The following is a 64,558-nucleotide window of genomic DNA, read 5'->3' as shown; positions in this document are numbered from 1 at the left end:
ACCCACAGACCACATACCTGCCCCATAGACCCCATACCTGCCCCATGAGTACCCCATAGACTCCCACACCTGCCCCATAAGTACCCCACACCTGCCCCATAGACCCCATATCTGCCCCATAAGTACCCCATAGACCCCCACGCCTGCCCCATAAGTACCCCATACCTGCCCCATAGACCCATACCTGCCCCATGCCTGCCCCATAGACCCCACACCTGCCCCATAAGCGCCCCATAAGTACCCCATAAGTACCCCATAGACCCCATACCTGCCCCATAGACCCCCACACCTGCCCCATAAGTCCCCCATAGCCCCCCCCAGCGGCCCCCTGACTGCCCCCCCAGGGCTCTCGCTGGTGGTGGGCCTGGTCCTCTACATCTCGAGCATCAACGACGAGGTCATGAACCGCCCCGGCGGCTCCGAGCTCTTCTTCCGCTACCGCTACGGTTGGTCCTTCGCCTTCGCCGCCTCCTCCTTCCTGCTCAAGGAGGTCAGCGCCCGCCGGCACCGCGGCCGTCACGTGTCCATCACGTGGTCGTCGCGTGTCAATCGCATGTGCATCGGGTGTCAATCACATGAGCATCAGGTGTCAGTCACGTGGTCATCGTGTATTCGTCACGTGGTCATCGCGTGTCGATCGCGTGGTCGTCGCGTGTCCGTCACGTGATCATCTCATTTCAATCGCATGGGCATCGGGTGTCAGTCACGTGGTCATCGCGTATTCATCACGTGGTCATCACGTGTCAATCGCATGAGCATCGGGTGTCAGTCACGTGGTCATTGCGTATTCATCACGTGGTCATCACGTGTCAATCGCATGAGCATCGGGTGTCAGTCACGTGGTCATTGCGTATTCATCACGTGGTCATCGCGTGTCAATCGCGTGTCCATCACATTTCAGTCACATGGTCAGCGCATCTCAGTCACGTGTTTATTGTGAACACACAGGGCTGGGGTCCCAGCGTGCTCCCGCACTCACGGTGCTCGTCCCCCCATTCAGGGTGCAGGGGTGATGTCCCTGTACCCACGGCGCTCCCATCCCGTACCCACGGCGCTCCCATCCCGTACCCACGGGCTCCCATCCCGTACCCACGGCGCTCCCACCCCGTACCCACGGCGCTCCCATCCCGTACCCACGGCGCTCCCATCCCGTACCCACGGGGCTCCCATCCCGTACCCACGGCGCTCCCCTGCTGCTCTCCCTCCAGGGTGCCGGGGTGATGTCCCTTTACCTCTTCACCAAGCGCTACGCGGAGGAGGAGCCGTTCCGCGCCCCCCCCGCGCTGCTCCGGCCGCGCCTCAGCGCCTGCTCGGGGCTCTCGGGGCAGTTCCTGCAGCCCCGCGCCTGGCCCCGGCCCCGCAGCCCCTCCGAGGCCTCCTCGGACGTCTCCATCCGGATGACCCAGAGCTACCCCCCGCCATCAAGTACCCGCAGCGCGGCCGGCCTCAGCACCTCCCCCTGCTGACGGGCGGCGGGACTGCGGCGACGGGAGAACGGGAGGGCGGGAGAACGGGAGAACGGGATATGGGATAACGGGATATGGGATAACGGGATAACGGGATACGGGATAACGGGATAACGGGATAACGGGATAACGGGATAACGGGATATGGGATAACGGGATAACGGGATAACGGGATAACGGGATAACGGGATATGGGATAACGGGATATGGGATAACGGGATAACGGGATATGGGATAATGGGATAACGGGATAACGGGATAACGGGATATGGGATAACGGGATATGGGATAACAGGATATGGGATAATGGGAGAACGGGATAACGGGATATGGGATATGGGATATGGTAAAGATGGGATAATGGGATAACAGGATAATGGGATAATGGGATAACGGGATAACGGGATGATGGGATATGGGATAACAGGATAACAGGGTAATGGGATATGGGAAAGATGGGATAATGGGATAATGGGATGATGGGATATGGGATAACGGGATAACACGGTAATGGGATATGGGAAAGATGAGATAATGGGATAACAGGATAACTGGGTAATGGGATATGGGAAGGATGGGATAATGGGATAACAGGGTAATGGGATATGGGTTAATGGGGACGATGGGATAATGGGAATGGGATAATGGGATAATTGATGGGAATGATGGGGTAGGGAAATAGGGATAATGAGATATGGACTCATTATTGGGATGTGGGATAATGGGAACGATGGGATAATGGGATAACAGGAATGATGGGAATGGGGTATGGGATAATGGGATAATGGGATAGTGGGATAATGGGATATGGGAATGATGGGATGTGGGATACAGCATAATGGGATAACAGGATGTGGGAATGATGGGATAGGGCAATAGGGATAATGGGATATAGGATATGGGACATGGGATAATGGGATAGGGGAATAGGGATAATAGGAATGATGGGATAATGGGATATGGGATAATGGGAATGATGGAAAATGGGATACTTGAATGATGGGATATGGGATAAGAGATAATGGAATAATGGGATAATGGGATACAGCAATAGGGCTAGTGGGATATGGGATATGGAAATGACGGAATATAGGATATGAGCTATAGGATACGGAGCACGGGATACGGGAATGGGATATGGGATGTGGGTTATGGGGATGATGGGAGATGGGGACAAGGGGGACATGGATGCTATGGGGATGGGTGATGGGGTCAATGGGGGCAATGGGGGCAATGAGGGCAATGGGGGCACCAGCGGGGGCCAAGGGGCACATGGAGCCCCATGGCCACCAGCGGCTGCCTTGTCCCATCACCGCTGGCCAATGGTGGCCCTCCGGTGTGCCTGCCGTGGCCAATGAGGTGCGGCGGCCATCCTCTCCAGCCAATGAGGGCCAAGCAAGGGCTTGGCGGCCATCTTTACTGTGTCCTCGTTGACCCCAATGGGGGTGATGGGGGGGTCCAATGCAATGGGGGGGTCCCAATGCAATGGGGGGGTCCAAAGCAATGGGGGGGTCCCAATGCAATGGGGGGGTCCAAAGCAATGGGGGGGTCCCAATGCAATGGTGGGATCCCAAAGCAATGGGGGGGTCCAATGCAATGGGGGGGTCCAATGCAATGGGGGGGTTCCAATGCAATGGGGGGGTCCCAATGCAATGGGGGGGTCCAATGCAATGGGGGGGTCCCAATGCAATGGGGGGGTCCAAAGCAATGGGGGGGTCCAATGCAATGGGGGGGTCCCAATGCAATGGGGGGGTCCCAATGCAATGGGGGGGTCCAATGCAATGGGGGGGTCCCAATGCAATGGGGGGGTCCAAAGCAATGGGGGGGTCCAATGCAATGGGGGGGTCCCAATGCAATGGGGGGGTCCAAAGCAATGGGGGGGTCCAATGCAATGGGGGGGTCCCAATGCAATGGGGGGGTCCAAAGCAATGGGGGCCCCCCCTTACCTGTGGCAATAAACAGCTTCCATATGTAGCTTCCCCCCCCCAACCGCAATGGGGGGGGGAATGGGGGGGGGAATGGGCTGAATACCCCCAAAATGGGGGTCAATTTGGGGGGGGGATGGGGGGGGCATTGACCCCCATTATGGGGGGGTTTGCCCCCCCCCACTGTGTGATATGTAAATAGGGATCGATACGACCTCAATAAAGGATTTCAAACTATGCCCCCCTCCTTGTGTGTGTGTGAGTCCCCCCCGGACCCACAAGTACCCCCAGAGCCTATGGGGGGGCAATGGGGGGGTGATTGGAGGGGCAATAAGGGGCTAGAGGGAGGTATTTAGGGGCTGGGGGGGCAATAAGGGGCTATAGGGGGGTATTTAGGGGCTATTGGGGGGCAATAAGGGGCTATAGGGGGGTATTTAGGGGCCATGGGGGGGCAATAAGGGGCTATAGGGGGGTATTTAGGGGCTATGGGGGGGCAATAAGGGGCTATAGGGGGGTATTTAGGGGCTATGGGGGGCAATAAGGGGCTATAGGGGGGTATTTAGGGGCTATGGGGGGGCAATAAGGGGCTATAGGGGGGTATTTAGGGGCTATGGGGGGAAATAAGGGGCTATAGGGGGGTATTTAGGGGCTATGGGGGGAAATAAGGGGCTAGAGGAGGGTATTTAGGGGCTATGGGGGGCAATAAGGAGCTATAGGGGGGTATTTAGGGGCTATAGGGGGGCAATAAGGGACTATAGGGGGGTATTTAGGGGCTATGGGGGGGCAATAAGGGGCTATAGGGGGATATTTAGGGGCTATGGGGGGGCAATAAGGGACTATAGGGGGGTATTTAGGGGCTATAGGGGGGCAATAAGGGACTATAGGGGGATATTTAGGGGCTATGGGGGGGCAATAAGGGACTATAGGGGGGTATTTAGGGGCTATAGGGGGGCAATAAGGGACTATAGGGGGGTATTTAGGGGCTATAGGGGGGCAATAAGGGACTATAGGGGGATATTTAGGGGCTATGGGGGGGCAATAAGGGGCTACAGGTGGGTATTTAGGGGCTATAGGGGGCAATAAGTGGCGGCGGGGAGGGGGCGGCAGGGGCCGGTCCAGCGCAGGGGGCGTGGCCTCGCCGTTGCTCGGCTACGGCCGCATCCTCGTTCCCATGGCAACGGCGCCGCCCCGCCCCCTCCGCTGACGTCAGCCCCCGAAGCTTCCAGGCTCCGCCCCTCGCCGTTGGCCCCGCCCCCCTCCTCCTCCTCCCTCCCGCCCCCCCCCCCCCTTAGGCTCCCCCCCCCCCCATCATCTCCCCCCCCCCCCCGCACCCGCCGCAGCCGCGCACGGACCCGCATCGGCACCAGCACCCCCGGGACCCCCCCCCGGACCCATCCGGACCCATCGGGACCCATCCGGACCCCCCCAACCGGCACAAGGGGACCCCAACACCGGGCTCAGCCCCCCCCATAGCAGGTAAATGGGGACCCCGGGGCTTGGGGGGGGGCTCTGGGGCGGGGGGGGGGCAACGGGTCCGGGGGGGTCTTGGGGGCCCCGCAGGGGTTTGGGGGGGTCCCTTTGGGGGTCGGAGGGGGTTTGGGGTGCGGGGGGGGAGGGGTCATTGGGGGGGGTTTGCACACGCGTGTGCACGCTCCTGATGGCATGAACGTGCTCCAACATCCATGTACCCCCTGTTACATCCATGTACCCCCCGTTACATCCATGTACACCCCATTACATCCATGTACCCCCCGTTACAGCCATGTACCCCCTGTTACATCCATGTACCCCCTGTTACAGCCATGTACACCCCATTACAGCCATGTACCCCCTGTTACAGCCATGTACCCCCTGTTACAGCCATGTACCCCCTGTTACAGCCATGTACCCCCTGTTACAGCCATGTACACCCCATTACATCCATGTACCCCCTGTTACAGCCATGTACACCCCATTACATCCATGTACCCCCTGTTACATCCATGTACACCCCATTACATCCATGTACCCCCCGTTACATCCATGTACCCCCCGTTACATCCATGTACACCCCATTACATCCATGTACCCCCTGTTACAGCCATGTACTCCCCGTTACAGCCATGTACCCCCTGTTACATCCATGTACCCCCTGTTACATCCATGTACCCCCTGTTACAGCCATGTACCCCCTGTTACATCCATGTACCCCCCGTTACAGCCATGTACCCCCCGTTACATCCATGTACACCCCGTTACATCCATGTACCCCCTGTTACATCCATGTACCCCCTGTTACATCCATGTACCCCCTGTTACATCCATGTACACCCCATTACATCCATGTACCCCCTGTTACATCCATGTACCCCCTGTTACATCCATGTACACCCCATTACATCCATGTACCCCCTGTTACAGCCATGTACCCCCCATTACATCCATGTACCCCCTGTTACATCCATGTACCCCCTGTTACAGCCATGTACACCCCGTTACATCCATGTACCCCCTGTTACAGCCATGTACCCCCTGTTACAGCCATGTACCCCCCATTACATCCATGTACCCCCTGTTACAGCCATGTACACCCCGTTACATCCATGTACCCCCTGTTACAGCCATGTACCCCCTGTTACAGCCATGTACCCCCCATTACATCCATGTACCCCCTGTTACAGCCATGTACCCCCCGTTACAGCCATGTACCCCCTGTTACAGCCATGTACACCCCGTTACATCCATGTACACCCCGTTACATCCATGTACCCCCTGTTACATCCATGTACCCCCTGTTACAGCCATGTACACCCCATTACATCCATGTACCCCCCGTTACAGCCATGTACCCCCCGTTACATCCATGTACCCCCTGTTACAGCCATGTACCCCCCGTTACATCCATGTACCCCCCGTTACATCCATGTACCCCCCGTTACAGCCATGTACCCCCCGTTACATCCATGTACCCCCCGTTACAGCCATGTACCCCCTGTTACAGCCATGTACCCCCTGTTACAGCCATGTACCCCCTGTTACAGCCATGTACACCCCGTTACAGCTATGTACCCCCTGTTACAGCCATGTACACCCCGTTACAGCCATGTACCCCCCGTTACATCCATGTATCCCCCGTTACATCCATGTACCCCCTGTTACAGCCATGTACCCCCTGTTACAGCCATGTACCCCCGTTACATCCATGTACCCCCTGTTACAGCCATGTACCCCCTGTTACAGCCATGTACCCCCTGTTACAGCCATGTACCCCCCGTTACATCCATGTACCCCCCGTTACATCCATGTACCCCCTGTTACAGCCATGTACACCCTGTTACAGCCATGTACACCCTGTTACAGCCATGTACCCTCTGTTACAGCCATGTACACCCTGTTACAGCCATGTACCCCCTGTTACATCCATGTACCCCCGTTACATCCATGTACCCCCTGTTACAGCCATGTACCCCCTGTTACAGCCATGTACCCCCGTTACATCCATGTACCCCCTGTTACAGCCATGTACACCCTGTTACAGCCATGTACCCCCTGTTACATCCATGTACCCCCGTTACATCCATGTACCCCCTGTTACAGCCATGTACCCCCTGTTACAGCCATGTACCCCCTGTTACATCCATGTACCCCCCGTTACAGCCATGTACACCCGGTTACATCCATGTACCCCCTGTTACATCCATGTACCCCCCGTTACAGCCATGTACACCCGGTTACATCCATGTACCCCCTGTTACAGCCATGTACCCCCTGTTACATCCATGTACCCCCCGTTACATCCATGTACCCCCCGTTACATCCATGTACCCCCTGTTACAGCCATGTACACCCTGTTACAGCCATGTACCCCCTGTTACAGCCATGTACCCCCTGTCACAGCCATGTACCCCCGTTACATCCATGTACCCCCTGTTACAGCCATGTACCCCCTGTTACATCCATGTACCCCCCGTTACAGCCATGTACCCCCCGTTACAGCCATGTACCCCCTGTTACAGCCATGTACCCCCTGTTACATGCATGTACACCCCGTTACATCCATGTACCCCCTGTTACATCCATGTACCCCCTGTTACAGCCATGTACACCCCATTACATCCATGTACCCCCCGTTACATCCATGTACCCCCTGTTACATCCATGTACACCCCGTTACATCCATGTACCCCCTGTTACATCCATGTACCCCCTGTTACAGCCATGTACACCCTGTCACAGCCATGTACCCCCTGTTACATCCATGTACACCCTGTTACAGCCATGTACACCCTGTTACAGCCATGTACACCCTGTTACAGCCATGTACCCCCTGTCACAGCCATGTACCCCCTGTTACATCCATGTACCCCCGTTACAGCCATGTACACCCCGTTACAGCCATGTACACCCTGTTACAGCCATGTACCCCCTGTCACAGCCATGTACCCCCTGTTACATCCATGTACCCCCGTTACAGCCATGTACACCCTGTTACAGCCATGTACACCCTGTTACAGCCATGTACACCCGTTACAGCCATGTACCCCCTGTTACAGCCATGTACCCCCGTTACATCCATGTACCCCCTGTCACAGCCATGTACCCCCTGTTACATCCATGTACACGTTATTGTATCCATGTGCACGTTATCGCATCCATGCGCACTCTGTTGCACCCATGTACACGCTATCACATCCATACATGCTATTATATCCATGTACACACTGTTACATACGTGTACACACTATCACCTCCATGTACCCGCTGTTACACCCATGCACACGCTGTTACATCCATGCACACGCTATCACCTCCATGTACCCGCTGTTACATCCATGCACACGCTATCACCTCCATGTACCCGCTGTTACATCCATGCACACGCTACGCACACGCGTGTGCAGGGGGGGCCGTGTCCAGGTGGCTGCGGGTGCAGGCACCCACGTGTGGCGCGGCCGTGACTCAGCACACGTGAAGGGGGGGGGGGGGGCAGCACATGGGGGGGGGGCAGGGCCCCCGTGCAAGGCCCTGTTCTGTCCCCGCAGGCGTCACGGAGGAGCCGCCGTCACGTGTGAAGCCCAAGCGTGTCCTAAGCGTGTCCTAAGCGTGTTCCCCCCCATGGCCTCATCTCCCCACCCCCCCCCCCCAGGCCCCTGAGGGTGCTTTGGGGGTGCAGGGGGCGGAGCCAAAGGCCCCCCCCCCATAGGGTAAGGGGCATCATCACCCCCATCACCCCCCCCCAACGCTTGGGGGTCCCCCTGCACCCCACAGCCCTCACCTGGGCTCCCCCTTTAACCCCCCCCCCCTCCATTACCTGGGACCCCCACGCACTCATTACGAGGGGCCCCCCATCCTTTAGGGCCCCATCCTTGGGGTCCCCCATAGCCCCCTCCCCACTCATCCTTTAGGGTCCTATCTCTTCACACCCCCCCCCATCCCCATCCTTTAGGACCCCCCATCCCCATCCTTTGATCCCCCCATCCCCATCCTTTGCCCCCCCCATCCCCATCCTTTGATCCCCCCCATCCCCATCCTTTGATCCCCCCATCCTTTAGGCCCTCATCCCCATCCTTTAGGCCCTCATCCCCATCCTTTGCCCCCCCCATCCCCATCCTTTGCCCCCCCCATCCCCATCCTTTGCCCCCCTCATCCCCATCCTTTGCCCCCCCATCCCCATCCTTTGCCCCCCCATCCCCGTCCTTGATTCCCCCCCATCCCCATCCTTTGCCCCCCCATCCCCATCCTTTGCCCCCCCCATCCCCGTCCTTGATTCCCCCCCATCCCCATCCTTTGCCCCCCCATCCCCACCCTTTGCCCCCCCATCCCCATCCTTTGCCCCCCCATCCCCATCCTTTGCCCCCCCATCCCCATCCTTTGCTCCCCCCATCCCCGTCCTTGATTCCCCCCCATCCCCATCCTTTGCCCCCCCCATCCCCGTCCTTGATTCCCCCCATCCCCATCCTTTGCCCCCCCCATCCCCATCCTTTGCCCCCCCATCCCCATCCTTTGCCCCCCCCATCCCCATCCTTTGCCCCCCCCATCCCCATCCTTTGCCCCCCCCATCCCCGTCCTTGATTCCCCCCCATCCCCATCCTTTGCCCCCCCCATCCCCATCCTTTGCCCCCCCCTTCCCCATCCTTCCCCCCCCCCCCTCCCTCAATCCCCCCCCCCCGCTGGCGGGGCTCTGGGGCTCGGGCTCCGCGGGCGGCGCGGGGCCGGGCGGGCTCCGCTCCAGGCTGGACGCGCTCAAGCGCTGGGATGGGGGGGGCCCGCTCTGGTGCGAGAGGGGCTTCCAGGCGCTGCTCACGGCCGTGGGCGCCTTCGCGGCCTTCGGCCTCATGACCATCGCCATCGGCACCGATTACTGGCTCTACGCCCGCGCCTTCGTCTGCAACACCAGCAACGCCTCCGGCGACGACGCGGGGCAGCGCGACCGGCGCGACCCGGGGGGGATGACCCATTCCGGGCTATGGAGGGTCTGCTGCCTCGAGGGTGCGCGGCACCGCGGGCATCCGGGGGGCGGCGCTGGGGGCGTTGGGGGCATCAATGGGGGCACCATTGGGGGCATCAATGGGGGCATCATTGGGACATTGGGGGCATCATTGGGACATTGGGGGCATCAATGGGGGCAGCATTGGGACATTGGGGGCATCATTGGACATTGGGGGCATCAATGGGGGCAGCATTGGGGGCATCAATGGGGGCAGCATTGGACATTGGGGGCATCAATGGGACATTGGGGGCATCAATGGGGGCAGCATTGGGACATTGGGGGCAGCACTGGGACATTGGGGGCATCAATGGGGGCAGCATTGGGACATTGGGGGCATCATTGGGACATTGGGGGCATCAATGGGACATTGGGGGCATCAATGGGGGCAGCATTGGGACATTGGGGGCATCAATGGGACATTGGGGGCATCAATGGGACATTGGGGGCATCAATGGGGGCAGCATTGGGGGCATCAATGGGGGCAGCATTGGACATTGGGGGCATCAATGGGACATTGGTGGCATCAATGGGGGCAGCATTGGGACATTGGGGGCAGCACTGGGACATTGGGGGCAGCATTGGGACATTGGGGGCATCAATGGGGGCAGCATTGGGACATTGGGGGCATCATTGGGACATTGGGGGCATCATTGGGACATTGGGGGCATCAATGGGGGCACCATTGGGACATTGGGGGCATCATTGGGACATTGGGGGCATCAATGGGACATTGGGGGCATCAATGGGGGCAGCATTGGGACATTGGGGGCATCAATGGGACATTGGGGGTATCAATGGGGGCAGCATTGGGGGCATTAATGGGGGCAGCATTGGGACATTGGGGGTATCAGTGGGACATTGGGGGTATCAATGGGGGCAGCATTGGGGGCATCAATGGGGGCAGCATTGGGACATTGGGGGTATCAATGGGACATTGGGGGTATCAATGGGGGCAGCATTGGGGGCATCAATGGGGGCAGCATTGGGACATTGGGGGCATCAATGGGGGCAGCATTGGGACATTAGGGGCAGCATTGGGACATTGGGGGCAGCATTGGGACATTGGGGGCATCAATGGGGGCAGCATTGGGACATTGGGGGCATCATTGGGACATTGAGGGCATCAATGGGACATTGGGGGCATCAATGGGGGCAGCATTGGGACATTGGGGGCATCATTGGGACATTGGGGGCATCATTGGGACACTGGGGGCAGCATTGGGACATTGGGGGCAGCATTGGGACATTGGGGGCATCAATGGGGGCAGCATTGGGACATTGGGGGCATCATTGGGACATTGGGGGCATCAATGGGACATTGGGGGCATCAATGGGGGCATCATTGGGACATTGGGGGCATCAATGGGACATTGGGGGCATCAATGGAACATTGGGAGTATCAATGGGGGCAGCATTGGGGGCATCAATGGGGGCAGCACTGGGACATTGGGGGCATCAATGGGGGCAGCATTGGGACATTGGGGGCATCAATGGGGGCAGCATTGGGACATTGGGGGCAGCATTGGGGGAAGCATTGGGACATTGGGGGCATCACTGGGACATTGGGGGTATCAATGGGGGCAGCATTGGGGGCATCAATGGGGGCATCACTGGGGTATTGAGGGCATCATTGGGTCATCGGGGGTATCAATGGGGGCATCACTGGGGTATTGGGGGCATCATTGGGACATTGGGGGCATCAACGGGGGCATCATTGGAGCATCATTCGGGCATCGGAGGCAGCATTGGGGCATTGGGAACATCATTGGGGCATTGAGGGCAGCATTGGGGCACTGGGGGCAGCATTAGGGGCATGATTGGGGCATTGGGGCAGCATTGGGGGCATCCCTGGGGACGCTGCGCCACTGTCAGGGCTTGCTGGGTCTTGCACAGCCGGAGGTGGCCCCTGGTGTCCTCATCCCCATCCTTGTGATGTCCCCAGCTCCATGGCATCCCCCTGGTGTCCCCATATCCCAACATCCCCGTATCCCGATGTCCCCCCGTCCCTATAGGCCTCAAGCGGGGGCTCTGCCTGAAGATCAACCACTTCCCTGAGGACATGGAGTACGACCACGACAGCGCCGAGTACCTGCTCCGTGAGTCGCCGTCACCATGGCAACCGCGCCAGCATCACCCCGCTGTCACCACGGCAACCGCGCCAAGCATCACCCCACTGTCACCATGGCAACCGCGCCAGCATCACCCCGCTGTCACCATGGCAACCGCGCCAAGCATCACCCCCCCACCGCCATGGCAATGACCCCCCCCGTTACTCCAGCATCACCCCAGCAACGGCCCCCCCATCACCCCGCTGTCACCATGGCAACCGCGCCAGCATCACCCCGCTGTCACCATGGCAACCGCGCCAAGCATCACCCCCCCCACCGCCATGGCAATGACCCCCCCATCACCCAAGCATCACCTGAGCAACCGCCTCCCTGTCACCATGGCAACCAACCCCCCCCCCCCCATCACCCCGGCAACCGCTTTGGCATCACCCCAGCAACGCCCCGGCGTTATCCCGCCATCGCCATGGCAACCGCTGCGCTGTCGCCATGGCAACGGCGCCGTCAGCATCCCGGCGCTGCCCCGCTGTCGCCATGGCAACCGCCGCAGCCACGCGGCTCCCATGGCAACAGCGGCTCCGTGGCAACGCCCCTCCCCTAGCAACAGTGCCCGGGTTCTGCCTCCTGATTGGCTGCCGGCAGCGGAGGGGGGCGCCGCGCTCTGATTGGCTGCGCTGCTCAGGCAACCTGCGCTGCTGATTGGCTGAGGGTCTCAGTGAGCACGTGCCCGGTTCTGATTGGGCTCGCCCCGTGCCCCTATTGGCTGGCAGCACCAGTGAGCCTGGAGACCCTGTGCTCTGATTGGCGGCTGCTACCCCCTTCAGAAATCCTTCCTTCCCATTGGTTGCCGGTCCCAGGCGCACAGGATCCCCCACGCTCTGATTGGCTCCTGGCCACAGGCCTCCTTTCTTCTCCTCACTGGGTCCCACCCTCAAAGACACTGGCCTCTGATTGGCTGGGGGCTGATGGATCCCTGCGGGGCTCCCAGGCTCTGATTGGCCACCAGGCCCTGGGCCTCCCATTGGGTCCCACCCTCAAAGACACTGTCCTCTGATTGGCTGGGGGCTGGTGGATACCTATGGGGCTCCCAGGCTCTGATTGGCCACCAGCCCTGGGCCTCCCATTGGCCCAGGCTACCTGATACCCTCCCCTTAGCATGCTCTGATTGGCCACCTCCTTGAGCACCGCCCAACCTCTGTGGCTACCTGAGCCCCACGCCATTCCTGCCCTCCGATTGGCCGCCATCCCCGCGGGCTCCCATTGGCTGCCGCTCCCCGCCCTATCCCCACGCTCCGACTGGCCGCCCATGGCGCATCTCCCATTGGCTGGGGCTCCGCGACCCGCTGCGCTCCGATTGGCCGGCGCCGGCAGGGCGGGCTCCCATTGGCTGTCTCCCGCAGGGGTGGTGCGAGCCTCCAGCATCTTCCCGATCCTGAGCGCGGCGCTGCTGCTGCTGGGGGGGGTCTGCGTGGCCGCCAGCCGCATGCGGGGGGCCCGGACCAGCCTCGTGCTGGGGGCTGGCATCCTCTTTGTGGCTGCAGGTGGGTGATGGGGCAATGGGGGCGATGGGGGCGATGGGGGGGCAATGGGGGGCAATGGGGGTGATGGTGAGAATGGGGGCAATGGGGGGCAATGGGGGCAATGGGGGGCAATGGGGGGCAATGGAGGGAATGGGGGCAATGGGGGTGATGGGGGTAATGGGGGGCAATGGAGGTAATGGGGAGAATGGGGGTAATGGGGGGAATGGGGGTGATGGGGGGCAATGGAGGTAATGGAGGTAATGGGGGGCAATGGGGGCGATGACTGCATTTGGGAGGGTCCTGCGGTGTCTATGGGGATGTGCGTGTGGAGGGGTTTGTAGAGGGGATCCCATCCCATCCCCATCCTCTATCCCCACATCCCATACCCCATACCCCATATCCCCCATCCTCCATCCCCTATACCCCATACCCCCTATACCCCATACCCCATACCCCCCATACCCCATACCCCATATCCCATACGCCCTATACCCCATACCCCCTATACCCCATACCCCATACCCCCTATACCCCATACCCCATATCCCATACCCCCTATACCCCATACCCCCCATACCCCATACCCCATATCCCATACGCCCTATACCCCATACCCCATACCCCATACCCCATACCCCATATCCCATACCCCCTATACCCCATACCCCATACCCCCCATACCCCATACCCCATATCCCATACGCCCTATACCCCATATCCCATACCCCATACCCCATACCCCCCATACCCCATACCCCATATCCCATACCCCCTATACCCCATATCCCATACCCCATACCCCATACCCCCTATACCCCATACCCCATATCCCATACCCCATACCCCCTATACCCCATACCCCATACCCAATACCCCCCATACCCCATATCCCCCATTCCCCTCCCCTCCCTCCCTCCCCCCCCCCCCAAAAAAAAGGCCTCAGCAACATCATCGGCGTCATCGTCTACATCTCCTCCAACGCCGGGGGGGAGCCGGGCCCTCGCCGGGAGGAGCCGCGCCGCCGCCATTACTCCTACGGGTGGTCCTTCTACTTCGGGGGCCTCTCGTTCATCCTGGCCGAGGCCATCGGCGTCCTCGCCGTCAACCTCTACATCGAGCGGCACCGCAAGTCACGTGGCGCCGGCCCGGGGCCCGCCCCGGGACCCCCCCCGCCCCCCCCGCCCCGAGCCCCGCCCCCCGGCGCCAGGCCCCGCCCCCGCCGCCGCTCCCGCTCCAGCTCCCGCTCCAGCGACCCCGGCGCCGCCCCGCCCCCACCCCCGCCCCCACCCCCCCCGCCCCCCACGGCCAAAGGAGGAGGGGGGGGAGGGGGGGGGGGAGGGGAAAGAGGAGGGGGGGGAGGGGCCGCCGCCGCCCCCCCCGCCCCCCCCGGGGACATCTCCATGTACACGCTGAGCAGGGAAGGGGGGGGGGCGGTGACGTCATCGGCGCCCCCCCCCCCGCCCGGCACCCCCGGCCCCCCCTTCCTGCAGCTCCACAACGCGTTCGGGAAGGAACCACCCGGGCCGGGGGGGGGAACGGGGGGGGGAGGCCCCGAGAGCGTGTCCGGGACCAGCACCCTCAACCGGAAAACGACCCCCGTGTAAGGGGCCCCCCCCCCCCCCCCAAGAGGGCAATGGAAGAGCCCAGAGCCCGTAGGGACCTGTTGGGAACCCCCAGCGCCCATTGGGAACCATTGGGGCACCTCCAGTATCCGTTGGGACCCCCAGCATCCATAGGGACCCCCAGCATCCATAGGGACCCCCAGCATCCATAGGGACCCATTGGGACCCCCAGCATCCATAGGGACCCCCAGCATCCATAGGGACCCATTGGGAACCCCCTGCAGCCATTGGGAACCCCAGCATCCAATGGGACCCATTGGGACCCCCAGCATCCATAGGGACTCATTGGGAACCCCAGCATCCATAGGGACCCATTGGGACCCCCAGCATCCATAGGGATCCCCAGCATCCAATGGGACCCATTGGGAACCCCAGCATCCATAGGGACCCATTGGGACCCCCAGCATCCAATGGGACCCATTGGGACCCCCAGCATCCATAGGGACCCATTGGGACCCCCAGCATCCAATGGGACCCATTGGGACCCCCAACATCCATAGGGACCCCCAGCATCCATAGGGACCCTCAGCATCCATAGGGACCCCCAGCATCCATAGGGACCCTCAGCATCCATAGGGACCCCCAGCATCCATAGGGACCCATTGGGACCCCCCTGCAGCCATTGGGACACCCCAGCATCCATTGGGACCCCCAGCATCCATAGGGACCCATTGGGACCCCCCTGCAGCCACTGGGACCCCCAGCATCCATTGGGACCCCCAGCATCCATAGGGACCCATTGGGACCCCCAGCATCCATTGGAAGCCATAGGGACCCCCAGCATCCATTGGGACCCCCAGCATCCATTGGAAGCCATTGGGACCCCCCCGCACCCATTGGGACCCATTGCTACCCCCCCTTGGATACATTGGGTCACCCCAACATCCATAGGGACCCATTGGGACCCCGTGACATCCGTAGGGAGCTATTGGGACCCCCCTGCACCCATTGGGAACCCCCAAGCATCCATAGGGACCCATTGGGACCCACCCGCACCCATTGGGCCCCCCCAGCATCCATAGGGACCCATTCACTCCCAGTGCCCCCCTCTTGCTGCCAGCCCCCCCCCAGCCGTCCCCATTAATTAATGTGTGTTAATTGCCTCAGTGTCTATGGGGGGGGGGGGCCGGGATCATTGGGAGCCCCCCCCCTTCCCGCGCGTGCCCCGAGGCCACGCCCCCTCCTCTGTACAGCCCCGCCCGTTTCCCCGCGGTAGCCACGCCCCCTCGTTACGTCATCCGCGCTGGCCCCGCCCCTTCCCCCTTGGCCCCGCCCCCTTTGTACAGGCCCCGCCCCCCCGCATGGGTTTTTACGCTGTTTAAATAAACCGGAGTCTCTGGAACAGCCGCGCGGGGGGGGGGGGGGGGGGGGGGCGGTCGCCATGGCAACGGGGGGAGGCTGTCACCATGGCAACGGGGGGGATGTCACCGTGGCAATGGAGGGGATGTCACCATGGTAATGGGGGGGCTGTCGCCATGGCAACGGGGGGAGGGAGGTTGTCACCATGGCAACGGGGGGAGGTTGTCACCTTGGGAACGACGGGGGGGGGGAGAAAGGCTGTCACCATGGCAACGTGGGGGATGTCACCGTGGCAACGGAGGGAGGCTGTCACCATGGTAACGCTGAGAGGAGGGGGGTGTTACCACCCCGACGGGGTGTGGGAGCTCATTAATATTGATGAGGGTTTATGGTAATGAGGGGTTAATATTAATGAGGCCCGTAGCAACCAGCAAGGGCCTTAGCAACGCGGGACGGGCTTCCCGCTCTCCTATTGGCTCCTCAGCCTGTCAATCGTCGCGCCGGGCGCCCTTATTGGGCAGGTCCCGCCCCCCAGAGGTGGTTCTGACCGCTCATTGGCCAGGCTCTCTGCCAATCCCCGAACCGCACCTGTCATTGGCTGATACCCTCTGCCGCTCACCGCGCCGGGCCGGCCTTACGTCCCAGCGTGCGTTCCTATTGGCTGTCCCCAACGTCGCTCAGGGCGCGCTGCCGCCCCATTGGCTGCGGCGGCGGCGGGAGGGCGGGCGCGGGGGCGGGCGCAGGCGCGGCGGAGGAGCCGAGAGGAGCGGCCGGAGCAGCCCCGGGAACGGCCGCGATGGAGGACGGCGGCTACGGTAGGGCCGGGGCGGGCGGCGGAGGCGGGGGGGGGCCTCGGTACGGCCCCCGTTCGAGCCCCCCCTTGGGGAGCGAGGCTACGGCGGCCGCGGGGGGCAAGTTCCGGGGGGCGGACGGGGTTGAAGGGGGGGGGGAGCCAATCAGTGGAGGCCCCCTTCGAGCCAGGCCACGCCTCCTTTGGGCCAGGCCACCCCCCCTCGGGGCAAGCCTCGCTCCCAATGGAGGCGGGGTTGGACGCAGGGGGCGTGGCTTAAAGGGGAGGGGGCGTGGTCAGGACCACGGGCGGGGGCGTGGTTTGGGATGGAGCAAGGCGAGGACGTGGGGAAAGGGGGCGTGGCTTATGGGGAAGGGGGGCGTGGTCAAGGCGTTGGGGTCCTGAATGGGGCGGGGGGTGGGGCGGGGCTAAAAGCAAAGGGCGTGGCTTAAGGGGAAAGGGGGCGTGGCCATGAGCCCCCCATCCCATCCCCATCCCATCCCCATCCCATCCCCATCCCATCCCCATCCCCATCCCATCCCCATCCTATCCCCATCCCCATCCCCATCCTATCCCCATCCCCATCCCCATCCCATCCCATCCTATCCCATCCCATCCCATCCCATCTCCATCCCCATCCCATCCCATCCCCATCCCCATCCCATCCCCCATCCATCCCCATCCCATCCCATCCATCCCATCCCCATCCCATCCCCATCCCATCCCCATCCCATCCCCATCCCATCCCCATCCCATCCCCATCCCATCCCCATCCCCATCCCATCCCATCCCCATCCTCATCCCCATCCCCATCCCATCCCATCCCCATCCCATCCCCATCCCCATCCCCATCCCATCCCCATCCCATCCCCATCCCATCCCCATCCCCATCCCCATCCCCATCCCCATCCCATCCCCCATCCCCATCCCCATCCCCATCCCCATCCCCATCCCATCCCCATCCCATCCCCATCCCATCCCCATCCCCATCCCCATCCCCATCCCATCCCCATCCCATCCCCATCCCCATCCCATCCCCATCCCATCCCCATCCCATCCCCATCCCCATCCCCATCCCCATCCCCATCCCATCCCCATCCCCATCCCATCCCCATCCCCATCCCCATCCCCATCCCAATCCCATCCCCATCCCCATCCCCATCCCCATCCCCATCCCATCCCATCCCCATCCCCATCCTTCCCATCCCATTCCCAGTGCCCCCGGACCTGACGCCCGAGGAGCGCCTGGAGCTGGAGAGCATCCGGCGCCGGAAGCAGGAGCTGCTGGGGGAGATCCAGCGCCTGCGGGAGGAGCTCAGCGAGGCCATGAGCGAGGTGGAGGGGCTGGAGGCCAACGAGGGCAGGTGGGGAGCAGCGCCCCCCAGGGACCCCCAAGTACCCCCCCATTGCCCCCATTGATCCCCATTGACCCCCAACCCCCCCCCCCCCCATGGACCCCCAACCACCCCCCATTGATCCCCATTGCCCCCCAACCACTCCCCATTGCCCACCATTGATCCCCATTGACCCCAAGCCCCCATTGCCCCACCAAACCACACCCCATTGACCCCCAACCCCCCCATTCTCCCCCAAGTACCCCTCATTGCCCCCATTGATCCCCATTGACCCTCAACCCCCCCATTCTCCCCCATGTACCCCCCATTGCACCCCAACCCCCCCCATTACCCCCCAACCCCATTGACCCCTATTGCCCCCCATTGACCCCTATTGCCCCCCCTTGAACCCCCATTGCCCCCCAACCACCTCCTTCATTGCCCTCCAACCCCCCCATTCTCCCCCATGTACCCCCCCTTGCACCCCAACCCCCCCCATTACCCCCTACCCAACCCCATTGACCCCATTGCCCCCATTGACCCCCGTTTGCCCCCCCTTTGCCTGCAGCAAGACCCTGCAGCGGAGCCGGAAGATGGGGATGGGCCGGAAGAAGTTCAACATGGACCCAAGAAGGTGCCACTGGGAGCGGGGGGGGGGGGGGGGGGTTAGGGGGTGCCTGGGGGGGGGATCCCCCCTATTGACACCCCCCCTCCATTGACCCCCATGGGCGGGTGCAGGGGATCCAGTTCCTGGTGCAGAACGAGCTGCTCCGGCTGACGGCCGAGGACGTCGCCCGCTTCCTCTACAAGGGCGAGGGGCTCAACAAGACGGCCATAGGGGACTACCTGGGGGAGAGGTGGGGCCGAGGGGAGGGGCTTGGGGAAGGGGAGGGGCTTAAGGGAAGGGGAGGGGCTTAAGGGAAGGGGAGGGGCTGGAGGGAAGGGGAGGGGCTGGAGGGAAGGGGAGGGGCTTAAGGGAAGGGGAGGGGCTGGAGGGAAGGGGAGGGGCTGGAGGGAAGGGGAGGGGCTTGGGAAAGGGGAGGGGCTTGGGGAAGGGGAGGGGCTTGGGGAAGGGGAGGGGCTGGAGGGAAGGGGAGGGGCTTGGGGAAGGGGAGGGGCTGGAGGGAAGGGGAGGGGCTGGAGGGAAGGGGAGGGGCTTGGGGAAGGGGAGGGGCTTATGGGGAAGGGGAGGGGCTTGAGGGGAAGGGGAGGGGCTGGAGGGGAAGGGTAGGGGCTTGAGGGAAGGGGAGGGGCTTGAGGGGAAGGGGAGGGGCTTGGGGAAGGGGAGGGGCTTGGGGAAGGGGGAGGGGCTGGAGGGAAGGGGAGGGGCTTGGGGAAGGGGAGGGGCTGGAGGGGAAGGGGAGGGGTTTGAGGGGAAGGGGAGGGGCTGGAGGGGAAGGGGAGGGGCTTATGGGGAAGGGGAGGGGCTTGAGGGGAAGGGGAGGGGCTGGAGGGGAAGGGGAGGGAAGGTTCCTTCGAAGGGAGTGGGCTTCTAAAATGGGTGGGGCTTCATGAAAGGGGCGGGGCTTCATCGAGCCCCTCCCCTCAGGGGAATCCCTGCCTGCGGTGGGCGGGGCCAAGGGGCGGTGGGCGGGGCCACGGGTCACACCCCCACCCCCCCCCCCCCCCATGTGCAGGGAGGATTTCAACTGGGCGTGCTCCACGCGTTCGTGGACCTGCACGAGTTCACGGACCTGAACCTGGTGCAGGCCCTGAGGTGAGGGCAAAGGGGGGGCAATGGGGGCAATGGGGGTAATGGGGGGCAATGGGGACAATGGGGGGCAATGGGGGCAATGAGGGGTAATGGGGGCAATGGGGACAATGGGGGGCAATGGGGACAATGGGGGGCAATGGGGGCAATGAGGGGTAATGGGGGCAATGGGGTAATGGGGGTAATGGGGGCAAAGGGGAGTAATAGGGGGGAATGGGGGCAAAGGGGGCAATGGGGGAAATGGGGGGTAATGGGGAGAATTGGGGCAATGGGGGTAATGGGGGGAATAGGGGAAATGGGAGGGAATGGAGGCAATGGGGGCAACGGGTGGTAATGTGGGCAATGAGGGGTAATGGCAATGCGGGGCAATGGGGTTATGGGGGCAATGGGGGCAATGCGGGGCAATGGGGGGCAATGGGGTCAATGGGGCAATGGGGTAATGGGAGCAATGGGGGCAATGGGGCAATGGGAGTAATGGGGGCAATGGGGCAATGGGGGCAATGGGGTAATGGAGGTAATGGGGGCAATGGGGCAATGGGGGCAATGGGGTAATGGAGGTAATGGGGGCAATGGGGCAATGGGGGCAATGGGGTAATGGAGGTAATGGGGGCAATGGGGCAATGGGGGCAATGGGGCAATGGGGCAATGGGGGCAATGGGGCAATGGGGGCAATGGGGGCAATGGGGTGCATTGGGGGTGCCCTGGGTTCAATGGAGGTTTTGGGGTCCCCCCCAGGCAGTTCCTGTGGAGCTTCCGGCTGCCGGGGGAGGCGCAGAAAATCGACCGCATGATGGAGGCCTTCGCGCAGCGCTACTGCAGCTGCAACCCGGGCGTCTTCCAGTGCACAGGTAGGGCCCAGAGAGCCCCATAGAGCCCAGAGAGCCCCATAGAGCCCAGAGAGCCCATAGAGACCATAGAGACCATAGAGACCCATAGAGACCATAGAGACCATAGAGACCATAGAGACCCATAGGGAACCATAGAGACCATAGAGACCATAGAGACCCATAGAGACCCATAGAGACCATAGAGACCCAGAGAGACCCATAGAGACCATAGAGACCGTAGAGCCCATAGAGACCATAGAGCCCATAGAGACCATAGAGACCATAGAGACCCATAGAGACCCATAGAGACCATAGAGCCCATAGAGACCCATAGAGACCATAGAGACCCATAGAGACCATAGAGACCATAGAGACCATAGAGCCCATAGAGACCATAGAGACCCATAGAGACCATAGAGACCATAGAGCCCATAGAGACCATAGAGACCCATAGAGACCATAGAGACCCATAGAGACCCATAGAGAGACCATAGAGACCATGGAGACCATAGAGACCATAGAGCCCATAGAGACCATAGAGACCATAGAGACCCATAGAGACCATAGAGACCATAGAGACCATGGAGACCATAGAGCCCATAGAGCCCCATAGAGACCATAGAGACCATAGAGCCCCATAGAGACCATAGAGACCATAGAGCCCCATAGAGACCATAGAGACCATAGAGACCATAGAGACCCATAGAGACCATAGAGACCATAGAGCCCATAGAGACCATAGAGACCATGGAGCCCATAGAGCCCATAGAGCCCATAGAGACCATAGAGACCCATAGAGACCCATAGAGACCATAGAGACCATAGAGCCCCATAGAGACCATAGAGCCCCATAGAGCCCATAGAGCCCATAGAGACCATAGAGACCCATAGAGACCATAGAGACCATAGAGACCATAGAGACCATAGAGCCCATAGAGACCATAGAGACCCATAGAGACCATAGAGACCATAGAGACCATAGAGACCCATAGAGCCCATAGAGACCATAGAGACCCATAGAGCCCAGAGAGCCCCATAGGGACCATAGAGCCCATAGAGACCATAGAGACCCATAGAGACCATAGAGACCATAGAGACCCATAGAGACCCATAGAGAGACCATAGAGACCATGGAGACCATAGAGACCATAGAGCCCATAGAGACCATAGAGACCCATAGAGCCCAGAGAGCCCCATAGAGACCATAGAGCCCATAGAGACCATAGAGACCCATAGAGACCATAGAGACCCATAGAGCCCATAGAGACCCATAGAGACCATAGAGACCCATAGAGCCCATAGAGAGACCATAGAGACCATAGAGACCATAGAGACCATAGAGCCCAGAGAGCCCCATAGAGACCATAGAGCCCATAGAGACCATAGAGATCCATAGAGACCATAGAGACCCATAGAGACCATAGAGACCCATAGAGACCCATAGAGACCATAGAGACCATAGAGACCCATAGAGCCCATAGAGACCCATAGAGACCATAGAGCCCATAGAGACCATAGAGATCCATAGAGACCATAGAGACCCATAGAGACCATAGAGAGACCATAGAGACCATAGAGCCCATAGAGCCCCATAGAGACCATAGAGACCCATAGAGACCATAGAGACCATAGAGACCCATAGAGCCCATAGAGAGACCATAGAGACCATAGAGACCATAGAGACCCATAGAGACCCATAGAGACCATAGAGACCATAGAGACCATAGAGACCCATAGAGACCCCATAGAGACCATAGAGACCATGGAGACCATAGAGACCATAGAGACCCATAGAGACCATAGAGACCATGGAGACCATAGAGACCCATAGAGACCATAGAGACCATGGAGACCATAGAGCCCATAGAGCCCATAGAGACCATAGAGACCCATAGAGACCCATAGAGACCATAGAGACCATAGAGCCCCATAGAGACCATAGAGACCATAGAGACCCATAGAGACCATAGAGCCCATAGAGACCATAGAGACCCATAGAGACCATAGAGACCCATAGAGACCATAGAGACCCATAGAGCCCATAGAGAGACCATAGAGACCATAGAGACCATAGAGCCCAGAGAGCCCCATAGAGACCATAGAGCCCATAGAGACCATAGAGATCCATAGAGACCATAGAGACCCATAGAGACCATAGAGACCCATAGAGCCCATAGAGAGACCATAGAGACCATAGAGACCATAGAGCCCCATAGAGCCCATAGAGACCATAGAGACCCATAGAGCCCATAGAGACCATAGAGACCCATAGAGACCATAGAGACCATGGAGACCATAGAGACCATAGAGACCATGGAGACCATAGAGCCCCATAGAGACCATAGAGACCCACTGAGAGCCACTGCTCCCCATTGTCCCCCCCCCCCGTGTGCCCCCCCAGACACGTGCTACGTGCTCTCCTTCGCCGTCATCATGCTCAACACGAGCCTGCACAACCCCAACGTGCGGGACAAGCCCTCGGCCGAGCGCTTCGTGGCCATGAACCGCGGCATCAACGACGGCGGCGACCTGCCCGAGGAGCTGCTCCGGGTGGGCGGGGCCGCCGGGCCGCGCCGCCATTGGCTGGCAGGCGGAAGGGGGCGGGGCTTTCGGGGGCGGGATTGGCTGCGAGGAGGAGGGGGAGGAACGGGGGGGGGGGGGCGTGTCCTGTAGGGGGCGTGGTGTGGGGGGGGCGGGGCCTATGTGTAGATGGACATTGTGGACGGGGCCTATGTGACTATATATGGGCATTGTGGGTGGGGCTTATGTGTCTATATATGGGCATTGTGGGTGTGGTTTATTGTGGGCGGGGCTTGTGTGTCTATATATGGACATTGTGGGTGTGGTTTATTGTGGGCGGGGCTTATGTGTCTATATATGGACATTGTGGGTGTGGTTTATTGTGGGCGGGGCTTATGTGTCTGGACATTGTGGGTGTGGTTTATTGTGGGCGGGGCTTATGTGTCCATATATGGCCTTTGTGCCCCACAGAACCTCTATGAGAGCATCCGGAGCGAGCCCTTTAAGATCCCGGAGGACGACGGCAACGACCTCACCCACACCTTCTTCAACCCGGACCGCGAGGGGTGGCTGCTGAAGCTGGGTGAGCCCTCCCCCCCCGCAATGGGAATGGATCAGCCCGATCCCCCATGTATCCCTATGGGCATCCCCAGTACCTGGGTCCCAATGCGGGGGGGTTATTCCCATGCACAAATAACTGATGGTACCTCTTTCTGTCCCCCCCCCCGTATCCCTCATTACCCCCCCATTCCATCCCCATTCCCACCCCATTACCCCCTATTCTCTCCCCATTACCCCCCATTACCCCCCCATTCCTTCCCCATTCCTTCCCCATTCCCCCCATTCCCTCCCCATTCCCCCCCATTCCCCCCCATTACCCCCCCATTCCCACCCCATTCCCACCCCATTCCCCCCCATTCCCACCCCATTACCCCCTCATTCCCACCCCATTACCCCCCATTCCATCCCCATTCCCTCCCCATTACCCCCCCATTACCCCCCCATTCCCTCCCCATTTCCCCCCATTACCCCCCCATTCCCTCCCCATTTCCCCCCCATTCCCCCCCATTCCCCCCCCCATCCCCCCCATTGCTGCTGACGCTGCCCCGCCCCCCCCAGGAGGTAGGTGCCCCCCCCCCTTTATCCACCCCCTTCCTGATCCCATTCCCCTTTGGAGCCTCCCCATTGTGGCTCCATAGGGACCCCCCACCCTCACCCCCCCCCCCCAGGCGGGCGGGTGAAGACTTGGAAGCGCCGCTGGTTCATCCTCACCGACAACTGCCTCTATTACTTCGAGTACACCACGGTGAGAGCCCCAAATACCCCCAAATACCCCAAACCCACCCCCAAATACCCCCAAACCAGCCCCAAATACCCCAAGATACCCCCAAACTGGCCCCAAATACCCCAAAACACCCCAAAATACACCAAAACTGCCCCCAAACCACCCCAAAACCAGCCCCAAACTACCCCAAAATCACTCCAAACCCCCCTAAACTCCCCCCCCCGAGCTGCTCTGCCCCCCCCCCCCCCCCGACCCCAATGGTACCTCCCCTGCCCCCCCCAGGACAAGGAGCCACGTGGGATCATCCCCTTGGAGAACCTCAGCATCCGGGAGGTGGAGGATCCAAGGAAGCCGGTGAGAGCCCCCCCATTGCCCCCATTGCCCCCATTACCCCCATTGCCCCCATCACCCCCATTGCCCCCATTGCCCCCCATTGCCCCCCATCACCCCCTTGCTGACCCGTGCCCCCCCCAGCACTGCTTCGAGCTCTACATCCCCAACAACAAGGGGCAGCTGATCAAGGCCTGCAAGACGGAGGCCGACGGGCGCGTGGTGGAAGGGAACCACGTCGTGTACCGCATCTCGGCGCCCACGCGCGACCAGAAGGACGAGTGGATCAAAGCCATCCAGTGAGTGCCCCAAGCGGCCCGGAACGCCCCCAAGAGGGCTCCAAACACCCCCAAAACGGGCCAAACCGCTCCAAAAGGGGTCAAAACGCACCAAAATGGGTCAAAACGCACCAAAAAGGGGCCAAAACGCACCAAAGGGGTCTAAACACACCTAAAATGGGTCAAAACGCACAAAAATGGGTCAAAATGCACCTAAAATGGGCCAAAACGCACCAAAATGGGTCAAAACGCACCAAAAAGGGGCCAAAACGCACCAAAAAGGGGTCTAAACACACCTAAAATGGGTCAAAACGCACCAAAAATGGGTCAAAATGCACCTAAAATGGGCCAAAACGCACCAAAATGGGTCAAAACGCACCAAAATGGGTCAAAACGCACCAAAAAGGGGCCAAAACGCACCAAAAGGGGTCTAAACGCACCTAAAATGGGTCAAAACGCACCAAAAATGGGTCAAAATGCACCTAAAATGGGCCAAAACGCACCAAAATGGGTCAAAACGCACCAAAATGGGTCAAAACGCACCAAAAAGGGGCCAAAACGCACCAAAAGGGGTCTAAACACACCTAAAATGGGTCAAAATGCACCTAAAATGGGCCAAAACGCACCAAAATGGGTCAAAACGCGCCTAAAATGGGTCAAAATGCACCTAAAATGGGTCAAAATGCACCTAAAATGGGCCAAAACGCACCAAAATGGGTCAAAACGCGCCTAAAATGGGTCAAAATGCACCTAAAATGGGCCAAAACGCACCAAAATGGGTCAAAACGCACCTAAAATGGGTCAAAATGCACCTAAAATGGGCCAAAACGCACCAAAATGGGTCAAAACGCACCAAAATGGGTCAAAACGCACCTAAAATGGGTCAAAATGCGCCTAAAATGGGTCAAAATGCACCTAAAATGGGCCAAAACGCACCAAAATGGGTCAAAATGCGCCTAAAATGGGTCAAAATGCACCTAAAATGGGCCAAAACGCACCAAAATGGGTCAAAACGCACCTAAAATGGGTCAAAATGCACCTAAAATGGGCCAAAACGCACCAAAATGGGTCAAAACGCACCTAAAATGGGTCAAAATGCACCTAAAATGGGCCAAAACGCACCAAAATGGGTCAAAACGCACCAAAATGGGTCAAAACGCACCTAAAATGGGTCAAAATGCGCCTAAAATGGGTCAAAATGCGCCTAAAATGGGTCAAAACGCACCTAAAATGGGCCAAAACGCACCAAAATGGGTCAAAACGCACCTAAAATGGGTCAAAATGCACCTAAAATGGGCCAAAACGCACCAAAATGGGTCAAAACGCACCTAAAATGGGTCAAAATGCACCTAAAATGGGCCAAAACGCACCAAAATGGGTCAAAACGCACCAAAATGGGTCAAAACGCACCAAAATGGGTCAAAACGCACCAAAATGGCTCAAAACGCCCCCAAAAGGGCTTGAAACACCCCCAAAACGGGCCAAACCGCTCCAAAAGGGGTCTAAACGCATCTAACATGGGCCAAAACGCACCAAAAATGGGTCAAAATGCACCAAAAATGGGTCAAAACGCCCCAAAAAGGGCTTGAAACACCCTCAAAACGGGCCAAAGCACTCCAAAATGGGTCAAAACGCACCAAAATGGGGCCAAAACGCACAAAAAAGGGGCCAAAATGCACCAAAAAGGGGTCAAAACGCACCAAAAAGGGGCCAAAATGCTCCAAAAATGGGTCAAAACAATGTAAAATGGGCTAAAACACACCAAAAATGGGTCAAAACGCACAAAAAATGGGCTTATACCATCCCCAAACGGGCTCAAACCACCCCAAAAATGGGACATACCAAGGTGCTAAGGGAGGGGGGGATCCAGCGGAAGCGCCCACTTTAAACCCGCCCCTTGGGGACCCCAAACCCCCCCCGAAGCCCGAGCCCCCGCCCCAGGGACCCCAAAACCCCCGTTGGGGACCCCAAAACCATTCTGGGGTCCCCAAAGGTGTTTGGGGACCCCCCCAATGCCCTGTCCCCCCCCCCCCAGGGCCGCGGTGAGCGTGGACCCCTTCTATGAGATGCTGGCGGCGCGCAAGAAGCGGATCTCGGTCAAGAAGAAGCAGGAGCAGCCCTGAGGGGGGGGGGGAAGGACCCCGGACACCCCCCCCATTGCCCCTCCATGGCCATGAGGGACCCCCCCCCCCCCCAAGGACCATGGGGGGCACAAGGACAATGAGGACACACAGGAAACCCCCCCCTCTGGCCACAATGGATGCTCCCAGGACCACAAGGACCCCCTCAGGACCACAATGGATGCTCCCAGGACCCCCCCCAGGACCACAATGGATGCTCCCAGGACCACAAGGACCCCCCCCAGCATCACAATGGATGCTCCCAGGATCACAAGGACCCCCCCCCAGGACCACAATGGATGCTCCCAGGACCACAAGGACCCCCCCCAGCATCACAATGGATGCTCCCAGGACCACAAGGACCCCCCCCAGCATCACAATGGATGCTCCCAGGACCACAAGGACCCCCCCCCAGCATCACAACGGATGCTCCCGCGATCTTAAGGGAACCCCCTATCACTGCAATGGAACTGCCCAACGACAACGAGGGACCCTCCCCCAGGACCACAATGGATGCTCCCAGGAGCTTAAGGGAACCCCACAAGGACCCCCCCCATCACTGCAATGGAACGGCCCAATGGCAACGAGGGACCCCTGCCAGGACCACAATGGATGCTCCCAGGACCTTAAAGACCCTCCCCCCAGGCCCACAATGGACCCTTCCAGGACCACAAGGACACCCCCCCCGGCCCACAATGGATGCTCCCAGACCACTAGGACCCCCCCAACCTTAATGGGTTCCCCCCTATGGGCCCCCCCCAACCCCTTTGAGGTGTGTGGGGGGGGTCACACAGACACGGATCCTCCCATTGGACACACGTGGGGGGGGATGCACATGGGGCTTCTGCTGGGCAGACCCCCCCCCCCCCCATTCCTCCCAGTTTGGGGGGGGGGTGTCCTCTGTGCCCCCCCCCCTTTATTTATGGCTCTGCCCCATTAAAGCTGCCCCATTGAGGGGGGGTCCGGCCCCATTGGAGTGGGGGGGGGGGGGGCAGCATCTTCGTGTCAGGTTTTATTCCATGGTTTGGGGGGAAAAACCAGCATTTGGGAAGTGAATGAGGGCCCCTCCCCCCCCCCGAGGTGTTGGGGGTCCCCATTGGGGTGGGTTTGGGGGGGTCGGGGAGGGGACCCCTTAAAGAGGACCAAGGGGTGGGGGGGCTCTATAGGGGATATATAGGGTTCAGGGAATGGGAAGGTCCCATTGGAGGGGGGGGTCCCTATGGGGGGGGGTCAGGGGATGGGAAGGTCCCATTGGAGGGGGGGGTCCCAGTGGGGGGGTTCAGGAATGGGAAGGTCCCATTGGAGGGGGGGGTCCCTATGGGGGGTCAGGGGATGAGAAGATCCCATTTAAGGGGGGGTCCCAATGGGGGGGGGTGAGTGAATGGGAAGGTCCTATTTGGGGGGGGGGGTCAGGGGATGGGAAGGTCCCATTGGATGGGGGGGTCTTTATGGGGGGAGATGAGTGAATGGGAAGGTCCCATTTGGGGGGGGGGCAGTGAATGGGAAGGTCCCATTTGGGGGGGGGGGCAGTGAATGGGAAACTCCCATTGGAGGGGGGGACCCTATGGGGGGGGAATGAGTGAATGGGAAGGTCCCATTTAAGGGGGGGTCCCAATGGGGGGGTGTGAGTGAATGGGAAGGTCCCATTTTGGGGGGGGGGCAGTGAATGGGAAACTCCCATTGGAGGGGGGGTCCCTATGGGGCGGGGTCAGGGGATGGGAAGGTCCCATTGGAGGGGGGGGATCTCTATGGGGGGGGTGAGTGAATGGGAAGGTCCCATTTTGGGGGGGGGGGAATGTGTGTTTCCCATTGGGGCCGGTTCCCATCGGGGGCTCCCCCTGTGCCGGGCCGGTACCACGGGGGCCGCCCCGCGAGGGGGGGTTTGTGGTCGTGCTCATGCGCAGGGCTCGAAGGGCAGCGCCGTGACCCCCCCGTGCAGCTCCAGCGCTGGTTGGGTCCAGGCCAGGAGGTCCGCGCGGGGGCGCTCGCGGCACGCGGCCACCGCCGCCACCTCGGCGGCCGCCAGGGCCCGGCCCCAAAGCTGCAGCCCCGAGAGCGCCCCCTGGAACGACTGCGTCGCGTCAAAGCGGCCCCCGAGCGCGTCCTGCGGCCCAGAGAGACCCACAGGGACCCATAGGGACCCATAGGGACCATAGGGACCATAGGGACCCATAGAGACCCATAGGGACCCATAGGGACCCATAGGGACCCAGAGAGACCCATAGGGACCCATAGGGACCATAGGGACCATAGGGACCATAGGGACCATAGGGACCATAGAGACCCATAGGGACCCATAGAGACCCATAGGGACCATAGGGACCCATAGGGACCCATAGAGACCCATAGGGACCCAGAGAGACCCATAGGGACCCATAGAGACCCACAGGGACCATAGGGACCATAGAGACCCATAGAGACCCATAGGGACCATAGGGACCCATAGGGACCCATAGAGACCCATAGGGACCATAGGGACCATAGAGACCCATAGGGACCCATAGAGACCCATAGGGACCATAGGGACCATAGGGACCCATAGGGACCCATAGGGACCATAGGGACCCAGAGAGACCCATAGGGACCCATAGGGACCCATAGAGACCCACAGGGACCATAGGGACCATAGAGACCCATAGAGACCCATAGAGACCCATAGGGACCATAGGGACCATAGGGACCCATAGGGACCCATAGAGACCCATAGGGACCATAGGGACCCAGAGAGACCCATAGGGACCCATAGAGACCCACAGGGACCATAGGGACTCATAAATACATCATATAGACCCCATATACCCCCCATATACCCCATATATACCCCCATATACCCCCCCTCCCATATACCCCCCCATACCCCCCTATATCCCATATACCCCCTATACCCCCTATACCCCATACACCCCCTATACCCCCCCCATACCCCCCCCGTTGCCCCCCCTTTACCTGCTCCTGCCCCACCACGAGGACCCCGCCCGCTCTGAGCGCGTGCCCCGGCGCCAGCCCCGCCCCCGCCCCGCGGGGGGCCCCGTCCTGGAAGCTGCGCCACGCGCCCCCCGCCGCCGACCACGTGACGCACACGTGGTGCCAGCGGCCCGGGGTGGGCGACAGCGACAGCGCCGCCGCCTGGGGGGGAGGACCAAGGGCGCGCACTGCGCGCACGCGCACGCGCGCGCGCCCCATAGGTAGCCCGTATGTGCCCGTATACGCGACACATGTACACCGTATATACCGTATGTGCCCCCTGTACAGCCCGTATATAGCCCATATATACCCCATATAGACATGATATATATCATATATACCCCATATACGTCCCATACGCATCATATACCCCATATAGACATGATATATATCATATATACCCCATATACGTCCCATATGTATCATATACCCCATATATAATCTGTATATATCATGTATACCCCGTCTACATCCCATATATCTGCCATATGTCTCAAATACCCCATATATATCATATATACCCCATACACATCCCATATATATATCATATACTGCTATATACCCGTATATGTATCATATATAGCCCATATATACCCCATATAGACATGATATATATCATATATACCCCATATACATCCCATATATATAATATACCCCATATATAATCCATATATATCATGTATACCCCATATACGTCCCATATGTCTCAAATACCCCATATAGATCATATATACCCCATATACATCCCATATATATATCATATACCCATATATGTATCATATATTGCCCATATATACCCCATATACCCCACATTGACGTGATATATGCCCCATATATAACCCATATACACCCCACCAATACCCCATATATACGCTGTATATATCATATATACCCCATATACATCCCATATATCTACCATATGCAGCCAATATATCTCATTACGCCATATAGACCCCATAGATATCCCATATACACCCCAACAATACCCCATAGACCCCATATAGACCCCATATAGACCCCATACACACCCACAGAGCCAGCAGCTCCCCCCCCCAGCACATTGGTACCAACCCGGGAGCCCCAGCACACACACACTGATAGCGCTGTGCCCCATAGAGCCCCCATAGAGCCCCCATAGACACCCAAAGAGCCCATAGAGAGCCCATAGAACCCCATAGGCACCCATAGAGACCCCACAGAGAGCCCATAGAACCCCATAGACACCCATTGACCCCATAGACCCCCATAGAGAGCCCATAGAGAGCCCATAGAAACCATAGAGCCCTATAGACCCCCTATAACCCCTGCTAACCCCCCAAATACCCCCATTATAACCCCCTATACCCCCCATACCCCCCCACCCCCCTCTACACCCCCTATAGCGCCATAGCCCCTCACAGCCCCCATACTCCCCCATAGCCCCTATAACTCCTATACCCCCCTATACCCCCTGTAGCCCCATAGCCCCTATAAACTCTATAACACCTATACCCCCCATAAACCCCCATAGCCCCTATACCCCCCATTCCCCCTATACCCCCCATAGCCCCTATAACCTCTATAACCCCTATACCCCCCTATAGCCCCCCATAGCCCCTATAACCCCCATAGCCCCATACCCCCCCATAGCCCCTATAACCTCTATAACCCCTATACCCCCCTATAACCCCCCATAGCCCCTATAACCCCCATAGCCCCATACCCCCCCATAGACTCTATAACCCCTATACCCCCCTATAACTCCCATAGCTCCTATAACCCCCCATAGCCCCATACCCCCCATAGCCCCTATAACCCCCATGGCCCCTATAACCTCTATAACCCCTATACCCCCCTATAACCCCCCATAGCCCCTATAACCCCCATAGCCCCCTATACTCCCCATAGCCCCTATACCCTCTATAACCCCTATACCCCCCATAACCCCCCATAGCCCCTATAACCCCCATAGCCCCCTATACTCTCCATAGCCCCTATAGCCCCCATAGCCCCCATACCCCCCCATAGCCCCTATAACCTCTATAACCCCTATACCCCCCATAACCCCCCATAGCCCCTATAACCCCCATAGCCCCTATAACCCCCATAGCCCCTATAACCTCTATAACCCCTATACCCCCCTATAACCCCCCATAGCCCCTATAACCCCCATAGCCCCCTATACTCCCCATAGCCCCTATAACCTCTATAACCCCTATACCCCCCATAACCCCCCATAGCCCCTATAACCCCCATAGCCCCCTATACTCCCCATAGCCCCTATAGCCCCCATAGCCCCCATACCCCCCCCCGTGCCGTACCTGGTCATTGACGAGCAGCTCCAGGGGCCGCCCCCCCACGCCAGCAGCACGAGCTCGTTGGGCTGCCCGGGCGCCGCGTACGAGAACGGCGTCCCCAGCACCGCGGCGCCCCCTGCCGGCCGCAGCCACAGGCAGGCCGAGACGGCCGCCAGGGGGCGCCGCAGCACCGGGCCCCGCGCCCGCGCGTAGAGGTAATTGGTGCGGAGCGGGAAGGAGAGGAGGAAAGGGGCGGGGGGGGCTGGGGGGGGAATGGGGGGGATGGGGGGGATGGGGGGGATGGGAGGGGATGGGGAGCATGGGGGGGGATGGGGGGGATGGGGGGGGATGGGGGGGATGGGGGGGGATGGGGGGGATGGGGGGGATGGGGGAATGGGGGGGATGGGGGGGGATGGGGGGGATGGGAGGATGGGGGGGATGGGGGGGGATGGGGGGGATGGGGGGGGATGGGAGGATGGGGGGATGGGGGGGATGGGAGGATGGGGGGATGGGGGGAATGGGAGGGGATGGGGAGCATGGGGGGGGATGGGGGGGATGGGGGGGATGGGGGGGATGGGGGGATGGGGGGGATGGGGGAATGGGGGGGATGGGGGGGGATGGGGGGGATGGGAGGATGGGGGGGATGGGGGGGGATGGGGGGGATGGGGGGGGATGGGAGGATGGGGGGATGGGGGGATGGGGGGGATGGGGGGATGGGGGGATGGGGGGATGGGGGGGATGGGAGGATGGGGGGATGGGAGGATGGGGGGATGGTGGGATGGGGGGGATGGGGGGATGGGGGGATGGGGGGGGATGGGAGGATGGGGGGATGGGGGGGATGGGAGGATGGGGGGATGGTGGGATGGGGGGAATGGGGGAGATGGGGGGAATGGGGGGGATGGGGGGGATGGGGGGGATGGGAGGATGGGATGGGGGAATGGGGGGATGGGGGGATGGGGGGGATGGGGGGGATGGGGGGGATGGGGGGAATGGGGGGGATGGGGGGATGGGGGAATGGGGGGAATGGGAGGATGGGGGGGATGGGAGGATGGGGGGGATGGGGGTATGGGGGGAATGGGGGGATGGGGAGAATGGGGGGGGATGGGGGGGATGGGAGGATGGGGGAATGGGTGGATGGGGAGAATGGGGGGGGATGGGGGGGATGGGAGGATGGGGAGGATGGGGGGATGGGGGAACACATTAATGGAGGCACTCAAAGACTGGTCCCTGGGGTCCCCATCCCTGGGGCCCCCCCCCCTCACCTTTGTCCTTGTCCTGGGGGTCCCCGTGGTCCCCGGGGTCGTCGTGGTCCTCCTCCTCGTCGTGGTCGCTGCGGTCGCCATGGCGACGGCGCCAGGGCTGCTCCTCGTGGTGGTTGCCATGGTTCCCGTGGTGGTTGCCATGGGGATAGCCGGCGCGGTGGCCGTAGGCGTCCTCGAAGGGGTTGTTGCTGTGCTTGCCGGGGGGCTGGGGCTGCTGGTTGCCATGGCGACCGAAGGGGTTGCTACGGAGGAGGCTGTGCTGGGGGGGATGGCGATGGTCGCTGGCCTTGCTGTGGTTGCCATGGTGATCGCCGTGGTCGCCATTGTGCCCATGGTGGTTGCTATGGAGGGGGCTGTGGGCTTTGGCAGGGTCCCCGGCCTTGCTGTGGTCGCCATGGGGGCCGTGGTGGTTGCCATGAAGGATGCTGTGGTCCCCGGCCTTGCTGTGGTCGCCATGGTGACCATGGTGGTTGCCATGAAGGATGCTGTGGTCCCCGGCCTTGCTGTGGTCGCCATGGTGACTGTGGTGGTTGCCATGGAGACCCTCATGGCGGTTGCTATGGAGGATGCTGTGGTGGTTGCTGTGGTCCCCGGCTTTGCCGTAGTCGCCATGGTGACCGTGGTGGATGCTATGGAGGATGCCGTGGTCACTGGACTTGCTGTGGTCATCATGGTGACCATGGTGGTTGCCATGGAGACCCTCGTGGTGGCTGCTGTGCTTCTCGTGGTCGCCATGGTGACCGTGGCGGTTGCTATGGAGGATGCTGCGGTGGCTGCCGTGGTCCCCGGCCTTGCCGTGGTCGCCATGGTGACCGTGGTGGTTGCCATGGAGACCCTCGTGGTGGTTGCTATGGAGGATGCCGTGGTCCCCGGCCTTGCCATGGTCGCCATGGTGACCATGGTGGTTGCCATGGAGACCCTCGTGGTGGTTGCTATGGAGGATGCTGTGGTCCCCGGCCTTGCCATGGTGCCCGTGGTGGTTGCCATGGAGACCCTCGTGGTGGTTGCTATGGAGGATGCTGTGGTCCCCGGCCTTGCCATGGTGCCCGTGGTGGTTGCCATGGAGACCCTCGTGGTGGTTGCTATGGAGGATGCCGTGGTCCCCGGCTTTGCCATGGTGCCCGTGGTGGTTGCCATGGAGACCCTCGTGGTGGTTGCTATGGAGGATGCCGTGGTCCCCGGCCTTGCCATGGTCGCCATGGTGACCATGGTGGTTGCCATGGAGACCCTCGTGGTGGTTGCTATGGAGGATGCCGTGGTCCCCGGCTTTGCCATGGTGCCCGTGGTGGTTGCCATGGTGATGGCCGTCGTGGTGGTCGCCGTGGTGCCCGCGGCCGTTGCCATGGGGATCGGTGCCGTTGCCGTGGGGATGCAGCTGCAGCTCCAGCAGCCGGATCTTCTTCTGCAGCGCCTCCCGCAGCCCCGAGGCGTTGCGGCTCTGCCGGGAGCCCGCCACTGACCCACGGCTGCCCCATAGCCCCCCATCTGCCCCATAGCTTGCCCCACAGACCCCCATAGCCCACCCCATAGACCCCCATCTGCCCCATAGCTTGCCCCACAGACCCCCATAGCTCGCCCCATAGACCCCCATCTGCCCCCTTACCCCTCCCATCCCCCGTCTCTCCCCTGCCCCTCCCCCCAACCCCGGGCATCATTAAGCCGTTAATCCGCCCCTCCCCCCCCCGGGGTCAAACAGAGGCCGAGAAAGGGGGGGGGGGGGGGAAGGTCAGCGTGGGGGGAGGGGCATGAGGATAATGCACCCCATAGAGCCCTGCCCCATGGCCCCCATCACCCCCATTGCCCGCCCCATCACCCCCATTGCCCCATCACCCCCATTACCCCATCACCCCCATCACCCCCATTACCCCATCACCCCCATTACCCCCATTACCCCATCACCCCCATTACCCCATCACCCCCATCACCCCCATTACCCCATCACCCCCATTACCCCCATTACCCCATCGCCCCCATCACCCCCATCACCCCATTGCCCCCCCTCACCTGCAGCTCCCTCAGTCGCTGTCTCAGCCCCTCCAGCGCTCGCTGCTCCCCCCCCTCCTCTTCCTCCTCCTCCTCCTGGGCCCCCCCCCCCCCCCCTCGCAGCCTCGCAGCGCCCGAGCTTGGCCGCGAGCTCCAGCGCCGCCTCCCGCTGGCGCACGAGCGCCTCGCGCAGGCGCAGGACGGTGCCCAGCGGGTCCTGGGGACCCCCCCCCAGCTCGTAGGGGTCTTGGTACGGGCCCCCCCCCGCGCATGCGGCCTCGGCGGGGAGCGGGGTGCAGAGGAAGCGCGGGGGGGGGCGGGGGGGGGGTTCTGGCTCGCAGCGCACGAGGACCCCCCCCAGGAGCAGCAGCAGCAGCGGCAGCGCAAGGGGGGGCATGGCCGGGACCCCCCCCCCCCCCCCCCGCCCGCCCCTCTCACACCGGGACCGGGACCGGGACCGGGACCCCCCCCTCGCCCCCCCCTGTACCTGGGCGCGAGGAGCCGCGGGAGCGCGCGGCGGGAGCGGAGGGGATGAACGGGGATTAACGGGGGGGGGGTGGTGGGAGGGGCCAAGGGGGGCACGTGACCAACCGGGGGGGGGGGGGAGTGAGGAGCTGAGATTGAGCGGGGTCATTAACGGATTAATGGAGCGTTAATTGGAGATCAATGGGGCGGTAATTAGCAAGTAATGCATTATTAATTAGAGATTAATAGACATTAGAGATTAATAGACATTAATAAGGAGTTGATGAATTATTAATTATTAGTTAGAGATTAATAGGACATCAATTAGAAATTAATGTATTAAATTAATGAACTACTAATTATTAAATAGAGATTAATAGACATTAGAGGTTAATAGACATTAATAAGGAATTGATGAATTATTAATTATTAGAGATTAATAGGACATCAATTAGAAATTAATGTATTAAATTAATGAACTACTAATTAAATTAATGGAGTATTGAGATTAATGGGGCATCAATTAGAAACGAATCTTGAATTAATGAATCATTAATTACATTACTGAGGAATTAATTACAGATTAATAGAGCATTAATTAGCGATTAATGAGGCATTAATTAGAGATTAATGGGACATTAATTAGCCATTAATGGATATTATATATTAACGGGACAGTATCTGTTCATAGCTCATTAATTAGCCGTTAATAGCTCATTAATTAGAGACTGACTCGTTAACGGTTAATAGCTCATTAATCAGCGGGCAACAGCTCATTCATTGGTGACGCATTGCTCACTAATTACCAGTTAATAGCTCATTAATTAGCAGCTTATGGCTCATTAATTAGCAGGAAATGTTTCACTCATTAACGATTCATTGCTCATTAATACCTCATTAATTAGAGCTTAATAGCTCATTTATTAGCGGGCAATGGCCCATTCATCAACGATTCATTGCTCGTTAATAACCCAGTAATTAGCGGTTAATACCTCATTAATTAGCGCTTAATAACTCATTAATTAGAAGTTAATGGCCCAACAGCCCTCAATGACCGCGGGTTCCCCCCCACCTCGGGCGCGTCCATTCCCCTCATGGGGGTGCTCTGGGTGAGCCCATTGCACTGCAGGGCGGGGGGGGGCAGGGGTTTTGGGTGGTTTTAGGGGGTTTTGGGGGGGTTTTGAGGGCGGGGGGGTCCCGGGGGGGCCTCAATTCCCATTTTTCTCCTTTTTCCCCTTTATTTTGAAATCCAAAATTCCCCAAAAATACAAAAAAAATACAAAAAGAAGAGCAAGAAAAAATCAATCACAAAGGGGGGGGGGGCGCGATGACGTCATCACGTCATGACGTCACCCCCCCTCCGAGGGGGGGGTGTGTGTCAAAGGCGGGGGGGGGGGCGCAGCACTTTTGGGTCGTTGATTGTGTCAGTGGGGGGGGTCCAAAGGGGGGGCCCCCCCCCCAATAGAGGCACCAAGGGGGGGGTAAAGGGGTCCTGGGGGGGGGGGGGGTTATTGCACATGGGGGGGGCACTGTGACCCCCCCCCACCCCCTATTCATTACATGGGGGGGAAGCTCTGGGAGGGGGGCCCCCCATAAAGGAGACCCCAATAGTGGGAATGGGGGACATTGGGGAGGCCAGGGTGGGGGTATGGGGGGGTCTTTGTGGGGGGGTCAGTGGGAGGCATTGGGGGGGCCAATGGAGGTCAATGGGGGGGTCATTGGGGGGGTCAATGGGGGGGCCTTTAGGGGGAATCCCCTATGGGGGGGTCAATGGGACGTTCATTGGGGGGGTCAATGGGGGGGTCTCCTATGGGGGGGTCAATAGGGGGTTCCCCTATGAGGGGGTCAACGGGGGGTTCATTGGGGGGGTCAATGGGGGGGTCTCCTATGGGGGGGGTCAATGGGGGGTTCATTGGGGGGGTCAATGGGAGGTTCATTGGGGGGTCAATGGGGGGGTCTCCTATGGGGGGGGGTCAATGGGGGGTTCATTGGGGGGGGTCAATGGGAGGTTCATTGGGGGGTCAATGGGGGGGTCTCCTATGGGGGGGGGCAATGGGAGGTTCACTGGGGGGGTCAATGGGGGGGGTCTCCTATGGGAGGGCTCAATGGGGTGTCCCCTATGGGGGGGTCAATGGGGGGGTCCCCTATGAGGGGGTCAATGGGGGGTTCATTGGGGGGCTCAATGGGGGGGTCTCCTATGGGGGGGTCAATGGGGGGTTCATTGGGGGGCTCAATGGGGGGTCAATGGGGGGTTCATTGGGGGGTCAATGGGGGGGTCTCCTATGGGGGGGTCAATGGGGGGTTCATTGGGGGGGCTCAATGGGGGGTCAATGGGAGGTTCATTGGGGGGGTCAATGGGGGGGTCTCCTATGGGGGGGTCAATGGGGGGGGTCCCCTATGAGGGTATCACAGGGGGCCCCCCCCTACGACATCTTCCATATGGTGAGGGAGGCGGTGAGGACCCCGGCAGCGAAGAGGGTGAGGGCCTGCCAGGAGGGGGCGAGCGAGGACGACAGCAACCCGTCCTGGGGGGGGGGGGGGACACACACACACAGGGGGAGAAAGGGGGGGTCACCACGGCCCCATTGCCCCCCATGACCCCCCCATTGCCCCCCCCCTGCACTCACCCATCCGCCCTGCGCCTGGATCCAGCCCAGGACGTGCTCCCGCAGGTACTCCATGGTCCAGGCCAGGATGGTGCGGACCAGCTCCGGGAGCCTGGCACAGAGCGCCTGGGTGGGAGGAACCAATGCATGGACGGGGGGGGCACAAAGGGGGTTTGGGGGGGTTAAAGGGGTTTTGGGGGGGGGTTAAAGGGGTTTGGGGGGGGTTAAAGGGGGTTTGGGGGGGGTTAAAGGGGGTTTGGGGGGGGTTTAAAGAGGTTTGGGGGGGTTAAAGGGGTTTTGGGGGGGTTAAAGGGGGTTTTGGGGGGGTTAAAGGGGTTTGGGGGGGTTAATGGGGTTTTGGGGGGTTAAAGGGGTTTTGGGGGGGTTAAAGGGGTTTGGGGGGGTTAAAGGGGTTTTGGGGGGGCTAAAGGGGGTTTTGGGGGGGTTAAAGGGGTTTGGGGGGGTTAATGGGGTTTTGGGGGCGTTAAAGGGGGTTTTGGGGGGGTTAAAGGGGTTTTGGGGGGGTTAAAGGGGTTTTGGGGGGTTAAAGGGGTTTTGGGGGGGTTAAAGGGGGTTTTGGGGGGGTTAAAGGGGTTTGGGGGGGTTAATGGGGTTTTGGGGGGGTTAAAGGGGTTTGGGGGGGTTAAAGGGGTTTTGGGGGGGTTAAAGGGGTTTGGGGGGGGTTAAAGGGGTTTGGGGGGGTTAAAGGGGTTTTGGGGGGGTTAAAGTGGGTTTTGGGGGGGTTAAAGGGGTTTGGGGGGGTTAAAGGGGGTTTTGGGGGGTTTCAAGGGGGTTTTGGGGGGGTTAAAGGGGTTTTGGGGGGTTAAAGGGGGTTTTGGGGGGTTTCAAGGGGGTTTTGGGGGTGCCGAAGGGCTCGGGGGGGTTTTGGGGCCCGGACGCACCTTGAGCACCAGTTTGCAGGCGAAGTAGAAGAGGGCGACGACGCGGCCCCAGTTGAAGGCGCCATCGGCGAACATCTCGGCGGCCACCTTGAAGAAGAGCTCCTTGGGGGCCTCGCAGCCCACGTCCGCGATCATCCTGGGGGGGGACGGGGTCAGGACCCCCCCCTCCCCGGGCAGGGAATGGACCCGGCCGCAGCCGGCACGGCCGCAGTCGGACACCCCCATTGATACCCTCTGTAGGCGCCTATAGACCCCCATAGACCCCCCGCAGACACCCCAAAGACCCAGATAAGCACCCAATAGACAGCCCTATGGCCACCCCATAGACTCCCATAGACACCCCCATAGACTCCCTTATAGACCCCCCCATAGACATCCCATAGACCCCCCCATAGGCCCCTATAGCCCCACCACAGACCCGCATAGATCCCCTATAGACCCCCCATAGACACCCCCCCATAGGCCCCTACAGCCCCACCATAGATCCCCTATAGAACCCCCATAGACACCTCTATAAACCCCCCACTAGCCCCTATAGAATCCCCCCCATAGGCCCCTATAGCCCTACCATAGATCCCCTATAGACCCCCCATAGACGCTCCTATAAAACCCCCCTATAGAACCCTCCCATAGGCCCCTATAGCCCCACCATAGACCCCCACAGATCCCCTATAGACCCCCCATAGACACCCCCCCATAGGCCCCTATAGCCCTACCATAGACCCCCTATAGACCCCCCATAGACGCTCCTATAACCCCCCCCTATAGAACCCCCCCATAGGCCCCTATAGCCCCACCATAGATCCCCTATAGACCCCCCATAGACACCCCTATAGACCCCCCCCATAGCCCCCATAGGCACCGCTGCAGCTCCTGGTTCCGGTCCAGCTCGTCCCCGATCCGCCGCAGGCACTCGCTGAGCCGCTTCGTGTCGGGCGCGCCCCGCGCAGGCCCCGCCCCCGGGCCTGGCCCCGCCTCCGGCTCCGCCCCCAGCTCCGCCCGGCCCAGGGCGAGCGCGGCCGCGTCCCCGCAGCGCTCCACGTGATCCCGGATGAAGCTGGCGTGGAGGGAGAGCAACGGGATAACGGCGCGGGATAGCGGGATAACGGCGCGGGATAGCGGGATAACAACGTGGGATAGCGGGATAACGGCGTGGGATAGCGGGATAACGGCGCGGGATAGCGGGATAACGGCGCGGGATAGCGGGATAACAACGTGGGATAGCGGGATAACGGCGTGGGATAGCGGGATAACAACGTGGGATAGCGGGATAACAACGTGGGATATCGGGATAACAACGTGGGATAGCGGGATAACGGCGCGGGATAGCGGGATAACAACGTGCGATAGCGGGATAACAATGTGGGATAGCGGGATAACGGCGTGGGATAGCGGGATAACGGCGCGGGATAGCGGGATAACGGCGCGGGATAGCGGGATAACAACATGGGATAGCGGGATAACAACGTGGGATAGCGGGATAACGGCGTGGGATAGCGGGATAACAACGTGGGATAGCGGGATAACGGCGCGGGATTGCGGGATAACGGCGTGGGATAGCGGGATAACAACGTGGGATAGCGGGATAACGGCGTGGGATAGCGGGATAACAACGTGGGATAGCGGGATAACGGCGCGGGATAGCGGGATAACGGCGTGGGATAGCGGGATAACGGGAGGGGATAGCGGGATAACGGCGCGGGATAGCGGGATAACGGCGCGGGATAGCGGGATAACAACGTGCGATAGCGGGATAACGGCGCGGGATAGCGGGATAACAACGTGGGATAGCGGGATAACGGCGCGGGATAGCGGGATAACGGCGTGGGATAGCGGGATAACGGCGTGGGATAGCGGGATAACAACGTGGGATAGCGGGATAACGGCGTGGGATAGCGGGATAACGGCGTGGGATAGCGGGATAACGGCGTGCGATAGCGGGATAACAACGTGGGATAGCGGGATAACGGCGCGGGATAGCGGGATAACGGCGTGGGATAGCGGGATAACGGCGTGGGATAGCGGGATAACGGCGTGGGATAGCGGGATAACGGCGCGGGATAGCGGGATAACAACGTGGGATAGCGGGATAACAACGTGGGATAGCGGGATAACGGCGCGGGATAGCGGGATAACGGCGTGGGATAGCGGGATAACGGCGCGGGATAGCGGGATAACAACGTGGGATAGCGGGATAACGGCGTGGGATAGCGGGATATCAACGTGGGATAGCGGGATAACAACGTGGGATAGCGGGATAACGGCGTGGGATAGCGGGATAGCAACGTGGGATAGCGGGATAACAACGTGGGATAGCGGGATAACGGCGTGGGATATCGGGATAACAACGTGGGATAGCGGGATAACGGCGCGGGATAGCGGGATAACAACGTGGGATAGCGGGATAACGGCGTGGGATAGCGGGATAATAACTCAGTCCCATAACTTGGGGTCCCCCCCATAGAACCCCCATAGCCCCCTATAGACCCCCCCTATAGAGCCCCCATAGCCCCCTACAGACCCCCCTATAGACCCCCAATAGAACCCCCACGGCCCCCTATAGACCCCCCATAGCCCCCTATAGACCCCCATAGCGCCCTATAGAGCCCCCCGTACAACCGCCATAGTGCCCTATAGACCTCCCCTATAAAACGCCCCTAGCCCCCTACAGACCCCCTATAGCCCCCCCCCCCCGAACCCCTCCATGGACCCGCCCATCGCCCCCTCACCCCCGCAGCAGCAGCGCCCCCGTCCTCATGATCTGCTCCGACGAGGCCACTGCAAACCGGGGGGGGGGGTCGGGGTCACTCCCGGTTCCCCCCCCCCCCATCGTTCCCGTTCCCGCCCCCCCCCCGGGCCCTCCCATCTCACCGCCGCCGGGGGGGGGGTCGGGTTCTCTGCAGCCGTCGCCGCCCCCCCCCGCGTCACCGCCGCCGCCGCCGTTCCCGGCCGCGCCTCCCCCCCCCGCGGCCTCCGCGTTGGTTCCGCCCCCGCCGCCGCCGCCGCCGCCGCCCCCTCCCCGCTGCGCCGCTGCCGCCGCCGCCGCCGCCATCTTGGCGCCCGCAACACGTGGCCCCTTTCCGCGCACGGCGTCACGTCCTGGTCACGTGAGGCGGGAGACGGAGGGGTGGGTCACATGGGCACAGCGTCGCTATGGTGACGGAAGGGCGGGGTTACCCCCCCCGTTGCTATGGTAACCGAGGGGCGGTGGGGGGGGGGGGAAGCGGGACCGGCGCCTCCGCGCCAGCCAATAGGAGCCTGAGGCAGCGCGGGCCAATGGGGAGGGGGAGTGTGGGGAAAGGCGACCAATGGGGAGCGTTCCCGCGCTCTTCGGGTTGGGGGCGCGCAGTGGGGTCCCCTATAGGGGGGTATTGGGGCCCCCATGGGTGCTATGGGGGGCTATAGGGGTCTATGGGCGGTCTTTGGGTTGGGGGGGGCTACGGGGGTCTACGCGCACCCCATAGCCCCCTATAGCCCCCCATAGGCACCCCATAGGCACCCATTGGCTCCCCCTATAGCACCCCATGGGCGCCCCACGTGACCCCACCCAACTTCCGCCCCCCCACCCAGGCGCTTCCTGCCCCTGCGGGGAGCACCCACAGAGAGCGGAGGTGGGGGGGCCGTGGGGCCCTATGGGTGCTATAGGGGTCTATAGGGCTTCTATGGGGGCCTATGGGGGTCTATAGGGCTTCTATGGGGGGTCTATAGGGGTGTATAGGGGTCTATAGGGGTCTATACGGGTCTATGGGTGTCTATAGGGGTCTATGGGGTGTCTATAGGGATCTATAGGGTTCTATAGGGGTCCATGGCCCCATAGCGGGTGCTGATCCCCCCCTCCTCTCCCATGGGTGCAGCCAATGGGGCCCAGGGGCTGCCTGGGCCTGGCCAGGAGCTTCCTCTGCCTCTGCAACAGCGTGGCCGTGGTGAGCATCCATGGGGGCTATGGGGCTATGGGGCTATGGGGCTATGGGGGCTATGGGGCTATGGGGCTATGGGGCTATGGGGGCTATGGGGCTATGGGGCTATGGGGGCTATGGGGCTATGGGGCTATGGGGGCTATGGGGGCTATGGGGCTATGGGGGCTATGGGGGGCTATGGGGGCTATGGGGCTATGGGGCTATGGGGGCTATGGGGGCTATGGGGCTATGGGGGCTATGGGGGGCTATGGGGCTATGGGGCTATGGGGGCTATGGGGGGCTATGGGGGGCTATGGGGGCTATGGGGGGCTATGGGGCTATGGGGGGCTATGGGGGGCTATGGGGCTATGGGGGCTATGGGGGGCTATGGGGCTATGGGGCTATGGGGGCTATGGGGGGCTATGGGGGGCTATGGGGGGCTATGGGGGCTATGGGGGCTATGGGGGGCTATGGGGGCTATGGGGGGCTATGGGGCTATGGGGGGCTATGGGGCTATGGGGCTATGGGGGGCTATGGGGCTATGGGGGGCTATGGGGGCTATGGGGCTATGGGGGCTATGGGGCTATGGGGGGCTATGGGGCTATGGGGGGCTATGGGGCTATGGGGGCTATGGGGGCTATAGGGGCTATGGGGGCTATGGGGCTATGGGGGGCTATGGGGCTATGGGGCTATGGGGGCTATGGGGGCTATGGGGCTATGGGGGCTATGGGGGCTATGGGGCTATGGGGGCTGTGGGGACTGTGGGGGCTATGGGGGCTATGGGGCTATGGGGGCTATGGGGGCTATGGGGCTATGGGGGCTATGGGGGCTATGGGGCTATGGGGCTATGGGGCTATGGGGGCTATAGGGATCTTTGGGTTCTTTGGGTGCTATGGGGGCAATGGGGTCTATAGGGGCTATGGGGGCTATGGGGTCTATAGGGGTCAATGAGTGCTATGGGGTCCTTGGGTGCTATGGGGGGCTATGGGTGCTATGGGATCTATAGGTGTCAATGGGTTCTATGGGGTCTATAGGGGCTATAGGGGTCATTGGGTGCTCTGGGTGCTCTGTTCCCCCCCCCCCAGCTTTTAGGGTCCCTCCTTGTGGCCTTGGGCCTCTGGGCCTTCCTTGACCGATGGAGCCTCAGCTGGGTGCTGGGTACGAACCCCCCCATGGGGCACCCCATAACCTATGGGGCACCCCATAACCTATGGGGCACCCCCTCTATGGGGCACCCCATAACCTATGGGGCACCCCCTCTATGGGGCACCCCTATCTATGGGGCACCCCCTCTATGGGGCACCCCCTCTATGGGGCACCCCTATCTATGGGGCACCCCCTCTATGGGGCACCCCCTCTATGGGGCACCCCTATCTATGGGGCACCCCCTCTATGGGGCACCCCTATCTATGGGGCACCCCCTCTATGGGGCAGCCCCACTCATGCCCCCCCCCGTTCCCCCCCCAGGGTCTCCGCTCTTGGCGCTCCGGGGCTGGGCCTGGCTCTGGTTGGGGGTCGGAGGCGGCGCCGTGGCCTTGGGGGCCCTGGGGGGCATCGGGGCCCTGCGGGGGGGCAGGGTCCTGCTGGGGCTGGTGCGTGGGGGGGGGCGGGGGGGGAGGGGGGGATGGGGGGAGGGGGGGGGAGGGGGAGGGGAGGGGGGAATGGGGGGAGGGGGGATGGGGGGGAGGGGGAGGATGGGGGGAGGGGGGATGGGGGGGAGGGGGAAGGAGGGAGGAGGGGAGGATGTGGGGGAGGGGGGGATGGGGGACTTCTGGGGCTGGGGGGGGCACACGTGGGGCCTGCCCCATACATTCTCCTGCCCCCATCTCTGCCCCCTAAGTACTTCGGGGCCCTGCTGCTGCTCTTCACTGCCCAGATCACGGTGGGGGTCATCGTCTACACCCAGCGCGGCAACGTGAGTGCTATGGGGCAGGGCTATGCTATGGGGCAGGGCTATGGGGCAGGGCTATGCTATGGGGCAGGGCTATGGGGCAGGGCCGTGCTATGGGGCCGGGCTATGGGGCAGGGCCGTGCTATGGGGCAGGGCTGTGCTATGGGGCAGGGCTATGCTATGGGGCAGGGCTATGGGGCAGGGCTATGCTATGGGGCAGGGCTATGGGGCAGGGCCGTGCTATGGGGCAGGGCTATGGGGCAGGGCCGTGCTATGGGGCAGGGCTATGCTATGGGGCAGGGCTATGGGGCAGGGCCGTGCTATGGGGCAGGGCTATGCTATGGGGCCGTGCTATGGGGCAGGGCCGTGCTATGGGGCAGGGCTATGCTATGGGGCAGGGCCGTGCTATGGGGCAGGGCCGTGCTATGGGGCAGGGCTATGCTATGGGGCAGGGCTATGGGGCAGGGCCGTGCTATGGGGCAGGGCTATGCTATGGGGCCGTGCTATGGGGCAGGGCCGTGCTATGGGGCAGGGCTATGCTATGGGGCCGTGCTATGGGGCGGGGCCGTGCTATGGGGCAGGGCTATGCTATGGGGCCGTGCTATGGGGCAGGGCCGTGCTATGGGGCAGGGCTATGCTATGGGGCCGTGCTATGGGGCAGGGCCGTGCTATGGGGCAGGGCTATGCTATGGGGCCGTGCTATGGGGCAGGGCCGTGCTATGGGGCCGTGCTATGGGGCGGGGCCGTGCTATGGGGCAGGGCTATGCTATGGGGCCGGGCCGTGCTATGGGGCTGGGCTCCCTCTGCCCCCCAGGTGTTCTCCAAGCTGGCGGCGCACGCGCGGGACCTGATCCAGGGGTACCCGGCCCAGGGGCCCCCCAGGGAGCCCCACGAGGGCTGGGACCTCGTCCAGCAACAGGTGAGCCCCATAGAGCCCCATAGCACCCATACAGCCCCATAGAGCCCCATAGCACCCATACAGCCCCATAGCACCCATACAGCCCCATAGCACCCATAGAGCCCCATAGCACCCATAGAGCCCCATAGCACCCATAGCACCCATAGAGCCCCATAGAGCCCCATAGCACACATAGAGCCCCATAGAGCCCCATAGAGTCCCATAGAGACCCATAGAGCCCATAGAGCCCCATAGCACCCATAGAACCCATAGAGCCCCATAGAGCCACATAGCACCCATAGCACCCATAGAGCCCCATAGAGCGCCATAGTGCCCATAGAGACCCATAGAGCCCCATAGTGCCCATAGAGCCCCATAGCACCCATAGCACCCATAGAGCCCCATAGCACCGATAGAGCCCCATAGAGACCCATAGCACCCATACAGCCCCATAGAGCCCCATAGCACCCATACAGCCCCATAGAGCCCCATAGCACCCATACAGCCCCATAGCACCCATACAGCCCCATAGCACCCATACAGCCCCATAGCACCCATAGAGGCCCATAGCACCCATAGAGCCCCATAGAGACCCATAGCACCCATAGCACCCATACAGCCCCATAGAGCCCCATAGCACCCATAGAGACCTATTGACTCGTAGCATCCATAGAGACCCATGGGCCCCATAGCCCCCATTGACCCCATTGTCCTGCAGCTCCATTGCTGTGGCTGGGCCGGGCCCCAGGACTGGAGCCCCCCCGGGGCCGTCGCCTGCTCCTGCCTTGCCCCCAACAGCACCCAAGGGACCCCCCCGCGCCTGCCCCACGGCCGCTGCCCCACGGCGGCACCACAGGAGCTGTTCCCTGTGGTGAGACCCATTGGCACCCATTGATACCCACTGATACCCATTGATACCCATTGGCATCCATTGATACCCACTGATACCCATTGATACCCATTGGCACCCATTGATACCCACTGATACCCACTGATACCCATTGGCACCCATTGATACCCATTGATACCCATTGGCACCCATTGATACCCACTGATACCCATTGATACCCATTGGCACCCATTGATACCCACTGATACCCATTGATACCCATTGGCATCCATTGATACCCACTGATACCCATTGATACCCATTGGCACCCATTGATACCCACTGATACCCATTGATACCCATTGATACCCATTGGGCCCATTGATACCCATTGATACCCATTGGGCCCATTGGCACCCATTGATACCCACTGATACCCATTGATACCCATTGAGCCCATTGGCACCCATTGATACCCATTGATACCCATTGATACCCATTGATACACATTGACCCCATTGATACCCATTGATACCCATTGACCCCATTGATACCCATTGACCCCCATTGATACCCATTGGCACCCATTGATATCCATTGATACCCATTGATACTCATTGATACCCATTGGGCCCATTGATACCCATTGAGCCCATTGATACCCATTGATACCCATTGACCCCATTGATACCCATTGAGCCCATTGATACCCATTGATACCCATTGATACCCATTGACCCCATTGATACCCATTGACCCCCGTTGATACCCATTGGCACCCATTGATATCCATTGATACCCATTGATACTCATTGATACCCATTGGGCCCATTGATACCCATTGATACTCATTGATACCCATTGATGCCCATTGATACCCATTGATGCCCATTGAGCCCATTGATACCCAGATACCCATTGATACCCATTGATATCCATTGGCATTTGTTGATACCCATTGACACCTTTTGGCACCCGTTGCCCCCATTGCCCCCATTGCTCCCCATTGCTCCGCATTGTCCCCATTGCCCCCATTGCCCCCATTGCCCCCATTGCCCCCATTGCTCCCATTAACCCCATTGCCCCCCATTGCTCCCCATTGCCCCCATTGCCCCCCATTGCCCCCATTGCCCCCCATTGCCCCCATTGCTCCCATTAACCCCATTGCCCCCCATTGCTCCCCATTGCCCCCCATTGCCCCCATGGCCCCCATTGTCCCCATTACCCCCATTGCCCCCATTACCCCCATTGCCCCCCATTGCCCCCCATTGCCCCCATTGCCCCCATTGCCCCCATTGCCCCCCATTGCCCCCATTGTCCCCATTGCCCCCATTGCCCCAGGGCTGTGCTGAGGGCGCCCGGCGCTGGCTGGCTCAGAACCTGCTCTCGGTGCTTGCGGTCGGCCTTGGCTGTGGCCTCGTGGAGGTGAGGAGTGGGGCTGGGCTATGGGGCAGGAGGGGCTGGGGCTGCCTGGGAGGCGGGACAGGGTCTATGGGGCACTCTATGGGGCACTCCATGGGGCACTCTATGGGGCACTCCATGGGGCACTCCATGGGGCACTCCATGGGGCACTCCATGGGGCACTCTATGGGGCAGTCCATGGGGCAGTCCATGCTCTATGGGGAGCTCTATTGGTCTATGGGGCACTCTATGGGTCTATGGGGCTGCCAATGGATCTATGGGGCACTCTATGGGGCACTTTACGGGGCACTCTATGGGGCAGTCCATGCTCTATGGGGCACTCTATGGGCCAGTCCATGCTCTATGGGGCACTCCATGCTGTATGGGGCGCTCCATGGGTCTATGGGGCCCTCTATGGGCCTATGGGACGCTATGGGGCAGTCCATGCTCTATGGGGCACTCTATTTGGCACTCTATGGGTCTACGGAGCTCTCTATGGGTCTCTCTATGCCTCTATGGGGCAGTCTATGGGTCTACAGGGCAGTCTATGGGGCTCTCTGTGGGTCTATGGGGCTCTCTCTGGGGCTCTCTGTGGGTCAGCCCATGCTCTAGGGGGCGCTCTCTCCCCCCAGCTGCTGCTCCTGCTGCTCTCGATGTTCCTCATCCGGAACCTGGACCCGGACGAGCCCCCGATGGCGCCATGAGCTTGGCTCCGCCCCTTCCCCCGCTTCAGCCAATAAAACATCAGGAACTGGCAGCGCCGACCAATGAGAGCGGGGAGGGGGCGGGACCAAGCCCGCTTCCCACACGGGGCGTGGCTTGGGGGTAGGACATGCCCATTTATGGGCAGCTCGCAGCCCCGCCTCTTTCCCCTCAAGACCCCCCCTTTAGCCACGCCCCCCTCCCTTGTGATTGGTCCAGCCCCTCGGAGCGGGAACAGCTCGAGCGTGGCTCCGCCCCTTTCTCCTCAGGAAGCCCTCTTGGCCACGCCCACTGCGTTGTGATTGGCCTCGCCCCTCTCGGGCGGGAACGGCTCGCGCTGAGCCCCGCCCCTCGGTGGAGATCCCGGCTTGTGATTGGCTCAGCCCCTGCAGGCGGGAACGGCTCGCGCTCAGCTCCGCCCCTCTCCCCTCACCTCAGGGACCCCCCCCCCCCCCCACCTCCGGCCATGGCGGCGCCGCCGCCGCTGGAGGCGGCCCCGGGCGGGTCCCGGCCCCGATCCCGATCCCGATCCCGGTCCCGGTCCCGGCCCCGCGCGGGGGGAGCGGGCGAGGGGGGGGGAGCCCCGGAAGCGGCCCCGGCCCCGGCGCGGGGGGAGCCCGGGAGCGGCTCCGGGCTGGAATTTGTGCTCGATGCCACCTTTGACGCTTGCGACCCCCAGAGGACAGGTACGGACCCATAGAGACCCATAGGGACCCATAGGGACCTCATAGGGACCCATAGAGACCCATAGGGACCCATAGGGACCTCATAGGGACCCATAGAGACCCAGAGAGAGACCCATAGGGACCCATAGGGACCCATAGGGACCCATAGAGACCCATAGGGACCCATAGAGAGACCCATAGGGACCCATAGAGACCCATAGGGACCCATAGGGACCCATAGAGAGACCCATAGGGACCCAGAGAGACCATAGAGACCCATAGGGACCCCATAGGGACCCAGAGAGACCCATAGGGACCCATAGAGAGACCCATAGGGACCCAGAGAGACCATAGAGACCCATAGGGACCCCATAGGGACCCAGAGAGACCCATAGGGACCCATAGAGAGACCCATAGAGAGACCCATAGGGACCCCATAGGGACCCAGAGAGACCCATAGGGACCCAGAGGGACCCATAGGGACCCATAGGGATCCAGAGAGACCCATAGAGACCCATAGAGAGACCCATAGGGACCCATAGAGACCCATAGGGACCCAGAGAGACCCAGAGGGACCCATAGGGACCCAGAGAGACCCATAGGGACCCCATAGGGATCCAGAGAGACCCATAGAGACCCATAGGGACACAGAGAGACCCATAGGGACCCATAGAGACCCATACGGACCCAGACAGACCCCATAGCGACCCATAGAGAGAGCCCCATAGGGACCCCATAGAACCCCCATAGAGACCATAGAGCCCCACCGAGCCCCACAGACCCCCATAGAGCGGCGCAGAGCGGGCACAGCGTCCCTGAGCGCCCCCTGCCGGCAGGCCGCGTGCCCGCCGCGCGGGTCCTCCAGTACCTGGCGGCCGTGACCGGGCGCAGCGCGGGCGAGCGGCGCCTGCGCGCTCTGGGCTCCATGCTGGAGGCGGCGGCGGCGGCGGCGGCGGCGGGCGCGGGGCTGGAGCGGGCCGCGTTCCACAGCGTCATGGGGCGGTGGATCCAGCGGTGCCGCAGGTCAGTGAGCGCCGCAGGCCAGCACGGGGGGGCCCGAGGGACCCGTGGAGAGACACAGAGGGACCCACAGGGAGACAGAGACAGAGAGACCCATAGAGAGACAGAGACATAGAGACCCATAGAGACCCATAGAGAGACACAGAGAGACCCATAGAGAGACAGAGACATAGAGACCCATAGAGAGACACAGAGAGACCCATAGAGAGACACAGAGACATAGAGACCCATAGAGAGACACAGAGAGACCCATAGAGAGACACAGAGAGACCCACAGAGAGACAGAGACATAGAGACCCATAGAGAGACACAGAGAGACCCACAGAGAGACAGAGACATAGAGACCCATAGAGAGACACAGAGAGACCCACAGAGAGACAGAGACATAGAGACCCACAGAGAGACACAGAGAGACCCATAGAGAGACACAGAGAGACCCATAGAGAGACAGAGACATAGAGACCCATAGAGAGACACAGAGAGACCCATAGAGAGACAGAGACATAGAGACCCATAGAGAGACACAGAGAGACCCATAGAGAGACAGAGACATAGAGACCCATAGAGAGACACAGAGAGACCCATAGAGAGACAGAGACATAGAGACCCATAGAGAGACACAGAGAGACCCACAGAGAGACAGAGACATAGAGACCCATAGAGAGACACAGAGAGACCCATAGAGAGACAGAGACATAGAGACCCATAGAGAGACACAGAGAGACCCACAGAGAGACAGAGACATAGAGACCCATAGAGAGACACAGAGAGACCCATAGAGAGACAGAGACATAGAGACCCATAGAGAGACACAGAGAGACCCATAGAGAGACAGAGACATAGAGACCCATAGAGAGACACAGAGAGACCCACAGAGAGACAGAGACATAGAGACCCATAGAGAGACACAGAGAGACCCATAGAGAGACAGAGACATAGAGACCCATAGAGAGACACAGAGAGACCCATAGAGAGACAGAGACATAGAGACACATAGAGAGACACAGAGAGACCCACAGAGAGACAGAGACATAGAGACCCATAGAGAGACACAGAGAGACCCATAGAGAGACAGAGACATAGAGACACAGAGAGAGACACAGAGAGACCCATAGAGAGACACAGAGAGACCCATAGAGAGACAGAGACAGAGAGACCCATAGAGAGACACAGAGAGACCCATAGAGAGACAGAGACATAGAGACCCATAGAGAGACACAGAGAGACCCATAGAGAGACAGAGACATAGAGACCCACAGAGAGACACAGAGAGACCCACAGAGAGACAGAGACATAGAGACACAGAGAGAGACACAGAGAGACCCATAGAGAGACACAGAGAGACCCATAGAGAGACACAGAGAGACCCATAGAGAGACACAGAGAGACCCACAGAGAGACAGAGACATAGAGACACATAGAGAGACACAGAGAGACCCATAGAGAGACAGAGACATAGAGACCCATAGAGAGACACAGAGAGACCCACAGAGAGACAGAGACATAGAGACCCATAGAGAGACACAGAGAGACCCATAGAGAGACACAGAGAGACCCATAGAGAGACAGAGACATAGAGACACATAGAGAGACACAGAGAGACCCACAGAGAGACACAGAGAGACCCATAGAGAGACAGAGACATAGAGACACATAGAGAGACACAGAGAGACCCACAGAGAGACACAGAGAGACCCATAGAGAGACAGAGACATAGAGACCCATAGAGAGACCCATAGAGAGACACATAGAGACCCATAGAGACCCCATAGGGACACATAGAGACCCATAGAGAGACAGAGGGACACAGAGAGAGACATAGGGACGCATAGAGACCCCATAGGGACCCCATAGGGACACATAGAGACCCATAGAGACCCCATAGGGACACATAGAGAGACATAGGGACACATAGAGACCCATAGGGACACATAGAGACCCATAGAGACCCCATAGGGACACATAGAGACCCATAGGGACCCCATAGGGACACATAGAGACCCATAGAGAGACAGAGGGACACAGAGAGAGACATAGGGACACATAGAGACCCCATAGGGACCCCATAGGGACACATAGAGACCCATAGAGACCCCATAGGGACTCATACAGACCCATAGAGAGACAGAGGGACACAGAGAGAGACATAGGGACACATAGAGACCCCATAGGGACACATAGGGACACATAGAGACCCCATAGGGACACATAGGGAGACATAGAGACCCCATAGGAGCACGTAGGGACACATAGAGACCTCATAGAGACACATAGGGACCCATAGAGAGATTTAGGGACACGTAGAGACACAGAGACCACATAGAGACCCATAGCGACCCATTGACACCCTACAGTGGCACATAGAGACCCCATAGAGACACATAGAAACCCCATAGGGACCCATTGAAACCCCATAGAGACACATAGAGACCCCATAGAAACCCCATAGAGACACATAGAGACCCCATAGAAACCCATAGAGACCCATAGACACACATAGAGACTCCACAGAGACCCGTTGAATCCCTAGAGAGACCGTAGAAACCCATTGAAACCCCACAGGGATACATAGAGACCCACTGACACCCTATAGAGACCCCATAGAGACACAAAGGGACCCACAGAGACCCATTGAGACCTCATAGACATGCGACCCATAGAGACCCACAAAGGCCCCATAGAGTGGCCCTGCCCCCCCCCATCCCATGCTCCCAGGGGCTCGTGGCTCGCGGAGGAGCCGGAAGCAGCCGCCGGAGACCTCGCTCCCGGTGAGTGGGGGGAGCTCCATGGGGATGCAGGAGCCGGGGGGGGGGGGGGGGGAATGCCCCATCCCGGAGCCGCCTCCATCCCAGCCCCATCCTGGGCTCCGGGGGCTGGGATTGCTCCCGGGCTCTCCCTGACCCCTCCTTGGTCCCATCTCCAGCAGCAGAGGAAGCTTCCGAGGAGACGGAGACCGAGCATGGGGCTGCGCCGGGGTGAGCCCGGGATCCAGCCCATGCAGCCCGTCCCCATCCCATGGAGCCCATGGAGCCCATCCCATGGAGCCCATCCCATGGAGCCCATCCCATGGATCCATCCCCATCCCATGGAGCCCATCCCATGGATCCCATCCCCATCCCATGGAGCCCATGGAGCCCATCCCATGGATCCATCCCCATCCCATGGAGCCCATGGAGCCCATCCCATGGAGCCCATCCCATGGATCCATCCCCATCCCATGGAGCCCATCCCATGGATCCATCCCCATCCCATGGAGCCCATCCCATGGATCCCATCCCCATCCCATGGAGCCCATGGAGCCCATCCCATGGAGCCCATCCCATGGAGCCCATCCCATGGAGCCCATCCCATGGAGCCCATCCCATGGATCCATCCCCATCCCATGGAGCCCATCCCATGGATCCATCCCCATCCCATGGAGCCCATGGAGCCCATCCCATGGAGCCCATCCCATGGATCCATCCCCATCCCATGGAGCCCATCCCATGGATCCATCCCCATCCCATGGAGCCCATCCCATGGATCCCATCCCCATCCCATGGAGCCCATGGAGCCCATCCCATGGAGCCCATCCCATGGATCCATCCCCATCCCATGGAGCCCATCCCATGGATCCATCCCCACCCCATGGAGCCCACCCCATGGAGCCCATCCCCATCCCATGGAGCCCATCCCATGGAGCCCATCCCATGGATCCATCCCCACCCCATGGAGCCCACCCCATGGAGCCCATCCCCACCCCATGGAGCCCATCCCATGGAGCCCATCCCATGGAGCCCATCCCATGGAGCCCATCCCATAGAGCCCATCCCATGGATCCATCCCCACCTCATGGAGCCCACCCCATGGAGCCCATCCCCATCCCATGGAGCCCATCCCATGGAGCCCATCCCATGGATCCATCCCCACCCCATGGATCCCACCCCATGGAGCCCATCCCATGGAGCCCATCCCATGGAACCCATCCCATGGATCCATCCCCACCCCATGGATCCCACCCCATGGATCCCATCCCCACCCCATGGAGCCCATCCCATGGAGCCCACCCCATGGAGCCCATCCCATGGATCCATCCCCACCCCATGGAGCCCACCCCATGGATCCCATCCCCACCCCATGGAGCCCATCCCATGGAGCCCACCCCATGGAGCCCATCCCATGGATCCATCCCCACCCCATGGAGCCCACCCCATGGAGCCCATCCCATGGATCCATCCCCACCCCATGGAGCCCACCCCATGGAGCCCATCCCCACCCTGCGGCTCCCCCCCAGGCCGGAGCCGCTGCAGCTCCTGTCCCGTGCCCAGCTCTTGGCCACCCACAACCGGCGGCTGCAGCACGAGGCCGAGGCCAGCGAGGAGCAGAACTCGCGCCTGGGGGAGGAGCTCCAGGAGCTGCGGGGGCAGCTCCGCAGGTGAGGGCCAGGGACATCCCATAATAACCCATTGGGGATGGGCACCCTATGGTGATGGAGACCCCATGGTGATGGAGACCCCATGGTGATGGAGACCCCATGGTGATGGAGGCCCCATGGTGATGGAGACCCCATGGTGATGGGGACCCCATGGTGATGGAGGCCCCATGGTGATGGAGAAGCCATGGTGATGGAGGCCCCATGGTGATGGAGGCCCCATGGTGATGGAGGCCCCATGGTGATGGAGACCCCATGGTGATGGAGAAGCCATGGTGATGGGCACCCCATGGTGACGGAGACCCCATGGTGACGGAGACCCCATGGTGATGGAGACCCCATGGTGATGGAGACCCCATGGTGATGGAGGCCCCATGGTGATGGAGGCCCCATGGTAATGGAGACCCCATGGTGATGGACACCCCATGGTGACGGAGACCCCATGGTGACGGAGACCCCATGGTGACGGGCACCCCATGGTGACGGGGACCCCATGGTGACGGAGACCCCATGGTGATGGAGAAGCCATGGTGATGGAGGCCCCATGGTGATGGACACCCCATGGTGATGGGCACCCCATGGTGACGGAGACCCCATGGTGACGGGGACCCCATGGTGACGGGGACCTCATGGTGATGGAGGCCCCATGGTGATGGGTACCCCGTGGTGACGGGCACCCCGTGGTGATGGAGACCCCATTATGATGGACACCCCATGGTGATGGACACCCCATGGTGATGGGCACCCCATGGTGATGGAGACCCCATGGTGATGGACACCCCATTATGATGGGCACCCCATGGTGATGGAGACCCCATGGTGATGGGCACCCCATGGTGACAGGCACCCCTGTCCCCCTCAGCACCCAACAGGCCCTGGAGCGGGCGCGCGTGGCCACCGAGGAGCTGGAGGACACCAAGGCTGCGGTGAAGGGGCTGGAGGAGCAGAACCTGGAGCTGCGGCGCAGGATGAGGACCCTGGTGGGCCCCGGGGGGCACCCATTATGGGGCAGCGGCACCCATGGGGGCACCCATGGACCCTCCCGTGTCCCCATTGGTGCAGGAGAAGGAGCAGAGCAGCCTCCGCTCGCACACTGATGGGCTGCAGGAGGAGGTGAGGCCGTTGCAGTGGTGGCACCGGCACCCCCATGGTGACCCCAGCACCATCATGGTGCCATCACCATCAGCGCCCCCCCTTAATGCCCCCACTGATGCCCCATTGATGCCCCCATTGATGCCCCCACTGATGCCCCATTGATGCCCCCATTGAAACCCCATTGATGCCCCCATTGATGCCCCATTGATGCCCCATTGATGCCCCATTGATGCCCTCATTGATGCCCCATTGATGCCCCCATTGATGCCCCCATTGATGCCCCCATTGATGCCCCATTGATGCCCCCATTGATGCCCCATTGATGCCCCATTGATGCCCCCATTGATGCCCCATTGATGCCCCCATTGATGCCCCATTGATGCCACCCCATTGATGCCCCCATTGATGCCCCCATTGATGCCCCCATTGATGCCCCCACTGATGCCCCATTGATGCCCCCATTGAAACCCCATTGATGCCCCCATTGATGCCCCCATTGATGCCCCATTGATGCCCTCATTGATGCCCCATTGATGCCCCCATTGATGCCCCCATTGATGCCCCCATTGATGCCCCATTGATGCCCCATTGATGCCCCCATTGATGCCCCATTGATGCCCCCATTGATGCCCCATTGATGCCACCCCATTGATGCCCCCATTGATGCCCCCATTGATGCCCCCATTGATGCCCCATTGAAGCCCCATTGATGCCCCATTGATGCCCCATTGAAGCCCCATTGATGCCCCATTGATGCCCCATTGGAGCCCCCATTGATGCCCCACTGATGCCCCCCCCAGACCCAGCACCTGCACAAGGAAGGGCAGGAGCTGCGGGCCCGGCTGCAGGCGCTGATGCCTGCGGTGACGCTGCTGGAGGTGAGGCCCCCCCACCATGGTCCCCCCCCCGACCCCCCCTCCCATGGCCCCCCCCCGGTGCCACCAGCGCAGCCTCTGCCTCTGGCCCAGGCCCAGCTCTGCCGCTGCTCCCAGCTCCTGCTCAGCAACGAGGCCACCGCAGCCCAGGTGAGGGGCACCTAAGGGGGTCTGAACCCCCCCATTGACACCCAATGGGGTCAGCACCCCCCCAGTGACACCCATGGGCACCCAGTGGGGTCCGAACCCCCTCATTGACACCCAATGGGATCAAAGCCCCCCATTGACACCCATGGGCACCCAGTGGGGTCTGAACCCCCACCATGGGCACCCAATGGGTCCATAGGCCGGGCAGAGGGTGGCTGAGCTGACGGCGGCGCTGGAGGAGTATGAGACAGCAGTGAGGGTATGGGGGCTATGAGGCAATGGGGGGGCTATGGGGCAATGCGAGGCTATGGGGGGGCTATGGGGCAATGGGGGCTATGGGGTTATGGGGGGGCTGTGGGGTTATGGGGGGCTATGGGGTTATGGGGGGGCTGTGGGATTATGGGGGGGCTATGGGGTTATGGGGGGGCTGTGGGGTTATGGGGGGCTATGGGGTTATGGGGGGGCTGTGGGGTTATGGGGGGGCTATGGGGTTATGGGGGGGCTGTGGGGTTATGGGGGGGCTATGGGGTTATGGGGGGCTGTGGGGTTATGGGGGGGCTATGGGGTTATGGGGGGGCTGTGGGGTTATGGGGGGCTATGGGGTTATGGGGGGGCTGTGGGGTTATGGGGGGGCTATGGGGTTATGGGGGGGCTGTGGGGTTATGGGGGGCTATGGGGCAATGGGGGGGCAATGGGGACCCCCAACCCCGTGTCGTCCCCCCCCAGGAGCAGCGGTTGGAGGCAGCGCGGCTCCAGCACCAGTTGGACCAGCTCCAGGAGACCTGCGGCCTGTGAGAGCTGGGGGCAAGGGGGGCAATGGGGGTTATGGGGGCAATGGGGGGCAATGGGGGTTATGGGGGCAAGGGGGGGCAATGGGGGGTTTGGGGGCAATGGGGGGCAATGGGGGTTATGGGGGCAATGGGGGGCAATGGGTCCCCACTGGGCTGACTGGCTCTAACTGGTCCCACACTGGTGCCAGCAGCACCCATGGGTGCCCCTCACTCCTCTCCCCTCCCCCCCTTATAGGCAGCTCTGGAGCCCCCTTGGTGACACCCCCATGGGCCAGGTAAGGGTCAGGGGACCCCAATGGGGGCGACACCAATGGGGGACATCAATGGGGGACATCAATGGGGGGGACATCAATGGGGGGACATCAATGGGGGACATCAATGGGGGACATCAATGGGGGGACATCAATGGGGGGGACATCAATGGGGGACATCAATGGGGGACATCAATGGGGGGACATCAATGGGGGGGACATCAATGGGGGGACATCAATGGGGGGACATCAATGGGGGACATCAATGGGGGGGACATCAATGGGGGGACATCAATGGGGGACATCAATGGGGGGGACATCAATGGGGGACATCAATGGGGGACATCAATGGGGGGGACATCAATGGGGGACATCAATGGGGGACATCAATGGGGGGGACATCAATGGGGGGACATCAATGGGGGACATCAATGGGGGGACATCAATGGGGGGACATCAATGGGGGGGACATCAATGGGGGACATCAATGGGGGGGACATCAATGGGGGACATCAATGGGGGGACATCAATGGGGGGGACATCAATGGGGGGACATCAATGGGGGACATCAATGGGGGGACATCAATGGGGGGGACATCAATGGGGGGACATCAATGGGGGGACATCAATGGGGGACATCAATGGGGGACATCAATGGGGGGACATCAATGGGGGACATCAATGGGGGGGACATCAATGGGGGGACATCAATGGGGGACATCAATGGGAGGGACATCAATGGGGGGACATCAATGGGGGTGACCCCGGGGGGGTGCCCCCATGGAGCTGAGCCGGGTGCCCCCCAGGAGGGGGCTGAGCCCCAGCAGGATGAGGCCCAGGTGAGGACCCCCCCGGAGGCCAGCACCAGGTAGGGATGGGCCCAGGACGCCCCAGGCCCCAGTGCTCCCAGTGCCGCTCATGGCCTGCACTGGTAGGGCACCAGTAACAGCAATGGCAACCCCAGTGCCACCAGCACCACCAGTAACAGCAATGGCAACCCCAGTGCCACCAGCACCACCAGTAACAGCAATGGCAACACCAGTGACACCAGTACCACCAATGACAGCAATGGCAACACCAGTACCACCAGTAAGACCAGTGACAGCAATGGCAACACCAGTGACACCAGTACCACCAGTGACAGCAATGGCAGCGCCAGTGACAGCAATGGCAACACCAGTGACAGCAATGGCCACACCAGTGCCACCAGTGCCACCAATGGCACCGCTGCTGGCGCTGCCCCCAGTGGCCCCAGTGGCCCCAGTCACAGCAATGGCCCCGCTGCCGGCGCTGCCTCCACTGGAGCTCCCAGTGCTCCCAGTGCTCCCAGTGCTGGGCTGGGCACTGGTGCTGGGGATGCTGCTGCTCTGGGGGGGGGCAGCCCCGGGGCTGCAGCTGCGGCACCACAGAGCCCCCCCCATGTGACACCCCAAGAACCCCCCCCATAGCCCCCCATTTACCCCCCACAAACCCCATTTAGCCCCCATAGCCCCCCCATTTACCCCTATAACCCCCCATTTAGACCCCATTTAGCCCCATAACCCCCCATAAGACACTACCCATGAGACCCCCCATTTACCCCCCTAACCCTCCATTTACCCCGCTACACCCCCCATTTACCCCGTAAGACCCCTCCCCATTACCCCATCACCCCCCCATTCCCCCCCATGACCCCCAATAAAGCCACGTTGCTCTGTGCCCCCCCCCATCCCTTACCCCCCCCCCATTAAAGGGGTTCAATGCCCCCCCCAAGCATCACACTCACACTCAGGATCCCACCATCTCCTTTATGGGGGAGGCTGGGGGGGCCCCAAGTCTCTCATTGTCTCTTGGGGGCCCCCCAACCCCCCCCCCCCGCTATGGGGGTCCGAGGGGGGTCCCATGGCTCCTGGGTCAGCCTGAATGGGGGGGGGGGAGGTCAGGACCCCCCAACCCCCCCCCCGAACCCCCCATAACCCCCCCCATGGGCTATCCTTTACCTGGGTCCATCCCTGGGCCCCCCCCGCAGCCGCTCAGGTCCCGTCCGGCTCCAGCACTGGGGAGGGCACCAGTGACCCCCCCATTACCCCCCATTGCCCCCATTACCCTCCATTGCCTCCATTGCCCCCATTACCCCCCATTGCCCCCCATTGCTTCCATTGCCCCCTATTACCCCCCATTGCCCCCATTACCCCATTGCCCCTATTACCCCCACTGCCCCGCATTGCCCCCCATTACCCCCATTTACCATTACCCCCTTTGCCCTCATTACCCCCCATTACCCCCATTACCCCCCATTGCCCCCAAATACCCTTATTACCCCCCATTGCCCCCATTACCCCCCCATTGCCCCCATTACCCTCATTACCCCCCATTGCCCCCATTACCCCCCCATTGCCCCCATTACCCCCATTACCCCCATTGCCCCCCACTACCCCCCATTGCCCCCATTACCCCCATTACCCCCATTACCCTCATTACCCCCCATTGCCCCCCATTACCCTCATTACACCCCATTGCCCCCATTACCCCCCCATTGCCCCCATTACCCCCATTACCCCCATTGCCCCCCATTACCCCCCCTTGCCCCCATTACCCCCCATTGCCCCCATTGCCCCCCATTGCCCCCCATTGCCCCCATTACCCTCATTACCCCCATTGCCCCCCATTACCCCCCCTTGCCCCCATTGCCCCCCATTGCCCCCATTACTCTCATTACCCCCCATTGCCCCCCATTACCCCCCATTGCCCCCATTACCCTCATTACCCCCATTGCCCCCCATTACCCCCCTTGCCCCCATTACCCCCCATTGCCCCCATTACCCCCATTGCCCCCCATTACCCCCCCTTGCCCTCATTACCCCCATTGCCCCCCATTACCCCCCCTTGCCCTCATTACCCCCCATTGCCCCCCATTACCCCCCCATTGCCCCCCCTTGCCCCACCTGCACTCGGTGCCCCCTCTCCTCCTCCTCACGCTCAGGCCCCACGCGGCCGCGCTCAGCACCAGGGGCCCCCCCACGGCCCCCCACAGCACGAGCCCGTGGGGGGCGGGGGGGAGACCCCGTGCGGCGCCGCGGGGGGGGCCGACACGGAGGGGGGCTGTGGGGAGGGAAATGGGGGGGGTCAAGGGGGGTCCCATGAGAGGGTCCCCATTGGGGTCCCTATGGGGGGGGTCCATATGGGGGGTCCCTATGGGGGGTACCCTGGTGCAGCGCAGGTGGGTGCAGGCGTGGGGCGGGGGGGGGCGCTCCCGGAGCCCCCCCAGGTGCAGCTCCAGCACCCCCAGGAGCTGGGAGACGTTCATGGGGCGCAGGCGAGCGCAGCCCTGGGGGTCCTGGGGGCAACGGCGGGGTCAGCGGGACCCATAGAGACCCAGAGAGACCCTAGAGACCATAGAGACCATAGAGACCATAGAGACCCATAGAGACCCATAGAGACCATAGAGCCCATAGAGACCATAGAGACCATAGAGACCATAGAGACCCATAGAGACCATAGAGACCATAGAGACCCATAGAGACCATAGAGACCATAGAGACCATAGAGACCCATAGAGACCATAGAGACCCATAGAGACCCATAGAGACCATAGAGACCATAGAGACCATAGAGACCATAGAGACCCATAGAGACCATAGAGACCATAGAGACCATAGAGACCCATAGAGACCATAGAGACCCATAGAGACCCATAGAGACCATAGAGACCCATAGAGACCCATAGAGCCCATAGAGACCCAGAGAGACCCTAGAGACCATAGAGACCATAGAGACCCATAGAGACCCATAGAGAGAGACCAGAGAGACCATAGAGACCATAGAGACCCATAGAGAGAGACCAGAGAGACCATAGAGACCATAGAGCCCCATAGAGACCATAGAGACCCATAGAGCCCATAGAGACCATAGAGACCCAGAGAGACCGACCAGAGAGACCATAGAGACCATAGAGCCCCATAGAGACCATAGAGACCCATAGAGCCCATAGAGACCATAGAGACCATAGAGACCCATAGAGACCATAGAGAGAGACCATAGAGACCCATAGAGCCCCCATAGAGACCCAGAGAGACCCAGAGAGACCATAGAGACCATAGAGACCCATAGAGACCATAGAGACCATAGAGACCCATAGAGACCGACCAGAGAGACCATAGAGACCATAGAGCCCATAGAGACCATAGAGACCCAGAGAGCCCCATAGAGACATAGAGACCCAGAGAGCCCCATAGAGACCATAGAGACCCATAGAGCCCATAGAGACCATAGAGACCCATAGAGACCGACCAGAGAGACCATAGAGACCATAGAGCCCATAGAGACCCATAGAGAGAGACCAGAGAGACCATAGAGACCATAGAGACCCATAGAGCCCCATAGAGACCATAGAGACCATAGAGACCCATAGAGCCCATAGAGACCATAGAGACCATAGAGACCCATAGAGACCATAGAGACCATAGAGAGAGACCCATAGAGACCATAGAGCCCATAGAGACCATAGAGACCCATAGAGCCCCATAGAGACCATAGAGACCCATAGAGCCCATAGAGACCATAGAGACCCATAGAGACCATAGAGACCATAGAGAGAGACCATAGAGACCATAGAGACCCATAGAGCCCCATAGAGACCAGAGAGACCCAGAGAGACCATAGAGCCCATAGAGAACCATAGAGACCATAGAGACCATAGCGAGAGACCATAGAGACCATAGAGACCCATAGAGACCATAGAGAGAGACCATAGAGACCCATAGAGCCCCATAGAGACCAGAGAGACCCAGAGAGACCATAGAGCCCATAGAGAACCATAGAGACCATAGAGACCATAGCGAGAGACCATAGAGACCATAGAGACCCATAGAGACCATAGAGAGAGACCATAGAGACCATAGAGCCCCATAGAGACCATAGAGACCCAGAGAGACCATAGAGACCATAGAGACCATAGAGACCCATAGAGACCATAGAGACCATAGAGACCATAGAGACCCATAGAGACCATAGAGACCAGAGAGACCATGGAGACCCATAGAGACCATAGAGACCCATAGAGACCATGGAGACCATAGAGCCCATAGAGGACCATAGAGCGCATGGAGACCATGGAGACCCATAGAGACCATAGAGCCCATAGAGCCCATAGAGACCCATAGAGACCATAGAGCCCCATAGAGACCATAGAGCCCATAGAGACCATAGAGACCCATAGAGACCATAGAGCCCCATAGAGACCATAGAGACCATAGAGACCCATAGAGACCCATAGAGACCATAGAGACCCATAGAGACCCATAGAGCCCATAGAGACCATAGAGACCATAGAGACCCAGAGAGACCCATAGAGACCATAGAGCCCATAGAGACCCATAGAGACCATAGAGACCATAGAGACCAGAGAGACCAGAGAGCCCCGTTAGCCCCCCCGTAGCCCCGCCCCGCTCACGCTGATTGGGCAGCGGCTCAGGAAGTGCAGCTGCGCGGCGAGCGCTCGGAGGCGCGGGGACAGCGCCCCCCCGCGCGTGCGGCCAAGCGGAGAAGCGCCTCGAGAGCGAAACGGAGCGTCCAGAGCGGGGAGCAGGGGGAGCCCTGGGGGCAGCGGGGGGTAACGGGGGGTAATGGGGGCAATGGGGGCAATGGGGGGTAATGGGAGGCAATGGGGGGCAATGGGGGTAATGGGG

The 64,558-nt window shown here is 60.6% G+C and overlaps 4 protein-coding genes and 1 pseudogene across 5 annotated transcripts; 4 read left to right on the top strand and 1 right to left on the bottom strand.

The window, feature by feature from the left end:
• The first annotated feature begins 344 nt into the window (after positions 1 to 344).
• Positions 345 to 1,466, top strand: LOC308232672 (voltage-dependent calcium channel gamma-7 subunit pseudogene; annotated as a pseudogene). Its single transcript has 2 exons — positions 345 to 490; positions 1,209 to 1,466. The product of its transcript is annotated as a voltage-dependent calcium channel gamma-7 subunit pseudogene (transcript).
• Positions 1,467 to 9,645: 8,179 nt separating this feature from the next.
• On the top strand, positions 9,646 to 15,050 carry LOC308232671 (voltage-dependent calcium channel gamma-8 subunit-like; the record flags this gene model as incomplete). Its single annotated transcript, XM_080639904.1, has 5 exons — positions 9,646 to 9,859; positions 11,873 to 11,956; positions 13,327 to 13,467; positions 14,383 to 14,750; positions 14,937 to 15,050. The coding sequence occupies exons 1-5, from the start codon at positions 9,706 to 9,708 to the stop codon at positions 15,048 to 15,050; spliced, it is 861 nt and encodes a 286-aa protein (XP_080496030.1). The 5' UTR covers positions 9,646 to 9,705.
• A 2,074-nt stretch (positions 15,051 to 17,124) lies between these two features.
• Positions 17,125 to 28,512, top strand: LOC308232673 (cytohesin-2-like). The gene is given in 14 exon segments (XM_080639905.1): positions 17,125 to 17,182; positions 18,374 to 18,521; positions 19,060 to 19,118; positions 19,121 to 19,125; positions 19,230 to 19,348; positions 20,129 to 20,139; positions 20,142 to 20,208; positions 20,938 to 21,050; positions 23,431 to 23,579; positions 24,021 to 24,132; positions 24,779 to 24,855; positions 25,117 to 25,188; positions 25,309 to 25,463; positions 27,478 to 28,512. Coding segments are annotated over 14 exon segments (1,194 nt in total). The 5' UTR covers positions 17,125 to 17,163; the 3' UTR covers positions 27,566 to 28,512.
• A 10,242-nt stretch (positions 28,513 to 38,754) lies between these two features.
• On the bottom strand, positions 38,755 to 42,842 carry BAX (BCL2 associated X, apoptosis regulator). The gene is made up of 5 exons (XM_080639906.1): positions 42,750 to 42,842; positions 40,883 to 41,077; positions 40,021 to 40,156; positions 39,140 to 39,244; positions 38,755 to 39,037 (listed from the first exon to the last, which is right to left on the bottom strand). The coding sequence occupies exons 1-5, from the start codon at positions 42,776 to 42,778 to the stop codon at positions 38,936 to 38,938; spliced, it is 567 nt and encodes a 188-aa protein (XP_080496032.1). The 5' UTR covers positions 42,779 to 42,842; the 3' UTR covers positions 38,755 to 38,935.
• LOC308232670 (uncharacterized protein) lies at positions 42,777 to 49,691 on the top strand (the record flags this gene model as incomplete). Its single annotated transcript, XM_080639903.1, has 8 exons — positions 42,777 to 43,147; positions 43,591 to 43,642; positions 45,009 to 45,074; positions 45,757 to 45,831; positions 46,622 to 46,726; positions 47,424 to 47,576; positions 48,876 to 48,959; positions 49,568 to 49,691. 8 exons carry the CDS (start codon positions 42,777 to 42,779, stop codon positions 49,637 to 49,639), a joined length of 978 nt encoding a protein of 325 aa, XP_080496029.1. The 3' UTR covers positions 49,640 to 49,691.
• Between the last annotated feature and the right edge of the window lie 14,867 nt (positions 49,692 to 64,558).

This window comes from Psittacula echo (genome assembly GCF_963264785.1).
Source record: "Psittacula echo genome assembly, contig: SCAFFOLD_141, whole genome shotgun sequence".
Lineage (NCBI taxonomy): Eukaryota > Metazoa > Chordata > Aves > Psittaciformes > Psittacidae > Psittacula > Psittacula echo.
This window is presented reverse-complemented; position numbering and strand designations above follow the sequence as displayed.

Excerpts from the sequence above, each read along its gene's own strand:
- BAX (XM_080639906.1), bottom strand. The coding sequence starts at position 42,778 with ATGAGGACGGGGGCGCTGCTGCTGCGGGG. Across the intron at positions 39,245-40,020 it reads CCTGCAAACTGGTGCTCAAG|GCGCTCTGTGCCAGGCTCCC; the intron begins GTGCGTCCGGGC and ends CCTCCCACCCAG. Across the intron at positions 39,038-39,139 it reads TCCAGGCGCAGGGCGGATGG|GACGGGTTGCTGTCGTCCTC; the intron begins GTGAGTGCAGGG and ends CCCCCCCCCCAG.